The sequence below is a fragment of the Chondrus crispus genome, genomic scaffold, assembly GCF_000350225.1.
Source record: "Chondrus crispus Stackhouse genomic scaffold, scaffold_7, whole genome shotgun sequence".
NCBI lineage: Eukaryota > Rhodophyta > Florideophyceae > Gigartinales > Gigartinaceae > Chondrus > Chondrus crispus.
Window position 1 is genome coordinate 74,534 of NW_005178734.1, and position 67,985 is coordinate 142,518.

The 67,985-nt window shown below is 54.4% G+C and overlaps 13 protein-coding genes; 7 read left to right on the forward strand and 6 right to left on the reverse strand.

Annotated features, from left to right (window-relative positions):
* Positions 1–16,854: 16,854 nt before the first annotated feature.
* Positions 16,855–17,436, forward strand: CHC_T00007309001 (hypothetical protein). The gene has a single exon (XM_005711318.1). The coding sequence runs from the start codon at positions 16,855–16,857 to the stop codon at positions 17,434–17,436; it is 582 nt and encodes a 193-aa protein (XP_005711375.1).
* Positions 17,437–17,509: 73 nt separating this feature from the next.
* Positions 17,510–19,703, reverse strand: CHC_T00007310001 (hypothetical protein). XM_005711319.1 is given in 3 exon segments: positions 17,510–17,906; positions 17,907–18,087; positions 18,220–19,703. The coding sequence occupies 2 exon segments, from the start codon at positions 19,701–19,703 to the stop codon at positions 17,907–17,909; spliced, it is 1,665 nt and encodes a 554-aa protein (XP_005711376.1). The 3' UTR covers positions 17,510–17,906.
* Positions 19,704–22,103: 2,400 nt separating this feature from the next.
* Positions 22,104–26,175, forward strand: CHC_T00007311001 (hypothetical protein). XM_005711320.1 is given in 4 exon segments: positions 22,104–23,171; positions 23,208–23,862; positions 23,983–24,047; positions 24,048–26,175. The coding sequence occupies 3 exon segments, from the start codon at positions 22,104–22,106 to the stop codon at positions 24,045–24,047; spliced, it is 1,788 nt and encodes a 595-aa protein (XP_005711377.1). The 3' UTR covers positions 24,048–26,175.
* Positions 26,176–26,185: 10 nt separating this feature from the next.
* CHC_T00009507001 (CDP-diacylglycerol/glycerol-3-phosphate 3-phosphatidyltransferase) lies at positions 26,186–26,743 on the reverse strand. The gene has a single exon (XM_005711321.1). It carries the CDS (start codon positions 26,741–26,743, stop codon positions 26,186–26,188), a length of 558 nt encoding a protein of 185 aa, XP_005711378.1.
* Positions 26,744–26,814: 71 nt separating this feature from the next.
* CHC_T00007312001 (hypothetical protein) lies at positions 26,815–27,213 on the reverse strand. Its single transcript, XM_005711322.1, has one exon. It carries the CDS (start codon positions 27,211–27,213, stop codon positions 26,815–26,817), a length of 399 nt encoding a protein of 132 aa, XP_005711379.1.
* Positions 27,214–27,439: 226 nt separating this feature from the next.
* Positions 27,440–29,895, forward strand: CHC_T00008666001 (Serine/threonine protein kinase). XM_005711323.1 is given in 4 exon segments: positions 27,440–27,745; positions 27,746–28,602; positions 28,719–29,289; positions 29,290–29,895. 2 exon segments carry the CDS (start codon positions 27,746–27,748, stop codon positions 29,287–29,289), a joined length of 1,428 nt encoding a protein of 475 aa, XP_005711380.1. The 5' UTR covers positions 27,440–27,745; the 3' UTR covers positions 29,290–29,895.
* A 1,540-nt stretch (positions 29,896–31,435) lies between these two features.
* CHC_T00007313001 (hypothetical protein) lies at positions 31,436–32,481 on the forward strand. XM_005711324.1 is given in 4 exon segments: positions 31,436–31,530; positions 31,531–31,671; positions 31,754–32,365; positions 32,366–32,481. 2 exon segments carry the CDS (start codon positions 31,531–31,533, stop codon positions 32,363–32,365), a joined length of 753 nt encoding a protein of 250 aa, XP_005711381.1. The 5' UTR covers positions 31,436–31,530; the 3' UTR covers positions 32,366–32,481.
* Positions 32,482–35,737: 3,256 nt separating this feature from the next.
* CHC_T00007314001 (hypothetical protein) lies at positions 35,738–36,199 on the reverse strand. Its single transcript, XM_005711325.1, has one exon. The coding sequence runs from the start codon at positions 36,197–36,199 to the stop codon at positions 35,738–35,740; it is 462 nt and encodes a 153-aa protein (XP_005711382.1).
* Positions 36,200–36,328: 129 nt separating this feature from the next.
* Positions 36,329–36,940, reverse strand: CHC_T00007315001 (hypothetical protein). The gene has a single exon (XM_005711326.1). It carries the CDS (start codon positions 36,938–36,940, stop codon positions 36,329–36,331), a length of 612 nt encoding a protein of 203 aa, XP_005711383.1.
* A 293-nt stretch (positions 36,941–37,233) lies between these two features.
* CHC_T00007316001 (hypothetical protein) lies at positions 37,234–37,647 on the forward strand. The gene has a single exon (XM_005711327.1). It carries the CDS (start codon positions 37,234–37,236, stop codon positions 37,645–37,647), a length of 414 nt encoding a protein of 137 aa, XP_005711384.1.
* Positions 37,648–37,665: 18 nt separating this feature from the next.
* Positions 37,666–38,112, forward strand: CHC_T00007317001 (hypothetical protein). The gene has a single exon (XM_005711328.1). The coding sequence runs from the start codon at positions 37,666–37,668 to the stop codon at positions 38,110–38,112; it is 447 nt and encodes a 148-aa protein (XP_005711385.1).
* A 2,611-nt stretch (positions 38,113–40,723) lies between these two features.
* CHC_T00007318001 (hypothetical protein) lies at positions 40,724–42,184 on the forward strand. The gene has a single exon (XM_005711329.1). The coding sequence runs from the start codon at positions 40,724–40,726 to the stop codon at positions 42,182–42,184; it is 1,461 nt and encodes a 486-aa protein (XP_005711386.1).
* A 9-nt stretch (positions 42,185–42,193) lies between these two features.
* Positions 42,194–43,722, reverse strand: CHC_T00007319001 (hypothetical protein). XM_005711330.1 is given in 2 exon segments: positions 42,194–42,375; positions 42,376–43,722. The coding sequence occupies 1 exon segment, from the start codon at positions 43,720–43,722 to the stop codon at positions 42,376–42,378; it is 1,347 nt and encodes a 448-aa protein (XP_005711387.1). The 3' UTR covers positions 42,194–42,375.
* Between the last annotated feature and the right edge of the window lie 24,263 nt (positions 43,723–67,985).

Sequence of the window (67,985 nt, forward strand, 5' to 3'; positions counted from 1 at the left end):
ACTTTGTTCCATCCATTAAGCGGCCGCTGTTTTGCATTCTTCTGTCAATGTTGCGGGTGCAACCCGATATTTTGGGCTCTTGGAGGAGGAAAGGCAGCCCTTTCAAATATTGAGTACCGAGCAGACGAAAGGGTTTGTCTGGAGTTCCATCGCCACCATCATTGAAACGTTGACCGGCCCCGTTTGTACTCATGTTTTGAAACCAAAACAAGGTGTCTGAGCTGAGACCTTCCTTGTGTTTCCAAAACCTAGAAACCAACATACACATTCTCGACGTTGCCACTGCTTCACTTTCTGTAGGTCGAAGAAGGGTACAAATATCCCCAGGCAACACCTTCTTCGAAGAACGAGCCCTTGCTTCAAAATCTATCCTTCCATCTCTACGCCTCACAGATCTATTATACTTTTTCAATGGCGGTGCTGTACAAAACTGCCTGGCCAGGCAATTCTCCACGCCACGGAGAATCTTCATCGCCATGTTGGCGCTTCTTGTAACATTTCCCTCACTTCCCACGCACCACACGGCTGAAATTATACACTTCATTACAAAGTTATTGGCTGCGTTCTCATGAACACGATAGCCCAGATTGCGCACGTCAAGTGACAAACGTGATGGAAGCAGTTCTGACAGTTCCAGTCGAATCACGGCACCCGGGAACGCTTGCACAGCACATGAACCATTGTGGACGTAGAGTGCTCTCGTAGCTTCCAATATTATCTGCCGCTCTGCAACCAGCTTCGAGCTTTCTATGCATTCTGCGTCCGCCACACCACCATGCCATCGACTGGATTTCGGATACATTGAGTTGAAGAACGGAGCCATCATGATGTCCACTTTCGCCCATTCACTTGGTGGAACGATACGAACAGGAGTTTTAGACTCGTTCGAATATTGCAATGCGGTCCCCTCGTTACCCCCAAAATTTTCAACCAATGACGTTCGGTTGAATGCCTTCTTCTTTCGTCGGACGACAAAGTACTTGAGGTCACTCTTGGGAAAAAGATACTTCAAAGCATGCGGAAAGAGAGTCCTCTGTACGGTGGAATAAGATGGGAACTTAATAGAAGGAGAAACCCAAGAAAGTATATCTCTCATGAGGTTATACTGTTTGACCGTATAGCGGACGCTACCGCAAACTATTACGAAGCCCAAAAGGTTGTACCATGGTTCGAAAAGCTTCCGAGACGATAGAATTATTCGCAAAACTTTCTGGCTGTCCAGCCTGCTTCCCATTTCGGGATCGTCACTTGATAAACTCGGAAAGCACTCCATCCCCTCACAGCTCTCTTGATAAATACTTGGAATAATGATATTGTCATTTCCCACTAAAACAACGTTTGGATCGCTCTCGGGAGCGAAGTGTTCCGAGTCGCCAAGTTCTGGGAAGTGGCCTTCATCATAGTCGACAAGATCTATTCCTTCTTCGACGACAACCGTTTCTCGATGTTCCGAGCCCTTTACTTTCGATCTAGTACCTTGATCTCCAGTCTGATTGTTCGACGAAGCATGCCCATTCAATACTCCCAAAATATCAGCCGCTTCGCCAGTTTCCGGAAGCTCGAGAGCTGGGGTTTCTTCTGCTTCCATAAGTGCGGCCGCCTCTGCATCCCCATCGAGATCGCTTCGTGGTCGTGTATGAACGATGGAACAGGGCTGCCAGGTCTGGCAAGTCAGGGACGTTGTCCATCCAAGTAGTGCCCATCGTACGACGTCTCTTTCTTCGACCTGACATATGAGGAACGGTGGTGCTGTCGTCCGATATTTTCGTGTGGATTATGGTGTTGGAAGAAGTGAGAGTGTAGGATGTTGTTGAAGGAACAGTGCGCAGGGGTCGCCAGGCCTGGCGGTTTAGATTTGGCACACCAAATAATTACATTACAAGTGGCGGTCTGCTAGTGTCTATCCAACAGTGAGGACAAAATTTGAGGACAAAGGGATTTTTCTTCGAACTCCTTGCTTGTTTTTTAGTTCTGATTACTCCACATAGCCCTTGACACAATCAGCATAAATCGTTTGTTGTGGAGACAAGTTCTACCTCTAAAAGTGAAGCAGAACCTGGAATTGTTCACTGTAAGCAGTTTTTCTTTGTAGTACGAAATTGAAAATGGCTTCTTCGTGATTTAGAAGGTATTTCATTGACAACCCCCGCCGTTCGAGTGCGATATGGCGGTCTTGAAGTATTCTTTCAGAAGAATTCGTGTCGGCTATATGATGAAAAATTAATAAATTTGTCGGATCTGTTGAGGTATGATAAGCTTGGTCGGTCGGATACACACTACAGTACAGGGTATTAACTCTGCCTTTCTCTGTCCACCGTTGTTTACTCCGGTATCCCCCAACCTCCTCTTTCTTTCCCCTCACTAATCCACCATGACCACTGCCCTCGCATCTCCTCCCGTCCTTCTCTGCTTCTGTCTTTCTCTGCGCCCTCTCACGCAAGCCACGCCCTCGCTGTCGCACCGGCCCCACCCCTCACATGGGGCCCTGGAAGGCGTGAAGGAACACGTACGGTTTGGGATATCCTCCTGCACAGGATTCCCGTCCTCGTCGAACATTCTGATTCGCACTCGCCCTCTCCCTCAGTAGTCTCGACAATACGCCTTGTTCAGTTCCAAGGCCGTCTGAAACTTGAGCAGTTGCGCGCAATCAAATACCTCCTTTTATCCTCGGGTTTTCAACGCACTTATCTTTCACGATTTTGAGACCCTGGTTCACACATAAAACGGCAACATCTGTCAACAATCATAGAAAGACCTGCACACAAGCAGCTATTCAACGACGTGCTAAGTTTGCATCCCATCACTTACCTGGGCTTCCGTTCGCAATTTGTCGAGGTAAGGCGGGTAAATCACCACCCATGGTCGTGGATCCACGTCCGGGCCATAATCCTTCGCAAACAGCAGAGCCGGTATCTTAGACATGTTGCTGGACTGTCTCACTTCGCGAATAACACCTTCGGATTGCAGTCGAATCCTCTGACTCAGCCAGAGGCACTTGCTTCCAATAAAAGTATGTAATCCCCGTGGTGGGACGCCGATGATGCCCGGAAAGAGCTAATCGGTGAGAGCCAAGGCATGCGAAGGAGAAAGGGTGAGGCCGGACCGTCGTCGGCAGCATCGTACTCCAAGGAAGATGAAGAGTTGACGGCCCGCCATCAGCCTATCCAGGACGAATTAACTTCTAACCTGGTCGGCCTTGTCGGCCAGCTCAAACAAAGCATATCGGCAAACAGGGGCAAGCTGGAGAAAGACAGCATAGTTCTCGATGAAACTGAAGAAGCTGTCGATAATAACTCTTGGACTCTGAGCGCTGTGCTGGTCGAGACAAGCTGCGTCCCTGGAAAGTTGAAATGAAAAAATGATTCTAGCATCACTGCAATAGCCATGTTGATGTCATCTTTTCGAACGTATTCGCGCAAGTGCAGTGTTGCATGGGCCTCCGCCAATCGAACTATAGACTCAAGATGACGGAGCGCAATGAATATTCTTCCCGACGACATTGACTCCTTTCGAAGGTCAATGTAAATTGACGAGATCTTCTCCTTGTCCATATCGGTCAGCTTCGGGTGTACATTGTTTTTTGCATAGAGGAGGTTGAAGCCTCCGTCTTGAATCGCACGGCCCTGCTCCTCCAACCTCTCTTGCTCGAGGTCTTCACTTGCCTCCTGCAACGCGGCTCTCCGCTTGTACCAATCTGCATCCACAGAGAGATCCTTCTCCCCTGAAAACGTATCAAGTTCCTTCATGCCTGTCTTCTTTCTCCGATTGACAACTTTCCCTATCAGATCGCTCTCTTTCCTGTCCTCCTCGACCTTGACAGCGACGTGCTTTCCATATTCCGCTGGCGGTAAGCCCAACAAAGCGTCGACGAGCAAGCCACCTAAACCGGCGACCATATTCCTCCCGCGCAGTCCATTGGCGAGACTCGCATCGCCTTGCGGAGAGCTCATCCGACGTGCAATAGTGGACCATGCGCTCACCTTTCTCACAGCCGCTCTGCGATCCCTGCGCGGGGAAAGCGCTTCCAGGACGATGGAACGTGCATCGGCGAGCGCTAGTGCCAGCAACACATCGAAACAGTCCAGCACATGGACGACGTCGGCGGTAGCCAAGGCGCGCGTGAGAGAGATAACCAGGCGTGAAACGGGCTTTGCTAAATCCCTAAATCCGAAAGATGCGGGTCGACGAGTGGGGCGGTGACGGAGGGGGCAAAGAGAACAGCAACGTGCGGCAGTTGGGCCGGGGAAGGAGTAGGGGGCAGGTGTGAGGATAATTGCAGGTCGAGGGAGGCGAAAGGGTGCGTGGGGATGCGGCGGACCGAAGAGAGGGCGTGTGCGGAAGGCGAGATAGGTGTCGACGTAGGGCGCAGTTAAAGTGGGTTATGGGGAGAGGGGCGCGGGGAAGGGGCTGTCGAGAAGCGCATTTTCAGACGGGGTGAATCGTTGAGCCGTCGACATTGGGGTTAGGGCGTGGAATTATTTGGGAGAGATAGAGGGACGGAGGGGAGAAATGCGATGCGGCGTTGTGGCTTTTGAGTTTTTTGAAAGCGATCTACCCTTCGAAGGGTATGAAGAGCGTGTAGAGAGGCGAGGCGCGCTTGAGAATTGGCGATGAGGAGATGCGGTGTACTTGTTGGACACGTGTGTACTCACACGGGTCCGACGTCCGGTGCTCTTCTTCTTCTCGAGAATACTTCTTCTCGAGAATACTACTTCTCGAGAATACTACTTCTTCTCGAGAATAAACTTTACTGTACGCAAGCTGCTCTCATCACAAGCTGTACAACTGGGCTGTACAGTACGATGATGAAGCAGTAGGGTTGAGGTAAACACTTGTATTCTCCAAGAGGGTGGCGTGAACACAACGTCTCAGCGTTTTTTCAACCGTGCTTTACCGGACGTGGATTGTTTAGCGGGACGGGTGCTTGCGGGAATGCCAAGGGGCGAGGTTGAGAGGTGAACAACTGAAGAATTATTCTAAGTCATCGTCCATATCGTGGTGGGCTATGCTCGTTGTCGCTCTCGTTATGCTGGTCATATTTGTTTTGCTCGTCATCGTGCTTGAGATCCCAATTTGAACCCTGATTGCATTCTCGAAGAGAACAAATGCTGGCAGAAGCGAGCAAAGCTACCAAGCTCATCAAATACTGTACCGTACTCAGCCTATAGACAAACAGTGCGCATGCCCAACTTGTGTGTGTCTAGCATTCACGAGTAGCAATGCTAAGCATACCGGCACAAACCCAACCAGTCCTGAGGCCACCTTAACCATTCAAGATTTGTACAAGCCATCGCCGCACGAGTCTACACCCGCAGATGCGAGGTGAAGCGGTGGGCAGTCAAGGCATCTCGTGTTCCCTTTTAATTTAACAATAAATGGATCCCGACTCAGAACGCAACAACCCTTACCACCATATTTTCCTGAGCGTCAACCTTGGGTACCTCGCGAAGCCCTCGAAATTAGAGCTAGACACGACTGATGGCTATTTACAAAAGACCTTAGCACAACCCTCTACGCCAGTACAATCTTCCCCGCAGGAGTCAGGACTTAGAGCAGACCAAGAACATCGGCAAGCTGGTCTGGAAATGGGATCAAAACGAGCAGCATCTAGCAACTGGCCCCTACCCCGATAGCCGTGCGAGTGCCATCAGGCTCAAGCACTTCGTTCCTGCACGGGTAATCACTTTCGCGCTGCAAGAACACGGCGACGAGCCCCCAAAACAAAAGCAGCGGCGAGTTGCCCAGTAGAGATGAGAAGCCTTGCAGCAACAAAGTAAGCGCCGTGGCACGGCTCGCGACCGCCCGCCCGTACAAAGCCTGCATGATCCGGCCCCCGTCCAACCGGCCAATTGGCATCAAGTTTAACGCATTGGCCAACAGGCCCGTGTACTCCACGACTGCTAGCGGATGTACAGCGATGGTGGCCTGTTCTCTCAAACCCGCTGGCAAGATGATATCCGCGAGCGAGCCGACCAAAATGGAGGCGTGGAAGAGCGCAGACGGCACTTGCGGAAACCAGTCGGCGATCTGCCCGCTGCTCGTAATCAACAGTCCCGCGATCAGAGCGGAGATACTGGCGACGGATCCCACGAGCGGTCCTGCATTTGTTGGTGCGCACCAGTACAATATCAGCCTGGATCTAGTAGAAACTAACAGATATCCGTCCTATACTATATTTTACATTAAAAACGGCTCATCAAGCTACACCAGCGGTAGGTTTGATACGATCAGAAAAGTGTGCTGCGCGCGCCAAAAAATCTAAAACAAATTTCGAACCACTAAATTTACCGGGCCATTCTAAAAAATCATTTCAGATATTGAAAATCTGACCTCGTAGTGTAGTTTTTCCCACCCCTGTAGGCGATCCCGACGCCCTCAGCGTACTGCTTTAGCTCTGTAAAGGCTACGCGGGGGTGCGTCGTAAGATGATGACGCACCTGAGTACGGATGGCCGGAAGGAGCCCTTCCACAAAGAGCGATTTGAGCCGATTATCGGAGAAGACATTTCTGCAGCGGAGTGCTTTCTTCCAGAGACAGTCTCCGTATTCCGTTTCGGTCATCCTGGGACTTTGTATAAAGCCCGTCACCTCAGCGTAGGCCTCGGCAATGACCTCGTTTGTCGTGAAAGTCCTGAGTAGGTAGTTTACGGCCTCGGGGTACGACGATAACATTTCGTCCCTGCGGGCATCGACCACCCCGGATTCTCCCACAATACGGGACTGCACCTTTGCCAAGGCCGTGCCAGTCATGAAGAACTGGAAGCACCAGAGGGCCGCTCCCTCATGTACGCCGTTCTGGTTGCACGCCGCCGTAAACCTGGAGAGGAAATTTAGCACCGCAATCGGGTCGTCTCCACTGAAGGTCACGCCCTTCATCTGTAGGGCCATCCGCTTTCCGGCCCTCGAAACTGTGCTGGCAACCTTGGCGTTGTATCGTCCCGAACGGTTGTGCAGCCGATATCGGCAGTAATCCATGACCTTTTTAAAGAGGTCTTTTAAGGGGCGAATCCGACGCACATGCCTCACGTCTACTTCAAAATCGTCCTCCGAGGAGTCTGTTTCGTCCCTCGTGGCGTCACTAGCTTCCGATCCGACGGTCTCGTATCCCTTGCCCTCGGTCTTTCTCCGGTACTTCTGCGTCGGCAGCACTACGCGACCGGCCCCGGGCGGAAACGTGGGTGTCTGTCCCATCTCTTGGGCTTGAAGTCGGCCATCGCGCTCTTCTCCACCCCACGGGGTCTCACGTCCCATATGAGGGTACTGCGGCCGCGCGTTCCCAAGCGTCAGCGACGGCGGTAGTACGGCCGTTGTCGCCAGCGGCAGTCGCTCTGCCTGCGGCGCTCGAGCGTGCACCTCTTCCCGGGTAACGTACCCCACGGTTGAAGTGATCGTGTCCCAAAAGGGGCCGCGTCCGACTACTTCGTCCACGGCGCTCCTTACGAGGGTCCGGCTGTGATCCTCAACGATCTTTCGGAGCGTGCTTGTCAATTGCGCCTCCACGGCGGTCGTTACCCGGCGGTCCAACTCGGACGTTAACCATTTCTCCAATAGGGACCTTTGGCCGCGGTGGCCCGGTGTGGCTGGGATCTTCGTGGCGCCTCTGAGCTGCCTGATCCCTTCTGGGCAATCGGCCACCACTGTAACCGGCTTTGCTCCAGTTTGGTCGTGTTGACGTCCTTTGAGGAGCTCCCCTTCCAGCGAAGGGGCGGACGTCGCACGCGTCTGCGATCTCGTCCTTTTGCAGGTCAACTTCTCACTGTAAGCCGTGCGGGCCTTCGTCGGGAGGCTGCGCATTCCCGAACGGGATGAAGTTCGTAGCACGGGAACTCTGCAAGGGAGGCATGGAGCCTGCTCTTTTGAGCCTAGTGGCCTCGACCTTTGCAGGATATTGTCTCTCAATTTGCAACCGTCTTCAATCTCCATTCCGAATCGGATCTCGTGAATTCCTAGAAGCTTTCTAGGTCGGGAGACCAGTTGTAATAATATGGATCCTTCTGGTTCGGTGTTAATCGGTCACGGAGGGGGTGTCCACGGTAGCGGTAAATTACAACGCCAGCAACCTCACTAGGAGGGTGGCTTGTGCGAGACCGAAACGGACGAAGGGAGATGCTACCCCTGAAGACGGGAGGTGAGTCCTAATTAGGAAGTTGGGGGCTAGCTCAGAGGGGATGGGGTAGCTGGGTTATTCTCCGGGAGGGAGGCAGTTCCTCTCTAGTACGTCTGCCTCCCTCGGGTCTCAAGCTACTGTACGACTACTGTACAGTAGCTATCATAACTACTGTAAGAGACACCTCCCGTGTACACGTGTGTCACTGTGCCCCTGGCACCACGTGTACACGGACCTGTAAACTAGAACACGTGTGCTGTCACTGCAGCTTGCACGTGTTCACTACGCAACGTATGGTACCTGTAAATTAGGCCACTCTAGCTACTGTAGAGCGTCCGAGAACGGAATTGTCATACTACCACAACGAGGACTGTCCTCGCCCGGAGCCCGACGACACCACCGGGAAGGAAGAACGCGACGCGATACACGCGCGAACGAGGTCGCTCGCCCCGAGGCGCGATTTTGTCCGACTTCGCGCGGCGCAAGGTGTCGACACCCCGCAGCAGGCCCGGCAATGAGGGATAAATCGGGGGAGATGGGGAAGAGGGCACGACGGACCCAGTACCAAGACTAAGAAACGAAATTGGTTTTTACGCAGAAGGAGGGCAGGTCGACCTGGCCCCCGGGGACAGACTGGGATTCCGCTCAGTGGTCAGCGCCGTCGGACGGCACCGCAGGAGGCGGATCGTAGAGACCCGCGGGACAGTAGGCGGGGTAACGAGGCACCCCCGCGCTCAACCCCGCCAAAGGGGGCACCGCCACCTCACTGTGGCGAGTCCAGCGATGCACACGGCTCGGAGGAGCCGGGACGTTGCCCACCGCTGCGGCCTCGTACCCGACTGCTCGTAAGGATCCCGCGTGATCGGGCGTGGCGTCGACGAAGACGACGCGCGAAGGGTTCGGAGGTCATCCCGCTCGCGGCGGTACCGGTCACGTTCGGCGGTTGTCCGCTCCAACACGCTCGCTTGGCGGTCAGAGGACTCGCGCAACGCTTCTAATTCGCTACGCACACGTCGCAGCTCGGCTACGGAGGACTCACGACTCACCTCGAGGCGACGTGCTTCATCGCTCCTCGCCAAGTACCAGCTTGAGAGTGTGCTGAGTAGACCGTCCACCTGCCACACGCGGTTGGCGGACTGACCCAAGGCGTGGGAGAGTACAGGGACGGCCCTGATGTCGTCCCGCCCCAGCGTCCCGTGACGCACGGATGCCGGCTGCTGCGCCTCCCGGGGCGACGTCGCGTGGAGGGGCGGGACAGGGGGAAATGGAAGACTCGTTGTCGAACAGAGGCCGCTCGCGGCGACGGTTGGGTCACTGGACGGGCCGGCATGTGCGACCGGATACGCCGCGGGCTCGCTGTCTAAGTCCCGATATCGTTTCCTCCGCACTTCGCGCGAAGCGGAGCCGACTCCGCCACCGCTCCTGGTGTGTCCCGGAGAGGACGCTGGCGTCACTTGGCGCGCCACGAAGGCGTCAGAGCGGTGATCATACGTGAAGAAGACGGAACGCGCGCCGGTCGTGAAATCGGTCCAGCGGCGATGGACATGTACCCCCACCTCGCTCGCACGATGCATGAGCTCGAGGGCGAACGAGTAAGTCCAGGGCACATGTTGCGTACTCCGCTCGAGCGGGTGCAAGGGGACGCTGGGGAGGTCCCATGCCACTCTCCCCAAATAAGCCAGCACCTCGAGGGGCTGGATAAAAACACGACCGTGGATCGACACCTCGTTCATGAAGGCGTTCCCAAGGGCCCATGCCCACTCCCGCTCGACGTTGAAAAGGAGATCGGCGTAAGCCGGGTACGACGGATCCGAGCAAGCAACCCCGTGGTGCTTTAAAACGTATGGAAGCAACGGATGAACCCCTAACGAAGGGAATGTCTCCCTCACTACAGCAGGGAGGCGGGGAAAGTCGGCCGCGGTTAGGCCTCCTTCGAAGGAAGCCGAGCGAAAGACACGACCATCCTCCTCCTCGGAGTGGTGGTATGCCGCCCAATCGTGGGGTGCGATCCCCACTCCGTGCAGCCGCATGAGCGAACAGGCTGATTTTTGGAGGGCGACCCGAGCCTTCGAATAGGCAAAGGGGCGCGGGCTCAAGTACAGCCCCGAGACGTGGGACAGGACGAATTCCCGAGGACTCGCTGGGTCGCGATGGGAAATATACGTAGCCATCCGATCCACATACTCCACCTCTCCCAGACTGTACGCAAACGTGCGGTCTGAGGCAACGACAGCGGGAATCTGATACACCGCGCCGCCGCCTTCCGCCAAGGGCCGACCCAGTAGGAGGGCAGCCTCCTCCGCCCGCCCCGATTCGTACACCTTGCGAACGCGCAGTAGGTCGGGGCGGAGGCGCACGCGGGACAACAGCTCCCCGACGGTGATGCCGGACCGCGCGTACCGGCACCAAGGGAACCGGAGGCGGTCAAGGGGCAGAGGAGTCGACCGCTCGAGCGGGACCCTAAACCACTCCGGCGGAGTGTCACCCGTCTCCTCGCCGGACGGACCCAACTCCTGATTTGCTACCGCCCGATCGTCGGGACCGCGGCCGCCGCCCTGGACGGCATACGGATCCGCGGGTCCTCGAGGGGCTCGGACGGGCGCGACGAGGGCCTGCTCTACCGGAGTGCCAGCGGGGGTGATCTCGACGACCACAGGCGGAGCGCTTGACGTAGGAATTAACTCGACGGATGACGTGGACTCGCGCGAACCGCGAGTCCTTTGGAAGGGCTCGGACGTATCCCAGGGGCGCATGACGGTCACGGGACGACTCGGAGCGGGGCCAGCGGACAGCGCGAGGGCCGCCGACGGAGGCGGGGACGACCCTGCAGCCCCCGCAGGATGCGACGGAAGGGGCGGAAGCGAAGGACCCGAGACGAGCGACGCCGACGAAGGACCCGCTGAGGGGGCAACACGACCCTCGGACGGAGACACCATGACCCGGACACCGAGACGTTCCTCGGCGAACGACAGCACGACCGGAGCACGGAGCACGAAGGGGAGGGGAGACAGTAGGAAGTGAGATGCGCGGACACGAGGGAAGAGTTGAGGCGGCTCAGAGAGGTTGGGGACGAAGGAAAAAGAACCCGCACGCACGCCCGGGAAGCCAAAACGGATTGAGTATGGCAAGAACAGGGGGTCGGGACGACGCGCATCCACCTCCAGACCAGTGAAAGAGCCCTCAGACATGGTCGCCTCTACAAGCCCGAGAGTGCTGATCGCGGACGTTCAGTCTTGAGGGGGGGGCCGTGTAGCATAACCGCCCCCCTGGGGCTTTAAATTAGATTAGATCAAGAACTAGATCAGCTACTGTAGAGCGTCGAGCTCTACAGTACGACCGCGCGTGTCCACGTGTACACCACGGGGACAAGGGACACGCGCATACACGTGCACACGTGTACAGCGCGCGAACGAAGCGCGCACGCACCACGAGTAATACGTGTACTGTCAGCCTCGACATAGCTGACAGTATTACAGTGCAGGCTGACCTGCACTACAGTAGCCCACTACAGTACCTCGGTACTGTAGTGTTATGATAGGTTGTTTTTTATATTAAATATGGAGCGGACCGACGGCGGCGGAAGGGGACAAGCACGGGCTTGTCCTCAACCGACCGCCAAGGTCAGTCCACCCAGCTTATTCTAAACGTCGCCTTCGCTCTTCGCGCGCGTTTAGTCGGAGCCGAGCCGGAGTGGACGCGCAGCACGCGAGCGAGCACGGAACCGCCTCCGCCCGTCAGCACTGGTACGTCACCCAGTGCTGCTCCGGGGCGTCGAGGCGTCGATCCGCTCGTGCGTGCGCGCGTCCCTGCTCGCTCCCGCTCTACCACCGCTACCCGGGCCCGAGCCCGGTTCCGTAGCTGGTTGGCCCGCTTCACCCCTTCTCCGATCCGGGGTCTACAGGTCGAACTGCGCATACACCTCCAGTCGTCTGGGGGTGTTTATGCTACAAGCATGAAATACCACTCTGCGAACTGGAGGGCTGAGCAAAAGACAATCCTGTGTCCACCCGGTTTGAGAACAGGGTCGAAGATAGCAACACACTCCGACATGTCAGATCCGGAAAGCTTGTCATGGCTGGAGTTGGGAGATTCCACCTCCCTGCGCGTGTTATAGGGAGGGTCTGTCAAGATGAGTTGCACCTTTCCATCTAGGTAGAAGCCACTCTCTTCGGCATCTGTCTCAGGGACATCGGTCATTGGGACGTCGTGAATACTGCAGAAAGGACTCATCGTCTTCATGACCCTGCCGTAGGCGAACTGATACCGCTCTTCACCCCTTGTTACAGACGTTTTATGACGCTTTTCTGGTCTGGTATCCTGACGATCCATAGGGACCCTATTATCTTCTTCCTTGATAACTCCTTCTTCACCTTCGTCCTGCGATGCTTCCATTGCGCCTATATCAACGGTGTCTTCAGTATTGCCCATAGAATCGACGTCAATAGCTGTGACACGATTGTCAACATACCCTATCGCTGCTTTTGTAGGTGCAGATAAGGAAGCGAAAACGGGAGCAGCGATGTGTTTCTTCTCGCACTTGTACTTCTTGACAAATTCCTAGTCCGTGTCTTCCGCACATTCGTATAGGTACTCATGCGTAGAAACCTCTTTCAAGTGGTGAAATAGCATAGCAGTGAGTTCCCTAAACGCGTAATCTTGCTCCTTGGTCCTCTTCCAAGCAGTAGGATCCGCATGCTTCAAATCCATTGTGGCGTTCCGGTGTCCCGGGAATGTATCGCTCTGTGACGTAGGCGCAAAGCAGCGGTCGCTCTCACCGAGAACCACAAAGGTTCCACTTGATTCCTTGAAGAGAACGTACGGGGAAATCATTGACTCGCAGCTCTCGAAGCCTATCTTCTTCGCCAAGGATGTCCACGCCTTTACAATGAGTTGAACGGCGAAGCCCAGACGATTTCCGCAGGTATAGCTTATCCGAAACGGACTCGAAATCTTGTTCCGGCGTTTCCGTTCTCTCTGAAAGTAGTCCACAGCAACTTTCAAGGCGTGAATGTAGATAATAACCTCGAATGTATCAGGAGGCTTGGTAGCGAAGTAAAACTTAGACGAACTTGGCACAGCATATCTGTTGCCATTGGCTGGAATATACTTGCTCCCAACCACTAACGAGGGGCTGATCTTACCCGTCGCGAAGAGCATCTCGAAAAGTTCGAAGATTCGAGAGTCTTTCTCCCCGTACATGACAAAGGAAACTGCAGATTTGAAGATTTGCTTCACCTGTTCTTTGCCGAGCTCTCTGAGAATAGGTGGTCCGTCGTTGAATAAAGATCGAAAATTTCCGGGATCTCTTCGCTTCCTATTTTTGTTCAGCAGTAACGCCTTTAGTGCTTTGACCGCGCTGTCATCATCTTGCTTGTGTATCCAGCGTAGTACATCAGACGTCTTGGATTCGTGAAGGTTGAAATTTGTTCTGAAGTTCTCGTTTCTCGGAATGTGAAACAAGTGAGTGAGACACAACTGGGCGAAGCGGACAGGAGCGGAAGTCATAATTCAATGGTGATTATTTTCCGACACGAAGTCTGGAAAACTAAGAACTGGATGGGCTGTTAGAGACGGCGTAGTGAAGAAAAGGGTATGCTTCGGAAAAGTGTTCGGGCGAACAATCGGGATTTGCTGGTCATAGTTCGCGAACCATGACTAGAAAATCTGGACTGTTATTTTTTGATAAAATTACAGACGTTTATAATTTGCTGGTCATGGTTCGCGAACCATGACCAGCAAATCTCGACTGCTCGCCCGAACACTTTTTCAAAGTGGGACGAAGCCTGCAAACCACCACCATCCCAGGTGGTAAAAATACGTAAAATCCGGAAAATCGGGTAAAAAAGCCAGGCCCCTACCTACGAAAACTATCTGAAGGGAAGTCGTACCTTATCTCGGCGTGTCGTGAGGAATACCGATCATCCGGGACCCCCTTTCTGACGCGCAACTGGGAGTCGCAGGCTTTGTCTGAAGACCTCGTGCTAGGCGCCGGCGGTGGCACAGGCACAGGCGAAGTATGACATAGAGCGAGGCGCCGGGATAAGCGGATGCAATTGGTACTCGAAACTCAAAATGAGAATACTGTACGTATGCGCAGTGCAGTACCTGCTCCACCCCTGAAGCGCCCCCTGGTCATGCTTCGCGGCAGTTCTCATTTTGAGTTTCGAGTCCCTTTTTTGGGGGTTCGAATCTCATAATGAGTTTCGAGTCCCATTTTTTTGGTACTCGAAACTGAAAATGAGAATACATTACGTAGGCACAGTACAGTACCTTCTCCGACCCTAAGGCGCCCCTAAGAGGCGGTTCAGGGGAATGATGATGATCTCGAAGCATGCGCAGTATGCATTTGCTTTGAGTGAATTTTCATTCTGAGTCTGAACTCTTGATCGTAGAATAGACAGTTCATGTACTCACCTGTGAAGTTACGTGTTGTGGTTCTTGGTTAAGTGTAGCCGTTTCTTTGAGAGCATTTTAATATGTTTTTTGCTTACGAGAACTACTTAGATGCGGAGAAGATTTACATTTGAATCCCTATCTTCAGAAAATTGTAGTCTCACTGATTTGTAAAGTCAGCTTTTTGCGGATCGAACAAGATGATCATTAACAATTCCGCAACAGCGAATGAGCTAGAGGAAGTCATTAATCTTACTGATTCACATACTTTCCAAAGAGAAGACCAGAGTCTCATATATCCCGTTTGATGTTAGAACTTATACACTGTCATCATCATTTCATGACAAGTCACAAACGTATTCCGTCATGGACGTGAAGGAGACCAAGTGGCTTCCAAAGAATTTTGTCAGAGGGATGGTGAGAGGGTCTGCGTTCGTGTGTCATGTACGATTTTTGTTTAAGAACGATGACAGAGAGCCTGCAATATCATAGTTCTCTCGATATTTTCATGCTCGAAACAAGTGAGAAGGGCGTTCTGCATGTAATCTGCGGTCAGAAAAGTCGTCAGGAATTAAATAAAATGGTTTATCGCTTCAAAGCTAACGAAAACTAGGATGGGAGCGTTCCCTTTCTAGAGAACAGGAAAAGCATGCAAAGCGGTGATAAAAAGGCCTCGGATTCAAATTGTGTGCTGGTACCATCTTCATTTAGTAAGACAAGCCACGGAAATAGTGAAACGTTTGAGCAGCATCTTTCCGAAAGGAGGGAATAAAGGGATGGTAGTGCCTTTAAAAAGCAGTCTGCGAAGCATTTCGCACGGCATTTGTTCTTCTCAGTGCAAACAAATCTGCAGTGAGTATTGTCAATACATCAGGACTCCGACTGCTTCACAAGGAGCCCCAGGGATAGTGCAAAAATGGCGACCAGTCCCTAAGACATGGGAAACATATCTAGAAGAGCGTATTTCCTTATTTGTACAGATGGGAAAGCTTAGAGATCTGACAATGAAAGTTGAAATGCAATGCCAGCATTTCATGCCCCAATTGGGATTCTGAGTTGCCTAATGAAGAAAGTCAGAATGTCATCACAAGAATTTGTGTTAATTTCCGGCAAGGAAGTGACACAGGATCTTGTCCTGCGCAAAACTATCTCGACGTTGTTTTTGAAAATCCAAACGAGTGGCGAAGATATAAGGAACGTTCAAGGCTTAAAAAATAATGAACCGGTGGTTGACATTATTAATGTTTACGCTTCTGATAGAGATCGGTAAGCAGGCACGAAAGTAAAATGGTAAAAAAGTTATGTGTTGAATCTATCTGTGTTATCCCATTGAGTCCCGTATCTCCTCTCGTGAGTACGGAGGGAACTGCAAGCGTTGCAAACTTTGTTACTGGAACTTATACCTATTAACCGTTTAACTCAACTACAATTTTGAGTATAGAACGCCTTGTATGGTTTGTACTACTACCATAACTTTAAAGCCACATGTTTTCATGGTACCTTTGTTGAAGTGTTTAATGTTTAATGAGCGGCAAGTAAAAGCTTATTTCCACGGGGTATGTGGTGTCAACCTTATTATGAGTTTCGAATCCCTTCTGTTTGGTGGTCCCTGTTTCGGGGATTAGAGACTCATAATGAGTTGCAAATCCCCTTTTTGGTATTCGAAACTCATAATGAGAGTACAGTATAGGATGACATCCGAAGTAATGTGTTTGACGGAGTTGACTTAGGGATCACCTTTTCCGTTGCCCTAAGAAATGCCGTCCCATCCAGAGGACATCATAGATGAATTTCTCCCTACCGGCTTCTGACGTGCTCGTAATGTCGCCTTACTAAAACACTCAGTATCTTGAAGTCTCACTACGTATATTAAACTTATTCAGGCGCTATCCCTTCTCACTTTTGAGTGACTTCATTCCATTCACCCAGACTGCTCTGTAACAGCTTCACGCATGGAATAAAATTGGTCGTTGCAGATCACACCCATAAATAATGTGAAAACAAAATATATTTGCATGATGTACCGTAGAACATCTCGCTTTTTCTCTGCCGAACCAGGCCAATTTATCTCGTCTTGGAAATCAAGTGCAGTGCGTATATTCAAAGAACGCCTCTGCACATGCAGAAAGGGCATTCGCATATTGATATGCTCAAGGGCACATAAATGTTAACTAATAAATGTTTACTTGTTGATGGGTGGTCAATGTTTACCCAGTGGCAAGTAATGTTTACTTGTTGACGGGTGGTCAATGTTTACCCAACGGCAAGTAAATGTTTACTTGTTGACGGATATTTGGACTGGACAGACGGAGTGCTGTGATAGGTTGCAATACTTTGAGTTTTTCAAGAAATTCAATGGCTACTTTTGCCCCTACTGTAATTGAGTTTATTGAGAATTGTATTAAAATCACGGTGCATATCGCGTATGATAAAAAACTTTATTTACACCCAGGGAGAACCCGCACGCGTACGGCCCGGCGGAATCCGGGCCGGACGCGTGGACGTTTCTGGAAGGAATTTCGTAGAAATAAAGGAGAGAGGGTGACGGGCGCTGCGGGGAAAAAGGGGGGGAGAAGACGACTCGGCCGACCCTCACCACGGAACGGCACGCTCCCCAAAACCGCCTCCCCCATTTCACTGACAACAGACCACGAGTCCGGCACGAAGAAGGCGGACTCAGAGGACTGTGATCGCGGAGGCACGGAAATAGCATTTGCGATGGCTTTGTATTCAGGTTCTATCGAGATATTAGGGTTCTTCCAATTTTTAAATTTACCCCTTTTTTTCTCATCTTTTCCATTCTCGACATCTGTTGGAAACTGTAATGTACGTATTTTACAGTTCTCCCACGTTGGCGACAGATTCGCTGTTCAAGAGGATCTGAAAACAAGTGGGACTACTCAAATGTACCTCGTAATTACCCCCCGAATTTGGTGAGCATTGTCAGAGTTCAAAAGGAGAGCTCAAGCCAAGGTTCAAGTATGCTCCGGGGCGTTCTAAGGGCGACGCGAGTCGTGCTGGATGGGCGAAACCGCTTCCCCGTGGACATCAAGTACACGCAGACGCGGAAACGCAACGACCGAAAACGTTTGAAGATCCTGAAGGAAAATGCTGCCATCATTCGTGAGGGACGGGAAGCATTGATGAAGCGATTGCAGGGAGAAAAAATGGCAGAAATCGAAAGCGCCACAGCAGCAAGCACAGTGACCTCGCCAGCGCCGCATGGCGTTTAGGATGAATGGTTGTTGAACCACGCATATCGCTATACAGGGTCATAGCTACAACCGCGGACCAGTAATGCAGGTCAATCTCGAAGGGCTTCTGATGGATCTTTAAAGATGTGCAACCGGCCCTGGCGATACTGCCGTTTCACTTTTACTCCTCGTCACTGGCTTCTTTGAATGCCCCTAGGGCAATTCAAACATCGCAGCAGCCCTCTTCTTTTCTCGCTCCGCAAATAGTTTGACTTTCCGATCAAGCTTTATGATTTCGTTGCGTATTCCTTGATTGTGCGGTTGAATCTCGTTAGCCGCTTCCAGATCAACTCGCGCATCATCCCAATCCCCGAGAGCAATCTTTGCTCGACCCCTGTATTCAAAACATAAAGCGATTTGGTAATTCCGAAAGTGTAACGCAGATGAACATAGACACAACATGAAATTGTTAGAAATGCATACCTTCTGTGTTGTTCATAATCAGAAAAAAAGGAAATTTCCATACCTGTAGTACAAAGCTTTCGAACTCTGAGGATCTATCCTCAGGGCTACCGAGGTGCTTTCTACCGCCCGCTTGTAGTCTTCAAGCTTGACATGACAGAGAGACAAGTTGTTTAAAGTTGTCACGTGAAGCGCCCGCACTTCGTCCTCTTCAGGATCGTCTGATTCCACCGTGATAGCCGCACTGTCGGATGGCGCACCAGATGTTGTTTCAGGTTCCACTGTAGACTGACCTTCAGCTTCAATTGGGGACTCCGTTTCTTTGTTGGTCGTGGCTTCGCTCGGTCTGCTGTCCGCGTCTTCTGGTGTGCTTGAAGTGACCGTGCTGACGTCGATCGTTTCGATTACCTCTTCCTCTTCTTCAATGGCGGTGATTATATGGTCCTGATGATTTTCGCCTTCTTTCTCGATTCTCAACCCATTCGCTGGAGGCTCATCTACCTTTGTCTCCCCAGGGACAGATTCCTCAGAGATAGCATTTCTTTCTACGTCGAGTTGTTCAGTGCCTTCTCTTCGCTCTGCGTTCGATTCAAGTGTGGACTGTTGTGTCAATTGCTCAGAGGAAACGCCGTTTGCATCGGGAGCGTCCTCAGTTTCTACTGGGGGCGTTTGCCCATTTGCGTCCGCGTCCAGAACCTCAGCTTCTTCAAAACCTTCTTCGTCTTTTGCGTCAGTACTTTCTTGTGCGACTTCTGCAGATTTTTCAGTAACCGGAGACTCATTTACGCTCGGAAGCGATGAGGCCGGCTTGTAGAACACATCCGCAAGTAAGCGAATGCTTCGGCCATATTGGTCGAGTGCCTTCTCATATCTTTGCTCCTTAAAGAAATTGTTGCCATGCTCCTTGTATGTCTTCGCCTCGTCAAATCTCTCCTTGGGTGACATATCCGCCAATGGTTTCTTCTTCTCACCCCCCTCACACGTGACCATTTCCACCTCCATGTACACCACAGCATTCGGTGGGACACCCTTTCGCTTAAGCCCTCGCTCTCCGAACGCGTATGGCGCCGTTGTGCGAGCCTTGCACTTCTCTCCAACCTTCATCGAGCGTGCAACCAACTCCAATGCAGGAATAACCTTGCCTCGTCCGAGGGAAAAGCTTAGGACGCCTTCCGGTCGCGTCGCCGAGGAATCGAAAGGCTCCATAGTGTCATCCTCGGATAGTCGGAGACTATACCGAACGCCGACTTTTGCATTTCGACCGGCGTCGTCGCCCGTGCCTGGTTCAAGGATGGTCTTGGTGACAGCGCCATAACCAGCAAGGTCCTCTGTTTCGGGTGCACTAGGGTCAGCTGAAAGAGGCATCTTGTTTAAGATGAGAGGGCTTCGTCTCAGCTGAGAAGTCGTTGATTTTTGGCGACGGCGAGTTGCGGATAGAGCAGATTCATTACCAGTACAGCCGCCTCTTTGATGGCGAAGGCTGAATAGCGGCAAGCGGATGTGAGCAGATTGTGACAGATTTATTTCCCAATTTGCGTGTTTTTTCATTACTTTCCAAGCCCTTGAGCTCAGAATAGCTGGAAAATCGGTTCGTTTCAAACCCGTAATATCCCTTTGATCTTGCCCTTCTTCATGGGCGACTGCTCACTGCGTAACCTCAACCACGCCGGTCTCAAGCCTGGCTTTCGAAGTTTTCACGCCCCACACCCAATCCAGTTTCTTGGTCCCGACCTAAAGCCTGTGATGCAAACGCCAGCAAATACGGGAATGCCAGGTGCGGCGGCTGGGGGGGCCAGTGCTATGGCGCCCATCCGCATTGGGGGACGAGAGATCAACCCCAGCAAGTTGATGTCTGCCTTTTCTCGCACCTTCTTCTGTTTGGGGCCCGTGTGCCTGCGCAGCGGCATTGGGCCTGGTGTAGGAGTGGGATGTGGCGTGGGGGTCATTCGTGGACCGATGGTGCCGTTGGGCGGGGAAGCTGGCAGCCTCGATTTCTTGCGACAGCTGCCGGGGGGTTACCAGATTATGAATGTTCTAAAGACAATCACGAGAAAGTTTCCCGGCTCGAAGACTGGTGTCGGATGTGGTGTGGGGGCTGGATTTGGGTTCGGTATTGGACTTGCGCCGGCGGGCGGAAGTGGTGGAGGTATGGGGAATATGATGGGTGGGATGGGCGGGATGGGTGGAATGGGAGGTGGAATGGGCGGGATGGGCGGCGGGATGGGCGGGATGGGAGGAGGGATGGGTCAGGGAATGATGGGGCGAGGGGGTGGGATGGGTCAAGGAGGATATGGTGGAGGTGGCGCGCAAGCTGGAATGGGGATGGGAGCTGTTGGTGGGGCAGCAGTCAGCGGGGCTGGTCAATCAAACAAAAAAGTGGAGGAGCTTGACGATCGTGTGAAAAGGGTTGAGGACAAGCTGTCGACATTGGAGGAAAAGGTGAACATGTCGCTCAAAATGAAAGAGCTAGAGGAACGTCTGTCATCGGTGGAAGGGCGCAAGCGGAGATGACAAGAAGCAGCAGCTCTGGGACTGCAAGGACATGGACTGGGGTAGTCCGTCGATTGGAGACCCATTAAAACGGACACCATGGCGGCTGGGGCCTTGCAAACTGCCATAATCCGCGCTTGTCTTGCCTTGCCTCGAGCTCGAGCTGGGCGAGATTGGGGCGCTTGTCGTAGGCCTTGTAATGCCAGGCGGCGCCGGCGGCCAGCATGGCCTCACCAAAGGACTGCCCATTGGGCATGATGACGTCTGCGACGACGCGGCCGTAGCGGTCGGTGTCGGCGACGTGCAGCGTGACGGTTTGATTGTTGATGAGGCGGCGGCCGAGATCGCCTGCTTCGCGGCCGTAGTTTTGCCTCGTCTCCGGACAGTCGATGCCCAGGATGCGCACGCGGACGGTCTCGCCGGACGGGTAGCGACACGTAAACGTATCGCCGTCAGGCATTTTGAAGACGTGCACGCCAGCGATTACTTTTTGTCCCGCGGCGGGCGGCGGCGCTTGTTGCGCACCGGATCCGGTGTCGAGGTAGTTTGCAGCAGCATGAAGGACGTTTGAGGCGGTGGCGGCAGCCGTGTCCGAGGAAAAGCAGCAACCCATTGTGAGGAGAGCGTGGTGCAGCTGTGCGTTGACGACGAGTGATGGGAGTTGAGGGGAAGTATGTAGACCAGGGAATCGATAGGGTAGGTAACCGAAAAGGACTTAAAGAGTTGGTTGGGACAAGTGAGCTCTATAAACAGTGGGGGCAGCCTTACAAGACGAACGTCACAATGACGCTGAGTGCCCCCGTTGTAGCATGGGGGCATACCAAGTCAGAAAGGTGGCTGAACGTCGCTGCGGTTGGCCGTTCCAAAAAAGGTGACCAGCAAAGGTGACCAGCAATGCACTGGTTCCCTAAATGGTACCCGAAGGGTACTGTACACGTAGTGGCCCTCCGAAACCTCAATATACGCAACGGCTCCTGCTATACGCCCCTCTCGTGCAAGCCTTGCATCCGTCAGCAAGACGATACAGAATCTCCTTCGGTATCGGCGACAACAACGCGCTTGCTCCGTCCACGTGCCCAGTTGCTGCCGGCCCCCCTTCCCCTTCGCCATTCCACTATGGCTCACAAACCCCGTACCCCTTCCCCCTTCCACCGGCTGCGCCACGCCCTCAATCTTCCGTTGCTTTCGCGCCTCGTCCCGCGCCGCACCTCTCCCTCCGCGTCCCCCGCCGTCTCACAGTCCCTCCTCCCCTCCCGTACCCCTCCGCAGCGTTCCACCCCTTCCTGCCTCCGCCTTCTCTTCGCCATCTATTTCCTCCTACTCACCGCCTTCCTCGCTCTTCTTGCCCATCTTTCCCCCTTCCTCCGCATCACTCCCGCCCATATTCGCCACTCCACCGCCCTGCAAGATGCCTATACCTTCGTTGCCGCATGCAACAACCGCCACGAGACGCTCGCCATGGCGCTTGAGAGCTGGCTCAGGGTCCCAAATGCCCGCCAAGTCGTCGTCGTCGATTGGTCCTCCGACCCCCCGCTACAGTCCGTCGTCGACCGCGTTGTGGCCAACTTTAATAGTTCCGTGGATGATTTACCGCATGTCCAGGTCGTACCCGTCGAAGGAGAGCGCGACTGGGTCCTCACGAGAGCGTACAATCTCGCTTTTCGACACGCAAGGTTTGACAATGTCTTCAAACTCGACTGTGATTATATCGTCAAGCCCACCGCCGTTAAGGCTCATTTGCTTCCGCGGAAACAGGACGTCTTCTTTACCGGCTATTACATGAACGCCCGCGACGCCAACGAAATGCATCTCAATGGTGCTTTGGTCATCAGTAAAAAGCGCTTCTGGGCCGTCGGCGGCTACGACGAGCGCATCCAGACGTATGGCTACGACGACGAGGAACTGTACAAGCGCCTTACGAAAAGCGGCATGCGGAAGATGAATATCAGTTATGACGAGATCAGACACGAGCACCACAGCGATGACATGCGCGCGCAAGAGAGCGTCAAGTTTCCGCGTGCCCAAATTGATATGAATAGCTTGTTGCTGGAGAAAATTAACAGTCCTTGGGGGAGCGGCTATCGCAAGTCGGATTATAAGAGACAGGGGGGAAGTGAAGGTGGCCTTAGAGCTACGTATGTACCAAAGGCGCTGCATACTTTAGTAGGAAAGAAGACGAGAGACGAGCTATGGAAGACCGCGCTAGGGAGAAGGCTAAGGCAGGATTTTGTCGTGCCTTGGGCGTTGGTCGGGGCCATGGATATAGTGCAGGCGGAGAAGGCGCTATGGAATTTCTGTATTAGGAAGGGGAACAGTACGTATGATGAGGTCACTCACACGGGGCAGCGAGTGCGTTTTGTCCTGGTGCATGTGCAGAATGGACTTGGGAATAGGCTGAGGGTATTGGCGAGCGGTTTGTCTTTTGCAGAACGGACTAGAAGGGAGCCCATTGTTGTATGGGAGAAGGATGTACACTTCGGAGGGAGTTTCTCTGACATTTTTGATGGGAAGCATGCTGAGTTTGCTGTTTTAGACTCACTCGGGGCTCGATGGCCTCTGAAGCCGCGTGGTCAATATGATGATGCGTGGAATGATATTGAGTTTTACAACTATATGATCGAGGAGAATGATGGGAAAGTAATTGTTGATGATGAAGAGAAGAGCATTTATTTCAAGTCAGATTCTGTTATGAAAACGCCAATTACCTCATGGGAGTCTGAAAACGTGCAACTGCAACGTTTGAGAGTGAACTCAGACATCACTGCAAGAGCGGCGCAAATCACGAATAGAAGCGACTTTAAGAATGTGGGCGGTGTCCATATCCGCAATCGCTCGCTGGAAAACGACATTGTCGGCGTGAAGGACAACTCCGGATTGTACCACGACGATGACGCCGCAGAAATCAAAAAATGGCGAGCGACAACCAAGTACACAAACTTTGTAAGCGAAATGGAAGACTTACTGGAGAGCGGGACGGTGGACAGGTTTTTCGTGGCCAGTGACACTGTCGGGGTTTTGCGTACTATGCAAAATTTGTTTCCTGAAGGCAAGGTTTTCTATCTTGATAGGGATTGCGATGACCGAGGCGGCGAGTGTGAGCAGTACGCAATGGCAGACTTGCTTGTTCTTTCGAGAACGAAAGTCTTACTAGGGTCCACGTGGTCAAGCTTCAGCGAGGCCGCCATGAGGTTAGGGGGACCAAAAGCTCTGCTTGCAGGTAAGTTTTGAAGACAGGAGCTAGTTTTCACGCTGCGCTTTTCAAAATATGCTCACCTAACAATACCGCTATCATATTTGTTGTTTTCTGACGCCTTTTACCTCGACCTGATGGGCATAGGTACTGATTTTGGTGAGCTCCCAACATCACCCTCATCAGCTCCCAGTACTGATCAGCATCGGTGACGCAAAGGAGTGAAAAGTTTTGATCCATACAAGAAGTTTAGCGGCAAGGAAACCCCTACGCCGGCAGAATTTTTTTTTATTGATGAACTAATTATATATCTCATACAATAGAAACTATCTTTTAACTGAAGCCTGGTAAACGACATATGGCATCAGACAACATCGTGAATGGTAACAAATATCGTACGTTTTTGTGATAGAGGACAGGCTTTATTTCATTTTAGTTTTGAGAGTCGTGAAAACTCCGACGCAGTGGCTCAAAACTCTAGTGTAAGAATGCGGGCAGGCTAGCTAGCACTCCTTCCATGATAGCTCGGTGTTCTTTTCAATTCGTACGTGAACACTGCGCAGGCTCTCCTCTGATAGTGGCATCTTTTCGCCCTCCAGAATACAAATTAGGAGAGAGTAGCTCTTGTCAAGTGCTACAGCTGAGTACTGTAGATAGAACAGGTAGAGCCAATTCTGGGTCTATAAAGACACGGCCGAAAGAAAATGTTGTAGCCTCCCCTGGACGCTAGGTGGCGACCGCTTCGTTTCTGGTGCTGAGTCCCACTTGTAGCTGGAGGGTTAACGTGTGCATCTCTGCTAGCAGTGAATGTCCTTCTGCTGCGTCGGGTATACAAGACCTTCCCGGACCGGGAGTACACAGCTTCGCGCCAAATTGTTCGTCTAGTACAGCAATGCACCTAGTGAAGCCACGTCAAGGACGATTCCTATATTTCAGTTGCTTTTAGGATGTATCTCCATCCATAAGTAAAAAATACTAAGAATTGTTCGGTCCGAAAGGACCAGGATGCTTTAGCCTGCCTCCGTTCAGCATACGTAGCTGCTTCTCCCTTCGCCGTTCTGACGTTACAACCTGACCAGCAGCTTCACCAAGCGGAGAGAGACCGCTACGAACATTACATCGTATCTCATTGCGAGAAGAGCAGTGATGTGTTCGTCGCAAGACGCCGTGGAATGCTTGATTTCCTTCTAGTTTCGGAATACATCACCGCAAACTCCGCCGCTTGCCTCGATTCGACGCAGCAATATAGCCTATCCACTTAATGTTGGAGTGGAACGCTTTTATCAAGCCCGTGGTCTATGTACTGGAGCTGGTTTTCGCAGCTGTCGTCACCATTGGCACCGCTGATGGCCTCTTATTCCACGATGCGTCTATCGACCGTCTTCGATGCGCCTTCAATGATTCAATCGGGGCTTGTTCTGCTGTGATTTCGCTCGGGGCTTTATGCATGGTGGGAGGATTCTATGTGCTATGGAAGCGCCTATCTTCTGCCTTTTTATGTGATATGAAGTACCGCAATGACACGGAAACAGTTATGTGTATGGTGCTTTCTATCGGCTGGCTATCGGTGGCAAGCGTCATTACATATTATCGTCCACTGCCGACAGATGTCGATCCAAAATTTCTCCTCATTCAACGCCGTGTCACTATCACATTTGCGTGGCTTCTTTGGGTCTTCCACATAGGGTCAATGGCCATTGCCTGGTTCGCGCCGGACGAGGATGGCAGGGACGAACCATTCCATCCCGATATCGATCTCCGCCATGCGCAGATGTCTTTACAAGGAGGGTTAGCCTATCCTTTTGCTTCAGAGGATGCAACCACCGCTTTCGACCGTGCGACCACGATCCAACCGGACACTACATCGGAAGTACAAGCTTCGCCCGACGAGGTTGGTCTACCCAATCTTGCCAACATACCCGCTGCAACAAACTCTGAAATGACGGATCTGAGTCGCTTTCTGAGCCAACACGACGCGCTTGAGGACGCCAATGCCGCACGAGCTCCTGGACAGTCGCTCAGAACGCCTGTCGTGTTTGCTGAAGAGCCGCTGGACACGCTTCGACCGCAGGAATCAATTCAAGATCTTGCATCTACTTGGAAGGATATCGTGTCTGCCGATATCGAAGCGGAAACCCCCGAAATTGAAATCACGATGGAGCCAGAATCACACCCTGAGGACTCAGGCGGCGCTCCTTCCTCGCAGTTATCAGGGCCCTCAAGTCGACCTACATTGCGCCGTCGTCGAACAGTGCGCTTCGACTCGAGCGATACCGAATTGTAAACATATGTAGTAGATCGTGCATTGTGAGAATGAATATTGTGTGCGCGAAGGTTCTAGTCAGGTTCCTTAGGAGGTCGCCGAAGCCTCACCTTTCTTGTAGGATTGCAAGGCAGCGACTACATACTCTGTTGCAGAAAAAAGGGCTAGCATAGCTGAAACAACAGCAAGGCTAATCCCAACGAGCGCAACGCGGGTGCCCCCATCACCGGAGAACAACAGTATCGTCAGCGCGAGCATTTGGGTGGCAGTTTTAATCTTTCCCCAAATACTGACCTTGACAACCACGGAGAGGCCTAGCTGGGCCATCCACTCCCTGAGTGCGGAAACAAAAATCTCTCGGGCTAGAATGACAGCTGCCGCGAGCGACAGTACCGGGACTTGTAAACGAGCGACTAGCATCGTGAGAGCGACCGCAACCAGAAGCTTATCCGCGACTGGGTCAAGGAAAACGCCCAATGCCGACTCGACGTGCCAACGCCGTGCGAGGTAGCCGTCCAAGAAGTCTGTGAAAGATGCCAGAGCGAAGAGAAGGGCAGATAGCCAAGGTTTGGCGGCCAGCGTTGGGGATAAGGTTGTCACGCAGAGAACGGGGATTGCAGCAACGCGGGCCCATGTCAAGGCCATGGGAATTTTCGAGCGTGGTAAAAGGGACGTGGCGGATACTCGGATGGTTTTGCGTCTGGAGGACAAGGGTTTCAGTTCAGCCCATCTGCGTGATTTCCATTTGTCGTTGAACAATGGTAAACGGTTTCTTCGGCAGGATGAAGAGGCTGCGAGATGATAGGGGGACCGCAGAGGAAGAATGGGAAGAAAGCATATTGCGCCTGCCGTTGATATTGAATACGGGGGATATGAGGACTGACAGGGAGTTGAAACCATTGCGGCACTGAACTACCAAGATGTATTCGGGAGAAATGTACACGAAGGCAGTGGAAAGGGTTTTTCTGCACTACAGCAGTGCGATGCAGAAGAATTGTGACACAGAATGGGCGAAGAGGGCTTTGAGAAGAGAACAAAGAAGCGAGCGATGAGAGAGGCGGAAAGGGGGGAGAGAGGAAGAAACCGGGTGGGGAGATGAAAAGGAAATTGACCATCCGACTGGGGACCAGCAAGGCATGGTGTATTTAGAAAAACAATTGTTTGAGCGCACTGCAAATTAGGGCGCCTCAGGTTCTGACAAGGTTGTTGTCCCAATGGATGGACTCGATCGAAGTGTAGATTGAAGCGAGGGAATCCATGCTATCGGACAGGGCGTCCAAGCCATATTTTTTTCTTCGTCACTCTGCACATTTCTTCGCACTGGCGCGCAGCGGAGGATTTCCGGGACCAACGCGCTCAGACAAACGGCCCGCATAGCCACGGAAAGCGGCCGCATACTACTGCCTACGACTCGCACGCAGTCATCCACCCTCCTGGTCGCTCTGAATGCGCAAGCTACGTCTATTCCCCGTCCCGCGCTCTCGTCAATCCTCCCGACCGCCCTCTCCCACTTCCACCCCCGCCGAAGCCCCTGACCAGCATCAGGAGCATACCTCTCCTGGTGAGCCCTCCTCTAGGCCCCCGCCGGAGCCTTCCTCGGCCAGCACCCGACCTGTTGAGTCCTCTCAGAAGACCGAAAAGGCGGCCATGGCGGACACTGCCGTTGCTAGCTCGTCGCGTTCCAGAGGTCACCCTTCTTCAAAAGCAGAACTGGCGAAGCGCAAAATCGAGACTCTGTTTCAGACACTTTCTGTCGAAAGAGATGCCGCAAAGAAGCGTTCGATAGACCTGGAGGAGAAACTTGCCTCAATGGTTATTGGCGATTCAGAAAAGGAGCAAATGCGGAAGAAACACGTGAAACAGGAGATAGCTTTTCTGAGAGAGCGTAGACGTCCCATGTCCGAAGCTGATTTTGAAATGATTAGTATAATCGGAAAGGGTGCCTTTGGAGAAGTCATGCTTGTCAAGCACAAGAAAGATAAGAACTACTACGCCATGAAGAAGTTAAGGAAGAAGGACATGCTCAAGAAAGAGCAAGTTAATCATGCATGGTCCGAGAGGCATGTCCTTGTCGCGGCGAACCATGAATTTGTCTGTCAGCTATGTTATGCTTTCCAGAACAGTGAGTTCCTTTACCTTGTGATGGAGTTTCTGGCTGGCGGGGATTTGATGACTCTGCTCATTGACAGAGATACTCTCACTGAAGAAGATGCACGGTTTTATATTGCTGAGATGGTTGTTGCTATTGACACCATTCATAAGTTGGGCTTTATCCATCGTGATGTCAAACCGGACAACCTCCTCATCGACAAGGATGGCCACCTTAAGTTGTCCGATTTTGGACTTTGCAAGAGCTTCAACGTTGACGTTGAGTCACTCCCAGCGTCAAACGTGAACCCTACAGCTCAAGAACCACACTCCACCCTGAGCGAACTCTCTATGACTGAGAGGGCTGCCGCATGGAGAAGAAGTGCCCGAAAGCAAGCTTTCTCCACAGTCGGAACGTAAGTCATATCTCTCGCAAAACCATCCCTCTTGCATCCTTTCTCATGCAACTGACTCAGAATTCTTTTGCGTTGCTCTTTGTACGTGGCATCCTGTGTCGGCATGTCTCGAACAGCCCCGACTATATCTCTTGCGAAGTGCTGATGAAGCGTGGGTACAACAAAGAATGTGATTACTGGAGTTTGGGCGTTGTTCTGTACGAAATGCTGGTTGGGTATCCGCCATTCTACGCAGAAGGAGCTATCAAGACTTGTCGAAAAATCTTGAACTGGCGACAGACCCTTCGCTTCCCGCCGGAGGCTAAGATTAGTTGGGCAGCCAAGAACCTCATACAGTCTCTGGTTTGCGACGCAAAGTACCGGCTCGGTGCCAAAAGAGGCATGGATGACTTCAAGGAGCACCCTTTCTTCGAAGGTGTGGATTGGGAAAATCTTCGCACGATGAAGCCACCGTTCTTGCCGGAACTACGTGGACCCACTGATACTCGATATTTCGAAGATCACAAACCATTGCATGGTGTGAAACCAGAGCTAGACGCCACGAAACCGTCGTATCTCAAAGATCCAGCAGCCGAGGAGTTCATCGGATTCACGTTCAAACGCTACAATCCTAATGAAGCTCCCGCTGGTCGTCGAGCGGTCTTGACAAGTTCCATGTACGATGCGCCTGATGGAGCACAAGACTGAGCTGGCCAGCAGACCAACATACATGCGAAGTCCTTTGCACGTGTGAGTGGTCTGTCTTCGTGGATTTCCTTAGAGGAAACTTTAATCCCTTCATCTTAGTTTGGTGATGTAGGAGCGTTCTTGCGCGGCCGTCCTCTTTTCCGTTTTGGCGTCTCCTTAGCGGTTACAATTGCATCAGCTTCGACTTTCCTCGGTCGTCCTCGTCTGCGCTTCGGCTGCAGAGGTTCTTTTTCACTAGCAGCGGACGTCTCGCTTTTTCGAGGTCGACCACGCCGGCGTTTTGGTTTGGCTTCCGGACTCTCAGACTTCGCAGGAACTGCGGAACTCCTTGCGTTTTCGACAACTTGCGCTAGCTCGATTCCGTTTTCCTGCGATTGGCGGCGATGTCGTCCTGTATCAACAGCCAACGCAGTTGTTCCGACAACCGCCGCTACGCCCTGATCCTTTGCATCGCTTCGAATCACGGTTGATGATAACAGGAGCTGTGTAGCATCCATGTCGATGTCTACGCTACCTTGATTAGTTTCGGCATCACCGGATTTGGAAGTGTCGCCATTCGCTGTAAATAATATGCTTTTTGCTGCTTTGGACACAGCTTCTTTCTTTTCTTCCGCTATTTGCGATACTCCAATCACCTTCTTCTTAGACTGCGAGGCACCTCGGGCTACGTTACCCTGCATTTTGACACGGAGCTGTTGCAGTTGAGCGTCTCGTTTCTCGAGGAGGGCCTTCATTTCACTGATTTCACTCAATTTAGCTTCGTAGGTCTCGCTGCCGGCTTTCATCGCTTCTGCATACACTTCCTGTCGCTGTTTAACTGTCGCAATAGAGCGCTTGATCTCATCCACGCCAACATCGCCCATCAAAACAGCGTTGATCCCCTCTTGTTTCCTTTTTGCTTGAGTTTCTACTAACCTTGCTTCTGCTTCCATATCTTCAATGCATTTCCTTCTGTTCTCCAAATCCGAAACAGCTACCTCTAAACTTCCACTTGCAACCTCCAATGTACGCTCAGCTTCGATATGCCTCTGAAAATAAAGCTCTCTCTCCGCACGCTCCCGTTCCAGCTGTGACCTCTTTTCAAAAAGCAAAGTCTCAAGCCTCGAAGTTTCCCTCTGTGCCCCTTCCAGTTTCTTTCTCTGTGCGATCCCTGCTTCCTTCAACAGGTCCCTCTCCCTCCTCGCCAGCTTCTCCAGTGCCGCCACCCCCTCTCTCCCCTTCTGCATCTCTGCCTCCATTTCTATCAGCACCGCATCCTTGACCCCGCGCTTCCTTCTTTCCTCTTCCAGCTCACTTTCTTTCTCCATCATTTCCTTCTTCCTTTCCCTGAGCTCTCTCGCCGCCTCATCAAGCTGCTGTCTGCGGGCTGCAATTTTCTCCAGTGTCTTCTCTGCGGCGTCGGCCCGCACCCTCTGCGCGGTCAGAAACGTCGTGGTGTTCTCCAGAGTCGCCTCAGTGGCGGTCACGGCAGACTCTAGAAACTCGCACTCGCGGCGGCGCTTCTCCCGCCACAGCTCGTTTCGGCGCGCCTCGCCAAGTATCGCCGTTCGCGCCGCGATGGAGGCGAAGGCGATGCGGACTGAGCGGAGCGCCGAGTCCGCCAGCATAAAGAGCCCGGCGGCTGTGGCGACGATTACGGCTTCTGGCTTGCGCAGAAGCGCGGGCGTCTCCGAGGGGGGAGGGAGTAATTGGACACGTTTCTTCCTAGCAGACGGGAGTGGCTCTGTTTTGCATGCTGCGGGGCGGCGAGACGGACTGGCCGACGCTTTGCGAAGGGTGGGCAGCACCGGTGGATGGACGATGAAGTGGGGATGCATTTCGTTTGCGATGGCGAGTCAGGTGCGAGGGGGCCACGGTGGACGGACTCAATGCTCCCAGAGAACGTATCGGAGATCAAGCAGTTGGGGGACAATGCTAGTGGGGAGAGAATCGCGCCAATCCACGCCCAGAACAAAGCCGTTGAGTTGATCCTAAAAATCGTAGGGACATTGCCCATACAGTACCAAGGGTACTGTACAGGGTGCTGTGCCGTACGTATGTAATCCCCAAAAATCTACCAACCAAACGCTGGCTGCACCGCAACCTCTTCATTGCGAAAGTTTGGCGGGAAGCACCAGTCCCCCGCGCCTTCTTGTTGGCACCCAAGACAACCCCGAGCCGTCTGCCCCGGTACCGCTTACCTTAGATAGCGCTTCAAGTGCTCAATCGGAAAGTTTCTAGCGCTGGGCTTCCACCTCTGTAATGGCAAACGAGTTCCAGCGGGAGGCTGGGCGCTGGCGAAAATTCGAAGACATGCTCGGCATCCTGGACGCCTCCCTTGCGCACATATCGCAGCTCGTCTCTGTCAACGAGAAACTATCTGCCGAAGAAAGAATACAACGGGTAGGTCATCGCTTCCCTCACGCCTCGCACTCGTGTCCACATCGCACGGCCTTCACCCGCTGACCACTTTTCCATCGCGTAGCTTGAAACCCTCAAGGAGGCCGCCCGCGACATCGCGATCGTGGGCGCAGAAGCGAAGGGCCGCAGTGCGGCGTGCGGCGAGATGGCGCGGCAGCTGAACATGGAACTACAAAGCGGCGAGCCGATCAGCGACTTGCTCGGCCTGTACGACTCGGGCGTGGAGTCCGCGGAGCAGCAAGGGCAGCGCTCGTCGTACACGCGCGCGCCCGAGGTCGTGCGCGTTCAGAAATTGATCGACCGCCTCGCGCGCAGCGGCGACGAGGACTTGGAAATCGAGGAGGCCGTGGGCGCTGCATCGCGCACGCTGCGCTGCCCCGTGCTCAACCAGGACATCGAGAAGCCTGTCAAGAGCACCGTGTGCGGGCATGTGTACAGCTTGGCCGGCGTTATCTCGGCATTGTATCAGGAGCAGCGCGTCATGGATGAACGCAGGTTTCCGAAGACACTGGATCTCGTGCCGGCTGAGTACGAGACGAGATGCCCGGTTGTCGGGTGCCAGCACAAGATTTCGGCAGGCAAGTTGAAGAGGGACTTTGGGACAGAGCTCACACAACGGCAGCTGCAAAGCGCCAGAGCGTCGGTCGATGACTCGGATGCTGTCGACGTACTTTAGTTAGAGCGGTGGGGATGGGCACCGCGGAGGTAGGAGCAATGCTGATATCATAAATAAACTCGACCTCATGTCAAATTCCCGCGATGAGGTTAACAGAAACCAGGAAAACGTGCTAAGACTTGGTCAATCCAAGCCAATAAGTGAAGCTCTTCCTCTCCTCCTTGGCCTCTGGGGTACCTTCCCTCGCGCGGCTCTTCGCCAAGCGCTCCTCGATCGGGATCCGCTTCGGCGGCTCACCCAAACCAGGTGGGGGCTCATTCGGCGCGACCTCGCTTAATTCATAATGGGGGGTGGTCGGCACGCGGGCCTGCCAATCGCCAATGACGACGCGCAGGTCCTCGGCAAGTCTCGAGTCCGGCAGCGCGAGGATGCGGCGCGCGTAGAGCGGGCCGCCGGAAAGCACCCCAAGGTAGGCAGCGACGAAGGAGAAGAAGGTGGGGCCCAGGAAGCGGGCGTAGGCCGGCAGTGGGGGCTTTCCGCGGCGGGCTGCAAGACGGGGTTAGATGCGTTCTGCAGAATGAAGCAGAGGGGGTACGAAGGGGGAGAGGAGGGACGTACCGGTTGTGATGATGGCGGTAGTGGTGAGGACTGCTGCGACGCCGACGGAGGCACGAGTGGCGGCGAGGCCCAGGGCGTCAGATACGGCGGTTCGCTCCGCGGGGGTTAGGATGTCCCATTTGTAGCGGCGGATGAGGGAGGCGCGTGAGGAGAGAGGCCGAGAGGGACGGGAGGATGGCTGCATATCCACAGCTGGCGAGGAGGCTGGATCGGGCGGCATCGGAGGTCGGAGAGGTGATCGACGGGAGGGCTCGGACGACAGGGAGAGGAAGCGGAAGGCAGGGAAGGTGATAACTGATATCCGTTATCAATACAGGGGGGGTCTCTTAATTAGTGCACTTTTAGTTAGTGCACATTGGACTTTAATGCACCCTCTGATAGCTTGGCACGACTTTGTACAGGTGTACACGTATGTTCACGCGAGCACAATGGTCGTCGCCGTCCGTAGAGAGCGGGTTCCATTCTTTTACAGATCCCAGCAACCTTATGCATCTTCGAACAACTAATCACACAATGAGCACAACTGAACCAGCATCCAGGGCGTCAAGAACCCGCCTTACCCTTTCGCAAAAAGAGGAGGTGCTGCGGCGACTTTCACAGGCCTTTGCGCAGGCAGAGCGATATTGTGAGGAGGTGCGTGTTACGGAGGCGTCCTATCATTTACGTCTTGCTAAGCGAGCGTTGAGCCGTGTCTATAATGAACACACGAAGCGTCAGCGACGGCAGACGCTGGTAACGGAACATTTCGTTGCCCCGTAAACTACTTTTTAGCGAGCCCCTTAGATAATGCACATTGAAGATAGTGCACATAGAATGCGCATGGCACGGGGGTGCACTAATTGAGGGAGTCGCCTGTAACGAGGAAGAGGAATGCGCTGACACGTGTGAGATGGAAGAGGGAATGTGGAATGGGACTGTAAATGATAAAGTTGAGGTGGTGCGCCACTGTGGCATCTGTAATGCAATGGCTCCGATGAGGTTGGTTGCTCTCTCACAAGGGGGACCGCATCTGGCGGATGCACGACCTGTGGGCTGTGTGCGGCTTGGGAGCCCGCCTCCGAGCCACTCGCACCGCTTGACGTCACCAACAACACATCTTCGCCCCCACTGCGGTACTGCTCACCTCGTCTTCCCTTCCCCCCGCCGCCCCCCTGACCCTTCCATCTCTTCCCCTCCTTCCCCATCCCCCACTCCCCGCTCCCCCCCCCCTACTCCTCCCACCACTCACTCGCTCCCCTCCCATTAATCATGGCCGTTAGTGGGCTCTCCACACGCGCAACTCCCTCCGCACCATCAGCCTCCGCTCCGTCCGCGACTCGCTCAACGCCCGCTTCCTCCCCCACAACCCCCGCAGCCACACGCCATGTCATAGACAATCCCCCGACCCCATCCTCTCCTGGCGCTCGCATCCCCAATCGTCGCCAGTCAGCCCCAGACTTGATGAACTCCTCTCAATCATCCGCGTCCCGCGCCTCTTCTCAGCTCTCCGCATCCCCACCGAGACGACGCAACCGCGAATCTGCTTCCTCGCAACGCGTCCCACCCGGTGACGACAGTGATTCTGATACCCTTATCCCTACAGTTTTCAACTGGAAGTTCCCAGGTCAACTCGTCTATGTTGCCGGCGCATGGGATGGTTGGCGTCGTAAGGCTCCGCTCTATCGCAACGGCCGAGACCATCTCGCATTACTCTACATTCCCACTGGCGAGTTCCAATGCAAGTTCTATGTCGATGACAACTGGCAATGCGCACCCGACCTCCCAACACGCACAGATGAGTACGGCAACACAAACAACATCATCAAAGTTACCGATAAGGACCCTCACTTCGACTCTGCCGCCCCATTGCTTGAGAACAAGCCACTCAGTCCTCTTAGTTCGTACAAACAGAATCCCTGTGCTGATTTCCCTGCTGACCCCCCCGTTCTGCCGCCACATTTGCAAGCAAGAACCCTCACTATTCTCCCCCAAGAAGACCTTCCACCTGAACTTCCCGAGTCTGACGAGCCCCCTGAGCCGGAAATTCCCCGCAATTCCGCTCCACATGACGGCGCACCAGGTAGCAACATGGCTGCCCACCCCTTCTTTTCGTATGTCTATATCAATCATCTTTACCATGGGAGGGCTGAACAAGAGGATGAGGACGTCCAGAGCTTATCTCAGACAACTCGAATCGGGGATAGGGTTGTCAACACAGTCCTTGTCACCACAAAGCATGCCAGAGAACCTCTGAATGAGGTAAACAACCTCGAAAGTCAACCATAGCACCCGCGCGGTGTTGCTTAGTCTCAACAGGTTATTGGGCCACTTTGTGGTATTTTGTAATCCCCATCCATTATGTTCTTCACATGGCCTTGCCAGACTTGGAAACAGTACAAGCAAAAGAGCTTCAATTTTGATAGACGACATTCTCAATGGAAGCCAATCTTATGGCGTGCTTTTTCCGAAGCTGCAAGGAGGTTCCATATCAAAACTTGAGAGAGCCTCCTTCATTCGTGAATCGTTGCACTGGAAGCAGGGATCCGCAGAGGACATGTGCCACGGAGACTGACAGTATCGTCGATAATAGTTGGCCGATGGCATGAGCTCTCACAGCCCCCTCCCAATGTTGGACAAAGAACACCATTGCTCTCCCCCGGCTTAGCATATATATTCCACAATTAATGAGCCCGATTCACCTGCAAAAAGAGTCGTTGGCGTTCAGGCCCAACCACAAGGATATTTACGAGACCGCCCTCACTCAGCCTAAAACGCTTAGCTCCAATATAGGCAGACACTCGGTTGCGCTTCAAGGCATTTTTCCATTTTTGACGTCTAGGTGGAAAGGGTTGTGAAATGGTAGGTGATTACCTGCTTCCTTGTCTCGTGAGGATTTAGCGTGGCAGTAGGGAAATTCACGTGATTGGTGGCATCGATATAGCCACTTGGTTCAATTGCAATACTTCCATGTTTCTCGAAGCTGCCAGCCCCGTCACCACTGAAGCCATTTGCAGTGTACATCTGAAATCCCGGTTGGTTGCTTATGACCTCCATTGTGACTGCAGGCCCGTGCTCTCCGGCTGGCGCGGTTATTGTCAACAGGGGCAGCACGGGACCGTTCAGTGTATCTTGGTCGCTCGCAACAAAATAGTTGTCATACCCCGACGATGGCATATCCTGTGAAATTTTCTTGCCTTGGCAAAAATCAAACGGAGTTCCTTTCACAAAGGCGATATCTCCGGTGGGCACGTTTTTGTCATTCAGGACAAGATGGCAGGTACAACGTGGGGCTTCCATCTCGTATTCTAGGACAGAATCCCTGGCCTGGCCGAGCTGACCTGATAAATCAAGATACGGATGGAGCTGCGGAACGGGTACAGAAAAGGCCGTCCGTATACGTGAGGATTGGTGAGAAACGCGAACGTGTTAGGTGTCCTGATGTAAACATAAACCGAGCGTAGCGCGGGTGCAGATAAAACATGACGCACGCGTAGGACATACCGTCATATTGGTCACAGTCGCTTCCTTGCCAACGTTTGAAGTAGACATCGTAACGGTAAATCCGCCCGTTCCGTCAAGCTCATACCTGATAGAAACCTCCACCGAAGACGGGAAGCCTTGATCCAGGTCCGGTGAAACTAGAAACAATTCAACATAGTTCAGACCCTGGTCGCGAACCGCAAACAGCTTCTTATCCCAGCCAACTGTCCCTCCATGAAGCTGGTTTTGACCATTCTCGTTGCACTGCAAGATGACCTCCTTACCGTCCAGAGCAAACTTCCCGCCCTCGATGCGATTCGCTGTGCGACCAACTGCGACGTTTATATAGCTTTCATCCGCCTCCACCTCCGCAAGCGTCGAGACCGGCAGAACCATGGAGCGGCCATCGCGCAAGCGCAAATCTAGGACGCGGCAGCCTCGGGTGAGAATGGCTGCTTCCATACCATCTGCACCTGTCAGGTGGATAGTGCGAGCGTAGTCACCGGTCGCAGTGAAGCCTTCGATGTTCAGCATTGACGACGGTGCCACGGCAGCCATGTTGACTTTGGGAAACCGACACAAGGCAGACCTGAGTGATTACTTGCCAGCGGGGTGCAGAAGGTAGAGATACCTTTGCAAGAGACATGGCAACGAAACGAGATGCGTTGCATATATACGTGCGGAATCTTCCGAAGCGACTACGGAAACGAAGCAAAGAGGCAGGGGAGGTGGGGGGGCGCTGCTGACGAAGGATGGTTGGTGCAGGAATACAGCACGGTACACTCCCTCGGCCCTTACGCAAAACGAAGCCAATCAGTGACGCCAGGGATGCGACACTTGTACCCTACTGTATGCCTACGCGGGGGCGGAAGACAGCCTCACCCAAACAGCCAATCAGAAGGGCCAGCCAAGCAAATTCACTCCTTCTGCGCGCCTTCCCCATCCCCATACACATCTTGCAATACACCACTTTTACACGTGTCGTCCCCGGCAAGGACAAGTCCACTTCCTTCTCCGGGTCTCCGACTCACGGTGCGGTGCGACCGACCTTGCCGGTACGTGCCTGGCGCCCCAACTTGCAGATTGTCAGACCGCACAGGACGGTCTGTCCCGCAGGGAACAGACTTATAACCAACGAGCGACGACGAGTAAACGAGGAGTCATCGGTCTCCTACACAGATCTCACCCCAACTTGCAGATCTCACCCCGATTCATTCTTGCTGGCCTCTCGTTTAAACCCTCGCACCGTGGGAGCCAACCCCTGACCCGAATACCGCCTCGTCATGTCCGCCAAGACAACGCTGTGCGCGGCACTGACCCACGAAATCGAAGCCCTACACACTTTCTTTGAGGGCTGGTTCAACGGTACCCTGTCGAAGAATACCTTCGATTCCGCTTTCCTTCCTCGATTGGCGCTGGAGTTCACCATGATTCCCCCATCAGGCACGATCGCATCCCTGCCAGATCTGACCGGCAATCTCAGAAACGCACACAACACGAGCCCTAGCCTTGAGATTGCCATCCAAAACGTCGTCATCCGCCAGACTTTTCCAGGACATGCCCTCGTCACATATGAGGAATGGCAACGCACCAAGAAAGACCAAGGCCCGGAGATTACTGCCCGCGTCTCCACTGCACTGGTAGCCACCGGTGACACCCCGGTCTGGCTGCATTTACACGAGACCTGGATGAAACCTGAAAGTCCGCCATCCCGCTTCCTAGACTCCTGAATGCTTGCTTACGGTCCGGTACGCCTCTCTATCTCATAAGAAAGAAAGCATACAGTATTGGAGATGAGAGTTTCAAGGCAAGCGCCCACAGTATTGGAGATGAGAGTCTCAAGGCAAGCGCCCCTTACAGTATGTTCATACACTGCGTTCATACACTGCACTGTACTTTGTGTGTGGCAATAACATCAGACGTGGTGCTGATAGGGTACACTGCTTCGCATCTGGTCAGAAATGCGCCGTACGTTTTACAGTAGACGACGAATCAAGCCAAACGAACCCAGCGATGTGAAAAAGAAACATGCTACACCAGAAACCGTACCATGTAAAGTCCTTTCCATAAACATGACCGACACTACGTGGCATGAACTAGTTCTCGTCGATGCTTCCCCCATTAGTTCGCAATAAAGAGTCTGCCCATCCATAGTTGTCACAGTGAGGGAATTTAGCACAGTACGTCTCTTTTTAGCCGGCTCTTCTGCACTTCCTTTTATAGATGCTGTCAATTTTTGCAGCTTTCCTCCTCCATGGAAGCCAAAAGCAAAAGTAGAAGCCGAGAAAGTAAAACAGTACGTCTAAATTTACCACGCCAGAAGGTTCGAAAACTGCAACCACTCTCTAGCTGGGAGCTATTCTACGACATAACTGGTGAAGACATACCGAAAGCAGTTTCATAAAAAGCTATGAATTGATTTTCCGTTCAAATATCTATCTGCAAAACGAGCTCTCTATTCTTCGGAATACTTTAAATCGCTCACCTAATGCTGTCTCTAAACACAAGCTTCACCGTACCATTTTGTATCAATGGCGGTGTGAAATCTGCATTGAATTCACATGCAATGCTGTAAAGAGCTAACAAAAAAAACTTGCATTAGTACACTCTGGATGTTATTGTCTGCCGCTTATCTTCATATCCTTTCACGTTTTTCGGTATCTCTAGTACAGCATTCTATAAAAAGCAGTTGTAACAGTGTCTTGTTTTCCCCAGTCTGGTTCTTTCGGGATCTCGAAAAGTCTTTTTATCGCTGCAGAGATAAATAAACTCTTATGACTATCTCTTTGGAGGTGAAGGTTTCTCAGAAACCTTCACCCATTAGTAAGGAACCAGAAAATATTTAAGCACTTGAGATGCCGATAGCTCGTCGTTTCACACGTACAGTTGTATGATTCATACTAGTTATTATGTAACACTGTGGTGTTCCGCCACGAAAGCATTAGTCAGATGTCATACAGCATGATTTCGTATGCATCTCTCTCCGTCATTTTTAGTCCAAACTCTCCTACGGAGTTCTCCTTCACTCTACAGTACTTAGTCCTCACGACGACTCCGAGAGAAGGAGAGAGGAGGAGGAGACACGACAAGTAAACGACTCGTGCAACGAGGATTTTTACGCTCAACACTTTTCCTCGTCACATATTACTTCTATATAACCCTGTGGTCGCAACCTTTTCCAGGTCCCCGACTGCAAACGACTCTACTGATTCCATCTAGCTATATCCTATACCTCTCAATAGTTGGGAGAATACGTTAAATCCATAGGGCATTTCCACATGCAAAAGAAGAGCAGTATAGTTTACTAGATGTAGTTATTATACAACAATAAAAATACCGAACCCTCTTCATGCAATGAGTTTCATATTAGAGAGAGAATGAAAAAAGCTATGCAACGAGATGGAGAAAATGTTCGAACATATGTAGTCTCCTCTCCCCGAGGATTAGGAGTTTCTAAGAACATGCAGTAAAAAAATAAAAAAAATAAAAAGTTTATTGAAGGGCATCCCCAGTCGGTTCGGTTCGCACACATGCACATGTAACGTATAGTCACATGGTATTGCCGCTCTTCACGATACTCCGAACCAGGTTCGAACTTGCAACCTCTGGAACTGTGGATACTGACCCAGCCATTGAAACCACTGAGCTACGAAGCCTCTGTGCTGGTGTTGAAATGCAATTGCAATTCCTATTTAAAGTCTTACAAACACTCTGCTCTGAGTTCCACAAATCATTACTCAATAAAAATTATCTAAACCACACAAGTTGCTGATAAATCAAACTTTCCATGTGGGTTTCATTTTTTGAGACAAGTAATTAAAACATTAGTCAATCATCAGGCCTTCCAAAGTTTTCTTGGGATCATATCCTACTCTTCATGGTTTGAAGATAAAATAGCAGATATGGCAGAAGTATAGAAATGTTCGTGGAATTTGTAACTGTGAAGCTCAATATAAAAATTGGTGGTGCACCTGCTTCTTGTGCTTTGCTCCAGAACCATTCAGGTCCAGAGTCTATTGCCTTGGCTTCGCAATTGCCTCTGCGACGTGGCCTGCCGATTCGTCACTGGTAGAAATGAATGCTGTACCCTGTACTGTACCGAAATGCAGAAGAGGATTATGATTGGTTGAACAAATGTTTATCATACCCACTTCACATGCATTGTACAGCCCAGAATTATCATGCTCGATCTCAGGAGTATGATACGCTGTAAAGCAGTCGGAAAAGTTGCGGCTCATTTGTGCGCCGACGGCATGTTTGTGTTGCTGGGACAATGATTCGGACCGACTTGCGTAAACAACACAGCTTTTCTTTTAAACGAACCGCTTTTGTAGCTGAGAAATGGTCAGCCAAAGTGCCTTTGTCTCTACTACGGAGCGCATTCGTGCCCTTGAGAAGAGTTTTCATGCGGAAGGTGTGAAACATGCGAACAACTTAGTTGAAATTCTCAAGCATGTTACACCTGGTGATCCAGGCTGCACCAGAGCAATTCATGCTAGTCGTCGTATACTGACTGCACTAGAAAAACTTGCGGCACTAGAAGATGTTCTTCGCAAATGGACGCAAGAGCGTCGTGCAGATTACGCTTCCGCTCTCATTGCTATACTCGCTTCCGCTGCGGCATCCGAGCTGGAAAAGGAGACTGCCATTACGGGCGCCGCACTTACACATGCAACAATCTGGTCCACGTTTCTGAAATGCGCAATGGAAGGGAAAGCGGAAAAGACACAGAAAGACGTCATTCTGGATTGCTTTGTAAAACGTTTTGGGGATTTGAGATTGACTGCGATGCATCTGGTGAAAGCGAGAGCTGGGGATTTGGACATGCGTTTAGAAGTGATGCGCTATTGTGCAGGCCCTACTGAGCAGAAAGCAGCGAGAAAATCGGATGTGAAGGTTACGGACAAGGATCTTCGAAAGGCTTTTGGAGCAGCGTGGGTGTCATTGGTAGCGGACAAGAGTTTGTCATCAGAACACCGCCGCGATATTCTCGAGCGGGTTCCCACCGAGCTTATTCCCAATATGTCAGACCCCTTGGTGCTAGCTGATTTTTTGAACGATTCATATAACAATGGAAAGGATGTCTCCGTGGCAACAACTGCGTTAGACGGGTTGTTTGTTTTGATATCGAAACACGGATTGGATTACCCCTTGTTTTACCCAAAACTATATGCACTCATGTCACCAGATGCATTGTTTTATGCGAATGGGAGGAAGAGATTCTTAGAACTGTCTGCATTGTTTTTGCGCCAAGGCGCCATGCTTCCCGGGGGTATGGTCGCCGCTTTCGTAAAACGGCTTACCAGACGGGCCCTCATGGCTCCTACAGAGGGCGCCCTCTGGTGTCTCAGGCTCGCAGTCGACCTGCTGTACAAGCATCCCAACGTTTCCTACATCGTCCATCGGACGGTGAACCTTTTTGACGGTACTAATACCACTGGGTCCGTCGGCAAGAAACGTCCTCGGACTGACACGACTAAAGACCCCTTCGATGATGAGGAACTTGATCCTCAAGCAAGCAAGGCAGACGAGAGTTCGTTATGGGAGCTGGAAGTGCTAGCAGACCACATCTCTCCGGCTGTTTCGAGACTGGTGACGTCGTTTTCAAAGGATGTCCGAAAGAACCCTCCAGCACCACCAGGCGTCCTCTCCGATTACACAGGTCTCAGTTTCGAAGATACGTTCCAAGCCGAATTCAAACGACGAGCCAAATCGTCACATCTTGCGTATGACATGCCTGGGCGGGGACCAGGCGTGGAAGAGATAGGAAAAAAGCTTCAGCCCTGCATGGAGTGGGCGTAGGGCTTCATATTTAGGGTTTCTGCGTTGCAGTGAGAAGTGTATTCTTTAACGAGGATAAAACTATCTTATCGAGCAGGTGCCAATAACAACTCTCTTTTGTACAGAACGTATCCTGGACAGTGGTATCGAAAAGGGGCTCGTGGACGTTATTCATAAACAGGAAGTTGCCACTGCTAAATAGGACGAGACCTTTACAAGATTGCTTTCTTTCCATTCCTCCAAAATGTCATATTAGACCGACTGCCCCTACCCTTCCTCTTCCGTTTATCCTTACGCTCATCTTGTCTCTTTGCTTGCTCCATCCTCCAAATTTCTTTCGGAAGGACTTTTGGTGGCGCGATGAGGCCCCGGCGTTCGAAACTAACAAAACGATCCCTCAGCAACGGGTTCGCAATTGGCATTTTCACACGACGCATACTTTCGGAGAGTTCGGCACTCAACGTCACTGGTTCAACAACAGTTTCATTGCGGACCTTTTGACCTGCCACCTTTGCGAAAATAGGTTCGTGGACCTTTTTTGCTGGTGGTGGGTTCTCGCGCAACTGCCGGAGCTTTTCCTCACCGCTTAGCTTATCTGCTAGCTTCTTTGCTTCTCGGGCAATTTCATCGACATTCTGAAGCTCTGCTACTCGCCTCGCCGATGCCTTCTTCTTGGCAATGTTCGATACCATCTCACGTTTCCGAGCTTCTTTATGCCGCTGGGATCTTGTCTTCCGTTGCGGAACAGTTCTTATAATTGAATCCTCGTCATCACTGCTTTCGCTATCATCTGGTGCATCAGAAGCAGCCTTCATACCGGTGCCAAGGACCTCCCCTTCTGTGCTTTCCGCCAGCAAAGCCGGATCGAACTTCATCTTTGTCGCAGTCCACTCGTCATCATCGTCCTTCCGTACGATGTCAGCTAGAGCTTCTCCAAGCTTGTCCTGGTGGTCTCCATGAGTCGGATTAATGCTCATACCCTGTGCGGGGTGAATGACAGAGGGCGCAGAGCGGTGAATCACATTCACCTTTCCTTCTAAACGTCTGCGGTTTTGACTGATTTCGTCAGCCACCTTCCGCGACATCTCCCCATTCCAGACGTCCTCCATCCCATCTTTGTGCAGCTTCTGTTGACGAATGACTTCACTCCGGTTCCCGACATGACCACGGGGCTTGTCAAACTTTCGCTTCGCCAAAATTTCCACTTCCACAATTCCGAGGCCCTTTTTTTTCCTCTTGCCAGCTAAGTCTGACGTGCTGGCAATAGGCACACTTTTTCCGAGGGCGCCTTCGGATTTGCGCACTTTCGGTACTGCTCTTCGGGCGCGTTTCGCCGCACGGCGGTCCTCTGCAGCCTGCGCAAGCAGCTCTTGCTGCACTTCCGCCTTTTCTTTCCCCCTGCGGTCTTCGACAAACAGCTCAGTGTCGGGCACACTTGCAGAGATGACTTTCCCAAGTGTCTTTCGCTCTCTTGCTCCGCGAATACGACCATCCTCAATTGCAGCCGCAACGCGGTTCCCGCGATCTCTCCTCTTGCGCTTCGTTCCAGCGCTAACCATTTTGGCTCCTCTCAACTAAGACAAAAATGAGCAGGTAGAAGATGTGACGTAAAAGCCATTCGAGGTTGACGCCCGTACCTCTGCGATTGCCACAGGATTCCTGTGTTACCGCCGTCGCCTTCGGAAACGTGACAGAAAAGTGGGTACAGTACACGTGTACAATACAACGAGCATCTGCTTTTTTATTGGGTACAGGGGGGGACGCGCAATAGTGCCGCTTTCATTATTGCCACCCTCGAATTAGTGCCGCCAAAACCGGCAGACACAGGTTCTGCCACGTGTCATGCACGACGTCGTCATCGGCCACTCCTCATGCGCCTCAGCTCAATTGGTGACGTGATGGCACCTCACTCAAAGACCCTAACATGAATCCTGAAAAGATCGCCAAAGCGAAGCGTACGCGCCTTACGATTGCACAGAAAATCGAGGTTGGGCATCTGCTGCAGGTCGGAAAGTTGGTCGAAATGAAACAGAAATTGATAAATCTATGGTGGATGGTACAGTAGGGTTTCACTCCCGACTGAGCCTGGTGCCAGAAGACGGTCTTGCAGAAACTGCAGAATTCTGCAGGAAAGATGTGGAGGAATGGATTGAGATCGAGACTAACGAGCTTGTGGCAGAAGCTTCTATTAGTGATGCTTGCGATTCAATACATTATGGTGGAGAGCTACAGAATCAGTCTGCCAGTGATGCTATGATGGATGATTGTGGCAGAAGACGAGTGTGAAATTACGGAGAGGCGGGCCGTACCGAGTGCTGTAGTGCTAGCAAGGTTGTTTGGGTCTTTGGAGAGTCTGGGTGTGGACTCCACACTGTGGAGTGCGATGTGAGCAATGCCTTATCGCACTTGACAGTCAGTGACCCCCTGATTTTATTCCGCAAAGCCACGAGGTATGATAAAATTTGGTATGATATGTGATCTGGACCCACGCCGCCGCGCCATCGCCAGATGCGGTTTTGGCTCTCACTTCAAAACCGCAACTACGTCGCTCGTTTTCAGCCGTATTCTCAGAAGCGACATCGGAATCACCGTGACTGGAGCATTGGCAGTAATGTTGAGCTGCACTCCAGAACTTTTTGGGGCCGTGCAAAGGAATAATGAACTCTGTGCGCAATGTCGTACCGGACCCTTCAGGTGGCAGACAACGACAAACGCGCACCTGTTTCGCTTGCGAAACCTCGCATGAGAAAAAACCGAGTCTTCCAGTGACGTTGACTCCAAATCAGATTCGTGCGCGAGCACACTGTAGACACTGGGCACCTACGTAACCATTTTTCCGTGCTCAATGACTTGAAAGATCAAGTTGTTTGTTACGTACTCACTGTCGCGATAGGAAGATTGGTTGTAACGTACTGCGTAACCCCAGGAAGCATAGAAAATCATCTGTGAGAGCTCTTCTGGCATGGAAGACCAGGTGTGATCCTAGAGCTGGCAAACGCGTGGGAAGATTGTGTGATGTTTGTCAATCTCTCGACGACAAGTATGTGCCCTATTCTAAAAATGAAATCGCAGGACCTCCAAGCTATCGAGGACGTAATCCAAGTCAGGACTGGACTCTTTTCAATTTGACAAGAGATTCTGGACAAATTAAAAACGAATTTGTCAAGGAAATGTGCCGTTTGTCAGGTTGTAACCCAACTATTGCAATCAATCTAATTGAAGACCCATCAAAAGCTTTTCTGTGCTATTATCATTTGAACCACAGTAATTATGCTCAAAAGGCTTCCAGAAAGCTTTGGGAACTGAGAAATGGGCTAGAACTGTGCTTTTTAGCAAAGTAGGATGTCTGTTTAGCAACAAGGGGAACCATGAAAGGCACTGGAAGGTGCCTTTGTTTGATACAGATAATCTGCATTCCTTGGAAGACTGTTATGATTTCGAAGAGAATGTCTTGTTTCATTCGCAAGGCGTGTTCATTGTGCTCGATGCCATGGGAAATAATTGTTGCAGGAGCTGCCTGTATATCGTGACTGAAGGACAGAGAGGTGCCGTTGACGAGGTTTGTCTTCGATCTATGGGCTGTGTTGTCGATCGTTAGCTAGTAAGGTGCATTATGTACTCTCTCCAAGATGATTCGACACCTGAAAAGAATAGCTTATTCAATGATGCGGCTATCAAATATATGTCTGTATTGGCCAACAAGCTCAGGGTATCGTGCATCGTGTCTAATACAAGCGGAGCATCTCCCATTCGATTATTGCGATTTTCTGAAGTTTCGAAATTACGAAAAGAGCTCTGCTACTTTCACACGCATAACAGCTCTACAACGAAGCATGATATCGACAACAGAACTCTTCAGAAGAGAGTTGAGTTCGTACTGGCTGGAAAGGGTATAATTTTGAAGAAACTCAGCTACCGGCTAGGATTTTACATTTCCCTGAGTAACCTCGATACGGTGATAAGCTCTATCGCTCTGTCCATGGCCCCAAACCTATCTCAAGTTACAAGGCCATCCGCTTCAGAGTTGAAAACGCGTTTGAATGCTGTTTCCAAGCATTTCATGGCACAAAAAGATAAATACTGGAACGGAGACTGGTCTTTGTCGTCTGAGGTAGGTGCTATTCCAGGGCCTCTATGGACTGATGTTGTGCTACAAATGGCTTCTACCAGACGCATAGTCGCCTGGTCTGTGGAATCTAAAGCTGTTGGTACAACCCTTCAAAATGTATTTCCTGTTTGGAATGCTGAAGCCTTGCCGAATCCTTCAATTGAGCAATGTCTCAACTCTACGTCCGACTATACTCGGACTGATCTACTCTTGTGTATCCGGGTTTTAAAGGTGATAGAGCAGATGGTTCACTCGCGAATCAATGGCATTGCTGCGGGTCCTCTGACTATTTCGATATCGATTAGCGGTATCTGTGAGGTAAGCCCGTCATTCGTGTCTGTTCTGAATGCTATGAGCGTGTTTCTGTCATGCAATGTTACGGAAAAATACCGACTGAGACCCATTGCTGACAGAGAAAGAGCAGGCCCACGGGATTGGCAGACCTCAGACCCTGTTGCTATACCTGTCCTTCAGTTCGATAACTGGGATATAAAACCTCTACACGCCGTAAAAGTAGATGGGAAAGCAATGCCAAAAGTTAATGGTTCGTTGCTGCAAGGTGTTACGAAGAAGAGATCGAGAGATTTTGCGGCTTCGGAACGGAACAAACAGAAGAAAACGAAAACGAAGTTGAGGGACATTTCTGGATGGAAAAGTGTAAGGGTGCTCGGGACAAGGGACCAGTTCATTCGTAACTTTATCAAAGAGGAACATGGGGAAATACTTAAGCAATTCAATGACATTGTGTTTGGATTGTCATCTCTATACAGGGCTGCTCTCCTGGGAGGGAGTGACGTGAAAGATGGAGAGTACAATACCCGTGTGCAAGATCAGTTCGAGACGGAGTTGAGAAAAGGGCCGGTGAACTTTCGAACACTACTTTTGTCAGCCTTTAAACCACACGGTGGGAGAAATGTCATGGATGAAGATCTTTTAGATCGACAAGTGGTGTACGTAGATATTAGCAGGGACAGTGCTGCGGATATTTTCACTGTGCGGAGATTCTTGGGTATCATTGAGGAACAATTGCAACCAGGCACGCAAAATCGCCCTCGATTTGTTATTATCGGTGGCGACCAGCCTTCCTACAAAACGTTCTGTGACTTGTGGTTGAATTCATGGTGGAAAAATAGGGATGCGAGTAGTTCATCCTCGAACAGAACAGTACATGGAGATACAGGCCTAAAACGAGGAAAGCTACAATTGCATGAATGGTTAGTGCCTTTTCCAGGCTACTTTCATGCGGAGAAGCAGGTAATGTATGCCTTGTGCAAGGAATTGCTCGATGGACTTGGGTTGGAACAGTTGGCGAGAGGTGCGGGACTGTCCAAGTCCCACGTCTTGCACATTATCAATCACTCTCATGCGCGCAACAATCGGGCGGTACTGTTCAACTTTGCATGTGCTATGGTGATACATGTTACTGACCTCCTTGTTTTAGAAGACGAGCATGTCGCTAAAAGCATGTCTGCTCTTCATTGCTCTGCCCGCGCGAAGGTTGTGACCAGTGACAGTACCGCCATGTCCACACACAGGACCAAACAAAAAATATTTCATGGTTGCGCTAATGAGAGTGAAAGACGATCCAAGTCTGGCTACGTTAAAAAGTTGTACAAAGAAACCTCCGACATTGTTACTGCTGCCGTATTAGAGACAGGACGAGTTATCAGGACCGAGTCGAGGAGAACTTCTGCAATGGACCTAACGGAAAGCACTTTATTGGAACACTCCTACTTTCCTGCCTTCTTCCCACCATTGGATTCCACGTTTTATCCAGAACGGGGCATTCGGACTTGAATGAGGCGTTCTGGTTCAAGCAGAATACCGTTCTGCACTCCTCGAATCACCTTAAATACCAGGAGCTATCTGTAGTGCAATAAACGGCTGCACAGGGGGGTGAAAAGAAATGGAAATGATGGGGTATGACAAGCAAAAGTGGAAATCATTTCACTTTATTATTATAATTATTAATTTTAATTAGTTGCATATTAGTTATTTAACATTAGATTAGATCTAGGATCTAGCGCCGAGAGCTACTGTAGTGGCTCCGGCGGGGCGATATATATACCTTTGCCCTCTGACCACCAAGTCAGTAAAGGTAACCCGAGTTGCCGGAGTTGAATGTCGCCTTGGTCGAAGTCCGTCTCTACCAAGACGCTCCCTTTTACCTAAGCCTACGGCATCCTTCAGCGCTCGGGGGTCCCATTCCTTTTTCCTTTATTTCCCAATCCAACCCGAGTTGCCAGAGTTGAATATCGCCTTGGTCGAAGTCCGTCTTTCCCAAGACGCTCCCTTTTACCACAGATTACGTTATCCTTTGCGCTCGGGGGTTCCCTTTCCTTTTCCTTTATTTCACCTATCCTTTTCTATTTCTATCTCTATTTCTATTCCCTTATCTTGTGTTGGTTCCACAGTGCCTGATTGCGATCCGCATTGTGTAGACTTGAGTCATCGGGCTCTTGTGTTGGTTCTTTTGTTTGTTGTTGGTGCCATCGGCTTTGGTTGCGACCGGACCGGTGTAGGTGTCTTTGCCATCGGGCGACACGTGGGTGTAGCGCTGCTACTTGTTTACGTTCACCGACGGAGGCTGTTGCAACGACGTTTCCCTCGAAGGTCCTGTTGTGTATACAGGACAGTGTTGGTTCCATCGGATACCGGTTGCGACCGTTCCGGTGTCGGTACCTTGCCATCGGGCAGTACGGAGGTGTAGCGCTGCTACGTGTTTGCTAATTCCCGTCGGGCTGCGTTGTGACGCCCCCGTCGAAGACCTTATCAAGGGTATAAGGTGTAACAGGCGCTTCGCGAGCATTGGATTTACGACCCATCGGGCCCCGCTTCCTAATTACCGCCCCGAACTCGCCGAGCAACTGCCTGTACAAGACTCTACCACCATCCGTCCCGGGGCGGGCCTCTTCCTTTTGCCCCCCCCCCTGTCAGGGACTTGAGCTACTGTGGGCCGCAAACCCACTTAAAGGGAAAGGGAGAATCGGACACTCCGTAGGGCTGTGCCGTCGGCAACTCTTGTTGGTTGTTGTTTGTTGGTTGTGCTGTCGCTGGACCGTTGGACCCTGGTTCCGGCCTGACAGGCACATTGCACTACATAAGTGGTCTCCCGACCTAGAATCTGGGAACTACGCAGAGAAGTCGGAAATAGGTAATTTAGTTCGATAGGTCTCGTTTATTAAGAGCGGACCATGGCATCAAGCCAACCCAAGGACGTCGGTCCTGGGGTCAGAAGGGCTGGATCAGCTCAAGAGTCGAGGATTCCGCGAGGACCTCGTACACGTAGCGAAGGAAATTCGGCTACTGATCCAGTTGCAGAAGCGTCCCCTTCGGGAACGGCCGTTGAGAAGAACGGCCTGGAAGAGAAGTTCGAGAAATTGAGCGAAGAGATTCATCAGGAGGCGAAGAACAAGCTCGACGAACTTCTGGGCATTTTTCAGAAGCAACAGGAGTTGCTAAAATCCGAGTTCCACGCTGCGCTTGAAGAGCTGACTGCCCGTGTGGTTCTCGTTGAGAATTTAGGTACCGATACGTCCCCGGGCCGAGATCCGGAAGTGCTGGATTCGCTAAAGCTCGCCGCGAGAGAAGCGGGGCGAGACGCGAATCAGGCCCTGGAAACGCTGGCCAAGACAAGGGACAGCATCGACGACCGGTTCTACCGCGCTTCGCGGCGACTCAAGGACCTTGAGCAAGCTGCGGGCTGGGCCGAACCAAGTTTGGACGCGGGATCGCTCTCCGAGGGAGAAGAAACCGACAGTCCAACGAAGAAGGACAAGTCAGTCCGAACCCGGGATTCCAAGTGGAGGAACCCCAAGTCGGCCAAGGGCCGAAAGAAGAAGAAAAGCCACTGTAGTGACGACCGCGAAAATTGCGACTCAAATTCGGAGTCGAATGTTTCAGAAGAAAATGGTGCCGACGGCTCGTCGAACCATTCAAGAAATTCCGACCGAAGATCGACAGAAGGAAATGGGATTTCGTCAAATAAGAAGAACTCCAAACGAGGCGGAGTCACTTCGTCCGCCTCGCGGAGAGATCAAGAAGCGGAGCCAGAAGACATCGCGACGCGGCGCGGACCGCGATGGGAGGAGTTGGAGGAATTAAATCCGACCAACCACCTCTTCAAGAAGTTGCTTTCGTACAGGACCTACCGCCTGCGGAACCCGCAGACACGTTTGTCGGGCAAGCGGCGGACCGCCGTGCGAAAGATCAGAAGAGACATACCACCGAAGGTGAAGAGAGACAATACGTTCACAGGAGACGATGGCGTATTGGTTCTAGATTTTTTAGCTAAGATAGTCCAGGAATTTGACACCCAGGAGATGAACGAAGGCCAAGCGATCCGCTTGCTACCGGAGTTCCTCAGCGGAATCGCCTTGAGGCAGTACACTTCGGTGTCACAAACGGCGGGGTCCCACCATGGGAAAATATCCGTCTGGCCGGAGGCCGTACAGTGGCTATTGCGAAGCTTCGCCACCGATGAGGCAATCCGCCAAGCCGTACTCGCTTTACGGGAAGTACAGCAGCTACCGTCTGAAGACGAGATGGAATTTTATATCCGTCTGACGGACGCGAGCAATCGATGTGGAAACGTATATTCGATGGAAGAACAGATGACAATGTTTATTGAAGGACTCGATTCGAGTATCAAGCCGATGGTATCTCAATACCGACAAGACAATCGGGACGTTTCGTTTTTGAGACTAGTTAATTACGCGAAGGCGCATGGCTCGGCGAGCCGCGCCAAAGAGAGGAAGACTAGGAGAGTCACCATCCAAGCGCCAGCGACGCTAAAGACGGGGGGAAGCAGAAGCCTCCGCACCCCACGCGAAAAACCCGCGGCGCGGTCCACTTGGCCGATTCACTTTCTGCGTCCAGAGGACCTAGTACTGTTGATCAGGAAGAAAATGGATACGCAGGAGCACTGGTTGCCGAGGGCGATTTTTATGACCCCTCCGAGGGGTATGGAGACGAGGATCACGGGGCTAGTGGGATGTCCACGCTACGGACGCCCACGTATACGACGGGCTCGTATACAGAGGCCGCGGAACCCGTGTTGGCGTTTCGAGGGCGCGGACACACGCCCGCGCCAAGAATTCCGATGGAAGACAAGGGTACGGCCTTCAGAAGACCGGGCTGGACGGGCCGGCCGACGGCCCGAGGACCGCCAAGGTCGCCGTACCCTCAGAAGAGGCATGGCCTCGTATGCTACCATTGCTACGAGAAGGGCCACGGAGCGCCTACGTGTTTGCTCTCGTTCCGAGAGATGCTCCGAGTTCTGAAGAACTACGAGATGCTCTCCTCGATGGAGTGGTTGGGAATTCCGTCGACAAGTTACCTGAAGGTAAAACAGTGGTTCGAATCACAGGCGGCGAGCACACCGAGTGCCTCTGCCGAAGGTTCGAACCGGACATCACGAAGGCCGGCCGCGGGGCCGTCGTCGAATTGGAGAAGAAATCCGCAGCGACAGGAAAACTAAGGGGGGGAATCTCAAAAAAAATTCGAAAGGAGAGACATGTGTCCGGCGAACCGTGTCCGGAACCCAGTTCCGTTCCCCGCTTTTAGTGAAGGAGGCAGTCGATGATGAGGAGACAGTTGGAATCATCGATAACCCGGCAGGACCCATTGGGGTCAAGAAGATTCTGCGAAGAGGCAAGGACGATCCGCTGGAGCAAGTCCGACACCCCTGGTACAGGGTCAAGCGCTGGGAATGTCCCGAGAGGATTTTGGTCCTTGCGAGGAAAAACTACAAAGTCTTCGCGGACATTGGACCGACGGTCGGGTTGATGAGTGTGGTATAACCCCAAACGGAAATTCGGAAATTAGATTAGGATTAGATCAGCGACAGTAAGGCACGAGCCTTACAGCTACGCGCGCACACACGTGTCCTCCACGTGTACGGGACGCGTACTACACGTGGACTGTCAGCCCCGACGGCTGACAGCGTTACAGTGTCGGTCGACCGGCACTACTGTAGAGTTATGATAGACTACAATGTACATTAAATATGAGCGGACCGCCGGCGGTGGAGGACGACAAGCACGGACTTGTCAAGGATCCTCCACCTTGGTCCGCCCGCTTACTATCAGGTACTTCCGTCCGTTTTACCTAGAAGTAGCACCGCGCGCGGGTTGAGGACGCGCGTAGCACGCCCACGAGCCGGCTCCGCCTCCGCCCGTCGGTACTGGAACGTCACCCAGTACCGCTCCGGGGCGTCGAGGCGTAGAACCGCTCGCGCGTGCGCGCGTCCTCCCCGATCCCGCTCTACCACCGCTACCTCGAGCCCGTGCTCGGTACCGTGGGTGGGCCGTGCTTCTGTCTTCCCGCCGATCGGGGTCTTTCCGAACTGTCAGTACTCACCCCCCTCGTCGTTGGGGGTGATTATACTACAGTGGTCTCCCGACCTAGAAGACTCTCACGATCGAACCGAGAAGACTATCGTTTACCTTCGCGTCCGTACGCGTCGAGATGAGTGGCGAATATCCCACCTCGATTCGCTCGGAGCCCGCCGATGTGCGAGAGGCCGCGCTCCGCGTCCGAGTCGGCGACGGCGACGCTGGTCCCCGAGACCGCGAACCGTCGCCCGACTTCTCCGAAGGACGCGCTCGCGCGATGTACGATCGCATCGCGGAGTATATCGAAGATGTCCGAACATCCCTCCGTATCGACGTCTCCGACAGCGTCTACGCCCGCTGTATGGATGAGTTGCGCTCCCTCCGCGAAGGAAGGTTTGAGCGCGTAACTCAGTCCTTGGAGAACCTGCGCGCTCTCGTCGACCAGCTACAGTCCCGTTTGGTACTGGTCGAAGAGGCGCGCATCGATTCCCCCGCCATGGACGTTGCGGGTCGACCCGCGAGTGCAAACTCCGGGGTCCGACGCGACCCGCAACCCTTCCCATCAGCCGAACAGATGGGAGCGTTCGCGCACATGGCGGCGGAGCTCAACTCAACGCGCCGCCGTGCCCGTGAGATGGAACAAACCTCGGCCGAGAGGCCGCCCGGAGCCCCCTCGAGTGGGCCCGGTGCCACTGTTCCTTCGGGCGCATCCGGAGCGCAGGAGTGGCCCCCGACTGGAGCCGTCACCAGTCGGAGGGCGGAGGACATCAAGCCGACGGCGGACGCGAACTTCGCGTCCGAGACTCAGGCCCTGCCGTATGCATCCGGAAGCATGCGGCAGTCCCGACGGGTACCGGACGAACCCGACCGTGGCCGTGGAGGAGTCGCCCGCGGATCAGAGGAACCGATTCTCCCCTTCGATCCTCGCTGGGGCGGCTACCAGCCAGCGGATCTTACCGCGCATCCCGGCCCCGTCGACGTCCGAACGTTGCCCGTCACGCCGTTCGGAACGTTGGGCCCCGCCGAACCCGGGCTCGAGCCCGTCCACACCATGATACAGGAGTTCAGCGCCGTCGCGAACTACCGCATGTATCGGTTGGACAACACCTCGAGGCTCGTTACCTCGGGTGACGCGGGACGGATCGCGAAGTACGTCCAACGCTGCCGTGGGCTCCGTCCCACGATGAAGAGCTTCGACGGTACTGACGCGATCCAGTTGCTCCCGTTCCTGAAGGATATCCGGATAACCTTCAATGCCCAGCACCTGACCGAAGGTGTGGCAATCCGTGTCTTCGCTCACTTTCTCGAGCGGGACGCGGAGCGGTTGTATACGAGTTACACCATGCGCGGCCTCCGCGCCGGCCAGCTGCACGACGACACGAGCTGGCCTGGTCTCGTCAACCAATTTATCAAACGCTACCTAACCGACGACGTGTTAGGGGAGGCGTTTGATGCTGTCGCGTCGGCGCGACAGCTTCCTCACGAAACCGAGAACACGTTCGCGGACCGGCTGGAATCCGCCGCGTTCCGATGCACGGCCGTGTTCTCAGAACAAGCCCTCGCGCACTACTTCGTGCGCGGGTTGTCCACTGCGACCCGGGCCGCAGTGGCAGAGACGATGCAAAGGTTGCCCGGACAACAGAAGACCGAACTCTCAACGATTCGCCGTATCGCAACGGCCGAGGGTACAACCTACCGCGCCCGTCGCGGGTTGCCGCTGCCGGACCCAAAGCCGGCAGCGCAGGGAGTCCGAACTCCAAGGTCGCACGGAACGAGTTCGCCGGCGACCGCCCTCCACATTGGAGAAGATGAGTGGCAGGCCGACCCTGTCCTCATCACGCAAGGCTTCGACCGGGCAGAAGGCCGACCCCCTACGCCAGCTTCCACCGGTTCGACCGGAAGCTTCGCAACGGCGTTCGCCCACACGCCGAGGGCCACGGGTGGTCCGAACCACAACATGGCCGAGCTGGATATCTCCCGTCGAGAAGGAGACCGCGGGCTGCCTAACGTGCCTCGACTCACCGATGAGGAGGCACGCCACGCGGCGACTTTCGCGTCGACCGATGGCAGCGCGTACATTTGTTGGCTGTGCCGGACGTACGGCCACGCCATGTACGCGTGCCCGTTCCTGTCGCCTGAACAACGTCAGTTCACGGCGTACAGGAACTACCGCTATCAGATGGAGACGCGCCCCGGAATGCGCAATCTCATCCAGCAGTCTACGCGGGCAGACCGAGGCCCGCGTCAAGGTGACCCGAGCCGATCGGGTGGGGGCGTCCGTTTTGCCCCTCGTGAAGGCGGGTACCGATACCCGGGGACCGATCAAAGGGATCGACGTGACCCTCGTCGGATGGACACGCGATATCCCCGTCGAGATGGGCGAGGCGACCGGGGCCGACCCCCGTTGCCCCAAGGGGTGCAGAACGCCATCATGTACCTCCAAGATTGGGCTGGTGAGACGCACCCCCAGCCCACGGACGGAGGCGGAGGGGAGCCCGTTCTCTCCGCCCCTCGAATATTGCAACGGCCGGACGTTGCAATCCAAGGCCACGAAGTATCCGATTACTTCGTAGAAGATGGCCAGTCGGGATGGGGAAACCGTCCCCATCCGCGCGGCCAGGGGCCCGTCGACGCGCTAGCTAACGATAGCCAAGCCAATAGCACTGACAGCTCGGGTAGTTCGAAAACCCCGTAAAGACGGTTACGTTCGCGCGGTCGCGTGAACCGTCTTGTCAAACCAATCTTGACCCGCCCCTATTTGTCCCCGGCGGGGGAGGGGAATGTTTACCGATATTATTTCCCTCAACCCCGCACAAGCGCACCGAGACACCCCTAAGCTCGGTGCGAAAGGACGAAGACGCTGAGGCAACCGTGAGCCCGGCGCACATGGAGGAAGGCACTGTGGAAACCGTGAGCCAAGTGCCTAACAAGAAGCGCATCGAACGCGCCAGCGGCCCGACCCAGGGGGACCCGGGGCCGCCAGTAGAATTCAAGCCGCGTACGAACGCGACTTGTCGCGGGGACGCGGCTGACCGAAGGGCGCCCCGCGACCAAGGCCGAAGGACGCGGAAGAGAAGTCGGAACCGGCGCCGGCGGCCCAGGCGGAACGATCTCGCCGAGCCGGGCACGCCGAAGGTGGTCGACGGCGTCATTTGCCTTATGACGTCGAAGATTTACAACGTCCTCGGCTCGATAGCCACGGAGGGAAATGCCTTCAAGCCCCGCACGATCGCCGTTGATACGTGCTCGGGGTATAATCTGGTGAGGAAGGCGGACCTTCCTCCCGATTGGTCGCGGTACGTCATCCGCGACGCGCCACTGCCCCGATTGGCAGGCGCGAATAGCAACCCGCTTAAGCTCTCGGCCGTCGTACGCCTGGCCGTGCGGTTGAGGAACACGACGTTCCGAATTCCGTTCGTCGTGGCGGACCAGCTCGCCGTGCCGGTCCTCCTTGGTACGGCCTTCATCGATACACACGTACGAAGTATCGACATCGAAGCTCAACGGTTGGAGCTCCGCCAAGGTGGCTCCGTTGCCATCGTCGACGGGAAGGGGGAGCCGACTCCCCCAACCAGGCGGCACGGACGTCAGACAAGCCGGGCTGACGCACGCGACGAAGCCCCGCAGGCGATCCGAATCGCCCGCTGGGTTACTATCCCCGCGAGGTCGCAGGCCCGTGTGCGCGTTACGACGACGGGGAGGGGACTCGTGTTTATAGAGCCGAAGCCGTCACTCCAACATCGACATGGAGTGAGGCTAACGAACGGCGTCGTCGAGGTCCTGCCGAACCAGACCTTCGACGTCATCGTCGCGAACTTTTCGCGACAGGAAAGGCGGCTTCCGAAGCACACCGTCGTGGGATACGCGAAGCGCAACCCCCTCGCGATCTTGACGCCCGAACGTCGCATCGCCGAGGGGATCGCGCACGCGCTACACCTCACCGACCTGACCGATCAAGTCGGAACGGCAGGAGCTGGTCGACCAGGCTCCGCCCAGGGGGCAACCGTTGAGAAGAGAGGAGCCGGTACGGACGGCCGACCGGCGAAGTGCCCGCCGCCGGAAGGGGGCACCGCACCCGCCTCTGAAAAGGATCCCGAAAATCCGCCGGAGGATTGGGAAAAAGAAATCGACTTGTCATACATCGATGATGACAAGTTCCGGGTCCACGTGCTCGAGATGCTCCGTAAGCACTCGAGTCTGTGGAGCGGGGCGCTCGGAACGATCCCAGCGACCGAACACCGCATTCCCCTCGAACCGGGTACGAAGCCTATACGTTCAATGCCCTACCGAAAGGGGCCGGCTATGCGTGAGATGGTCGCCAAGGAAGTCAACAAAATGTTGAACGCAGGAGTAATCGAACCTGCGAGCACCGAGTGGGCGTCCCCCGTGGTGCTCGTACCGAAGAACGACGGCTCTCTTCGGTTCTGCGTGGACTACCGGCGTCTCAACGCAAAGACGGCAGCGGATTCGTATCCGCTGCCCCGGATGGACGACTGCATCGATTCGCTCGGAGATGCAGCCGTCTTTACGACGTTGGACTGCAATTCCGGTTATTGGCAGATCCCCGTCGCTCCGGAAGACCGGGACAAGACCACGTTCACTACGCATATGGGAACGTTTCGCCATTTGCGTATGCCGTTCGAGCTAAAAGGGGCACCGGCCACCTTCCAGCATGCCCTCGACATCATCCTATCTGGCGTCCGATGGCAGATATGCCTCGTCTACCTGGATGATGTCATCGTGTTCTCCCGTACGCACGGAGAACACGCAAAGCATCTCGACACTGTCTTGAGCTTGCTGAGGAGCGCCGGAATCTCCCTCAAGCTCAAGAAGTGTAGCTTCTTCCAACCGAAGGTGCACTACCTGGGGCACGTCATTTCCCCAGGCAAGCTGAGCGTCGCCGAAGCGGCGGCGGACGCCTTCAAGACGTTCACGTTTCCGAGGACGTTGACGCAGGTGCGCTCGTACCTCGGAGCGTGCAACGTCTACCGCCGCTTCGTGAAGGGGTTCGCGAAGATTGCGCGCCCATTAACGACATGACGCGCAAGGACGCGGACCCCAACTTCGACGACCCGACCGAGCTGCAACTTCAAGCGTTCGAGGCGTTGAAGGAGCGGATGATTTCACCGCCGATCCTGGCATTGCCGCGGCACGGTCGGCCGTACATGATCGACACGGATGCTAGTGCCTATCAACTGGGCTGTACGTTGCTCCAGGAACACGAAGGCGCCAACGACTGGCGCCCCGTGGGGTATTGGTCGTACTCACTGTCCGATAGTGAGCGCAACTACAGCGCGACGGAGCGCGAATGCTTTGCCGTAGTGTGGGCCGTCCGCACACTACGGCCGTACATCGAAGGTACCAAGTTCATCGTCCGGACGGACCATGATGCCCTCCGATGGCTTATGTCCCTCACGGAGAGTTCCGGAAGGCTTACCCGGTGGCGACTGCGGTTGGCGGAATACGACTTCGCCATCCAGTACCGCCCCGGGCGCGTGCACCAGGTGCCCGATGCCCTGTCACGCCTCGTGTCGCCAAGGGTCACCGACGACCCTCGCCCAGTCGTCGAGGTGGATGACGACATTCCCACCTTCGATGCGGGTACGACCGTCCGTGACATGTCGGACGAGCTCGCGGACCACGTCTGTACCGCGAGCTGCGATCACAAGGCCGTCCATGTCTTCGTCACAACAAGGAACCAAGCCGGATCGCGAAGAGGGTCGCGCGTCCGTACGCGCGACGAGCCGAGGGGCAACGACGAGGCCCCCGCTCTTGAAGGGCCCACCTCGTTCTGGGAGGAGAACGACGAGTTCGACGCTGTCGACATCGAGCGCGCCGAACAACCCGAAGTTGGCGCGCCCGCCTCCACGGTCGCCCCTCCGCAGGACGACCTTCCGGCCCCTCTTACGTTAGAGGAGATAGCCGAGGAGCAGCGCGTGGATGACTTCTGCCAGACCGTACTGGCACGACAGTCAGAGTCCCGGGACTCCGCGTTCTTCGAGGACCACCACGGGGTGCTCAAACGGAGACACCCCTTCGGCCCTGATATCGTTCAGGTGGTGGTACCTCGGACGCTTCGCGCCAGGCTCCTTCGCCTGTGCCACAACCCAGCCATTGCGGGGCACCCGGGCCAGAACCGTATGTACTTCGCGCTCCGTCGCGAGTACTACTGGCCCCATCTCGCTGCAGATGTCGCAGCTACGGAGCGAGGGTGCCGAACATGCGCGATGAACCGTGTTAAGTTGCGGAAACACCTCAACCGTTTGAAGTTGTTTCCGGCAACACGGCCGCTTGAGAGCCTCGCCATCGACATTTTGGGACCGCTACCCAAGACGAAGGCGGGGAAACGGTTCCTTCTCGTAATTACGGATCGTTTCACCAAGCTGACTCAAGTTGTGGCACTGCGGACCGTAACCGCGTACACGGTAGCCGTCGCGTTCTGCGACGCGTGGGTATTTAAATACGGCGTCCCACGCTCGCTACTGTCGGATAACGGACCGCAGTTTAACGCGAAGTTCTTCCACAGCACGTGCCGTGTCCTGGGGGTGACGAACTTGTACACTTCGGCATACCACCTCCAGACGAACGGGCAGGTCGAGCGATACAACCGGACGATCGCTTCGATGTTACGGAATTACGTCGGCGAACATCAGGACGACTGGGACGTGTACGTGGGGCCGCTCACGTACGCGTACAACTCCCACGTACATCGTACGACGAGTACCACGCCCTTCGAGCTCGTCCTCAGCCGACCCCCGCCGGAGTTCTCTCTACGTAGAGCCGACGGTGACGCGCCCCCGTCCGACAGGGGCAACGCGCGCTCTGAGTTCCTCAAGACGTTGGACGACACGATCCAGAAGGCGTACGGGAGCCTGCGCCGGACGCAGGCTCGGTACAAGCGCGACTTCGATAAGCGCTTCAGACGGCTCAACGCACGTATCAAGCCAGGTAATTACGTCTACCTGAACCCCACCGATGGGGCAAAGACGTCTAACAAACTCGCGTCGCCCGCCGTTGGGCCATACGGCGTACTCGCCAACGACCGGCGAACCATCACGATCGATCGTGATGGTGTCACCGAGCGCGTCTCCGCAGACCGCTGCGTGTACGCGCCACCACTGAAGGGCGCGCCACGGGCGAGTACGACAGCCCCAAGCGACCTTGCCGACAAGGTCACCGAGGGCACGCAGTATGCCGTGGAACGATTACTCCGGCATCGAGCCATGGAGAACGGAACCATCGAGTTCCTCATCAAGTGGGCGGATTACGACACGCCCACATGGACCGCCCGGACTCACGTTCCGGAGGAGTTGGTGTCTCGTTACGCCCAACGCCTCCGGAGACGCACCGGCAGGAACCTCACGTCTGACGTGAACGCGGACGATCACGCTTGAGAGGGGGGCCCTCAACCGCTTCGTTACGGTTGACGTGAGGACCGCACAGAAGTCAAGCCGTATTTGACTCCCAAAACCCAAGGACGCACGACGTAAAGGCGAGGCAGTACGGACTGCCAGCAAGGATCTCGACCCCGCAGTGACCGACGATACGAGGACGCAGAGCTCGAAGGGGAGTCGAATACCCCTTCCGGAGCTGAAAGGTCGGACCCCCCCCCCGAACAGGGTCACCGGACGTTCCGTTAAGTCCGATCATCGCGGCGAGGGGAGGGCCAACGACTGAGGCAACCCCAACGGAATCACGGGAGCCCTTGGAATAATAGTGGAGAAGAGCTGAAACGCGGGGGGTAGAGACCGAGAGTCACTGTGGCTCGTGAGGATGGGGGTCCCGGATGAGACAACGAGCAACTCCGCCAACGGCTAATACGCGAAAATTGAGGCGAGGAGAAAACTACACTGTCATACCCCCGACCCGGTCTCGACAGCACTACCGGCGGATGAGGTGTGAAAAAATGAGAAGAAATGGGGACACTTGTCGTACAGTGCGGCAACCCCCCGCAGCGCCCGGCTCGCTCGGTGTCAATCCGCCACCACGGAAATGGAAAAATTAACGGAAAATTAATCGGAAAAAAGGGGCAACTCACGTGAGCGAACGTACGCACGTCGGCATAGGAGACACGCAATGCCCCGCGGGACACTGTACGAATCACCACCGCCGCCTGTTGCGTCCAATGAAGTGACGACGTCATAGTGGTAGAACGCGGTGCGACACCCCGACTCGGCTCATTGCGCACCGACCCCGCGCACAACCCCTGGGCCGATCGCAATACGGGTCAGGAAGCCTGTTCGACACCGGCCTTCTTTCCCCGCTCCGCGCGTGTTTCGCGTCTGCGCCCTCGCCCCCGAAGGGCGAGGGGCGCGAAGAAGGAGACGCGTGTTGCGCGTCCGCCCCCTCGCCCCGGAAGGGCGAGGGGCGCGAGGCATAAGACGAAAACCCCAACGCTGCGCCCTCGCCACCGAATGGCAAGGGGCTCCCGATCGTTCGTCGCCCCTTTCTCCTCCGCGTCTGGGAGAGAAAGAGCGGGCACCAAGGAACAAGGAAGAGGAGGAGGCAAACGCGTTGAGCACTGTTTCGAAAAACGAGCCGCGGTGAGCCCGATGCGCAGGCGGAAAAGAAATGGCTCGCCGGAAGCTATACGCCGGCAGAGGAAAAGGAGGGCAACAGGCCTCCGGAGTCCCGAGACAGGGGGGGGGATGAGCGAGTCCGTCCCTCGCCAGGACAAGTCAGGTAGGAACCCCTGAGGAACAGCACCGTGCGCAAACCGCTGTCGTACAGGGCGCTTGCACGCCGAGTGCAAGAGGAGGAGTTCAGCTCGCCGCGCACCAGGAAGGAAGGTAAGCAAACGGGGGTGTCGTAGGGAACCGAGGAGCAGGAGCAGTCCAGATCGGCCCAGGGACTCAGGATTGACCCTCTCCACAAGCCGGGGAGGTCCCGCTAAGGAGGAGCGGCGAAGTTGCCCCGGGAGAATGCGAAACGATCGCTCCCCGAAAACGAACGCCGCAGGGGGAGGGCGGAGTTAATTGGAAACACCAACGCCCTTACACAGTAGTAATTTGGACAGCTGGCCGAGGACGGATGATGCGTCTGCCTCGATGGACTTGTACGAAAGGGGGTACTAAGCAGCGAGGGCATGAAGGGTAATGGGAAGAAGAGGACCGACGCAAAGAACACGTAACCAGGGAAGCAAATTTACTGTGACCCGGCGACGAGTCATCCCCCCCCCCCTTTTCCATTGTCTCGTTGACGGAGGGGTGAAGGGTCCCGCGCGGTCGACGACCAGACCGCGCGGTCAGCCGCTCGCGTCGTTTGAGGGCACGCGGGCCCCTGACCCACGGTTGTTCGGAGGACAGTACCCCGGGTGCCGGGGCAATTCGGCGTCCATGTCCGCCAAGGAGGGCATTGTGACACGAGTCATACTCTCACCGCTCGCCCAGTTTCGGGACGGGCGAGGGTCAGACCCGTACGCGGCGTACGGGTCACGGATGGTAGAGGTAGCAGGGCCGTGAGGAACGCCACCAGCTGGCAGGGGCGCCGACGGAGCCAAACGCAAGCGGTCGCGCTCGCACCGGTAGCGTTCGCGATCGTACACCGCTCGCTCGTAGGCCGCGGCTTGGCGCTCGGACGCCTCGCGCACGGACCGTAGCTCCCGGTTCACCCGCTGCAGTTCCGCGGAGCGCGTTTCCAGGTCGTCACGTAGACCGCGCGCTTCATCACTCCGAGTGAGGAAGCATTCAGCCAGGGTATCGACCAACCCGCCTACGGTCCAAGCTCGCCGGCTGGCAACGCCTAACGCTAGCACTACCTTGGGGGCGACCATCAGCTCCTCGTGGGGGAGCACCAGCTCACGTATGCGGCGCCCCCGGGGCGCGTCCTGCCTCACCGCGTCGAGTGGTGGGACGGGGAGGACAGCGTCTGAGGGAACAGGACCACCTGCGGGGTCGTGATCGGCACCCCGCGTCGGTCGAGAGGGGTACAGGGCGACACCAACGAAGTCTCCGCCTACGGCGTCGAGGTCCCGGTAGCGCTTCCGGCGTCCACGCCGGTGTTCGGAACCAACCCCTCCCCTCCTTTCCGCGTTACCGACGGCCGGGGGCACGGGACGGGGACGCGCGGCGAAGGCGTCCATGGTTGGTTCGTACGTCAGGAAAGAGCTACGGGCGCCTGTGGTATAGTCCATCCACGAACGGTGGTTCAGAGGACTGACTTCTCCGACCCGGCCCATGAGGCTAATGGCATGGCTGAACGTCCACGGGACGTGAGCAGAGCCGACGTCGGCTGGATGCAGTGCGACGTCGGGAAGGCCCGACGCGACGCGCCCCACGAACGTGACCGTGGGGACGGGCTGCACGAACGCACGCTTGTTCATACACACCTCCGACATGAAAGCGCAGCACACGGACCACGCCCACTCGCGCTCATAGTTGTGCGCGAGCCACGGGTGGGCTGGGTGCTGTGGATCGGCGCACGCGATGCCAAAATGTTTCAGAATGGGAGACAGCAATGGGTGTACCCCCAACGACGGAAAGCTCTCCCGCACGACCAAGGGGAGAGCGGGAAAATCACCAACCGACAACCCGGACGCGAAGGCGGCAGATGGGACGACACGACCGTCCGCCTCGTTCTCTCCCCTGTAGGCGGACCAGTCGTGGTGAGCGAAACCCACGGCGTATAGCCGCATCAAGGAACACGAGGACTTCTGTAGAGCCACGAGGGGCTTGGTGAAGGCGTAGGGGCGGGGCGAGACGTACAGCCCCGCCACCTCTGACAGCACGAAGCGTCGGGGGTCTACCTGCACCGACCCGGCCAGGAGCGCCCCATACGATCAACGTAGATGACCTCCGCTACGCTGTACGCGAATGTACGGTCGCCAGGCAGCTCGTCCGGGAGCTGGTAGCCGAACCCGCCGCCTTCGGCCATTAAGCGGTGAAGGACCGAAGACGCTTCTTCGAGGCCGCCCGTCTCGTACACCTTAAACACGCGGGCGAGATCGGGTCGAAGCCACCCGCACGAGATCACCTCCGCCACGGTGATCCCGGAACGGCCCCGGCGTGACCAGGGGTACTGCAGCTCGTCGACAGAGAGCAGTGGGACATCGGAAGACGGAACCCCGAACCACTGCGTGGCTGAGGCCACCTCCCCCTCCCGGCAGGAGGAAGAGGGGTGAGGTACGGAGGTACGACGGCCGAAGGATGCACCGTCGGGAACACGAGCCGTCCCCACCGCCGCGAGGGCGGCAGAGCCGCGCGCGACGCCCGGACGGGCAACGGGAAGGACGACGGCCGCTGGGGTCGGTTGGGCAGCCGGACGGAACGCGATGACCGGTTTGGGTGGCCCCACGGGAGAAGCCACCAGCTCCACGGAGACGGTCGTGGAGCGGGAACGGGACTTCTGGAAAGCCGGAGGAGCCGGCGGGGTCGGACGGGTCAGAGCGATGTCGTCCCCATGCGAACCAGGGGACGCGCTCGATGACCCGACCCCGTGCGGCAAAGGAATCGCGACGACGGACGCGCCCGCCGCCACGGGTTTGCCACCGCCAGCGGGCGGCGGCGGAGGAGGAAGAGAGGTCGAGTCGGCCATGATAGGACGGCCGATAGCACGGAGCGGAGATGATCGGTCGGGACTGTCGGGGAAGGACTGGGACAGCGCAAAGTGGAGCTGGAGTTTGTCTACCGTCGGCGGTGCTGGTGAGGGTTCAGGGAGCGAAGGACGAGGGTTCTACAAGCCACCTCAGGAAACGGCGGAACACGCGCCCGACGTGCGCAAAAATTCATTCTGCAGCATACCCTACAACGTACGCACAGTGCGCTCGCCCGGTGTAAGAACCGCCACGTATGCCGCCCCGCCGACGAGGGTCGAGTGCGAAACGCCACCACGCCGGCACGTGGCCCGCATGGTACCCCGAGCTGTGCTCCATCCCAAGAGGCCCGCCGCAAACCGACCCCCTCCTACTTCGAGCACGCGTGCCACCGTCGACGGCAGGCGCCCCCTTGTCCCACACACAACCCCTTCTGCCCCACCGAAAGGGGATGTACGATCACCCCAGGCGCCGTCTATCAGCGCGGGAAGGATGGGTCGTGGAGAGACGGTCGCTCTCGCGGCTCGGACGAGAACGAGACGCTGCTGAGGTTGCGTCCGTACGGCTCCCCAACGCAAACGAGGAAACGACGAGGATAAGCCGGAGGGGCAGCGACGAGGAACGACGAAAAATGGGTCGTGGCACGCAGGAAAGGCGGAGCCGCGCCACCAGGCCAGCCGGGTTCCTGTCGCGCTCCGGACTGCATCGTCTCGCTTGCCGTAGAGCCACACGCCGAACCCGTGACACGTAATAAGGGATCGCGTGCCGCCTCCGCAGCAATGGCGTGCCTCCACGAAGGGGGGAAGAATGAGACCTCGCACCACAAGCGGAAAATCACGGCTCCCGAGACCGACGCGCGGCGCGAACGCGGGAAAGGAGCGACGAAAAGAAGGTGTCGAAACCCGGCGTACGCGAGCAACCACGGGCAGCGACACGGAAAGCGTGCACGACGGACAAGAAGGACCTCGGGCAATCACGTCGTACCCCCTCGGCCTACCCCATCGGATGGGGTAGGACGATCAGAGAATAGCCAACAATAACACGCGTGATGCCCCCATGACAGCCGGAGATGAAGGTAGTGTCAAGCCATGACATGGCCCCATCATCACAAGGCTCTACGAGAGGGCTGGGATGGCGATCGACCTCACGGAAGACGAAATGGGTGAGCTGCGCATTCGAAATCTCACGGAACCCGCTCTCTATGATGCTGCGGCCAAGAGCGTTGTCACTGACGGCGCGCGGTCGGGCCTGGAGTACAAGTAACGCATGGAGGACGTCGGGTACTTCGAGAAGTTGGACGCGTGGCACGACGTTATGATGGCCAGGAAAGCCACCATCGCGGAGGGGAGCTGGTGGAGATCGGCGCGACGACGGAGCTCTCGTTGCGCGACCTGCACAACCCCTCCCGCCGCATCGCCTTGCGCCCCGTATCGGACGAGGGGACAAGGGACGCGGGGGAGGAAAAGGACGAAGATTTAATGCGACGGATTGGGAACGCTGGCAAGGGGGACCCCGGGGTAACGACGGACATGCTGGGACCCCCCCCACAGCACGGGATGATCGGGGGACGGTAAATCAGGAAGGCTGTGACAGCACCTAGGAGGCGCCGGGAAAGCCGTGGAGAGGAGGTTGGCGCAACGCCAGACGCACGCGCACTGCGAGGGGAAAGGCTTGCGAAGAGGAGGATGGTGGTGACAACGAACTAGAGGAGTCGGCATCACGGGGAGTGCAGGGGGGGCACAGGTCAGCACGGAGGGACACGAGCGAGTGTGACCGCCGTGGGGACAGGACAGGCCGAAGAGAAGGAACACGATCTACAAGCCCAGGAGTGAACGCGGACGTTCACTCTTGAGAGGGGGGTGATGTGGTATAACCCCAAACGGAAATTCGGAAATTAGATTAGGATTAGATCAGCGACAGTAAGGCACGAGCCTTACAGCTACGCGCGCACACACGTGTCCTCCACGTGTACGGGACGCGTACTACACGTGGACTGTCAGCCCCGACGGCTGACAGCGTTACAGTGTCGGTCGACCGGCACTACTGTAGAGTTATGATAGACTACAATGTACATTAAATATGAGCGGACCGCCGGCGGTGGAGGACGACAAGCACGGACTTGTCAAGGATCCTCCACCTTGGTCCGCCCGCTTACTTTCAGGTACTTCCGTCCGTTTTACCTAGAAGTAGCACCGCGCGCGGGTTGAGGACGCGCGTAGCACGCCCACGAGCCGGCTCCGCCTCCGCCCGTCGGTACTGGAACGTCACCCAGTACCGCTCCGGGGCGTCGAGGCGTAGAACCGCTCGCGCGTGCGCGCGTCCTCCCCGATCCCGCTCTACCACCGCTACCTCGAGCCCGTGCTCGGTACCGTGGGTGGGCCGTGCTTCTGTCTTCCCGCCGATCGGGGTCTTTCCGAACTGTCAGTACTCACCCCCCTCGTCGTTGGGGGTGATTATACTACAATGAGCCGTGTACTGTCCGTGTTGGACACCGGCGCGGGACCTAATGTCATCCGGAGATCCGAGCTTCCCGCAGGAATGGAAACTCTTGTGTCCTTCGGACCGACCCAAGACATCGGTGATGCGAACAACAGGCCACTCCGAACCCTAGGTACACTCAGAATGCCTGTGAGACTTGGACGTTTCGTGGCTTCAGTTGAATTTATAGTTTGTGAAAAACTCGCAGTCCCCCTAATTCTAGGAGCGGATTATTGCGATAGGTTCTTGGAGGCTATCTACCCACGAAAGAGGACAGTTGAGTTGGCGGACTTCTCGGAGGTTCCGATCGTACGGCGATTCTCGGCGAGAAGATCGAAGAAGCATTTGGTTCCCGGAGAGGGCGAGACCGATGCAAACGGGGAGCGAATTTCCCCCAGGGTGCAGGTGGCAAGAGCCACGACCATTGGGCCAGGGACGCAACGCATGGTCGAATGCACCTCGAAGAGGACTGGGCTGGTCGTCGTTCAACCCTACGCACCCCTGTACGACAAACACGGACTGGTAAGCACCAACGGTGTAGTCCAAGTTGAGCCTGACAAACCTTTTAGATTGCTTGTAGCGAATTTTAGGAAGTACCCTGTCAGGGTTCAAAAAGGCCAAGTGGTGGCGGAACTACTACCGCACCCGAGGGCCGTATTCAATAGCAATACCACCATTGGTGAGGTACTTGGAATTCAAGAAAGGGATGAGGAAAAATTTACTAATTCTACCCCGCCGCCTACGGGCGAGAGAAGATGCGAACCGTCGGAACAAGATCGCGAGTACCAGCCAGGAGAACGGGAGGAAGGGCTCTCCGCGACGGCAACTACGAAGCCGGAGCGGCGGATTGAGCCTCCCCCGCCGGACGTGGAGGAGCTCGACCTGAGCCACGTGCCGGACCGGCTGCGCGAAAGATTCCGTCGGATGCTAAAAAAATATTCTCGCATATGGGATGGGACCCTTGGTGAAATCAACACCACGGTCCACCGGATTGAACTGGCCCCGGATACAAGGCCAATCGCACAAGCTTCCTACCGAGCCGGTCCAAAGGCTCGGGAGGTCGAGGACGCAGAAGTACAGAAGATGTTAGAAGCAGGAGTCATCGAGCCGGCGCAGTCAGAATGGGCGTCGCCCGTTTTATTAGTGCCCAAGCCGGACGGATCGATGCGCTTTTGTGTGGACTATCGCAGGTTAAACGCGGTAACGGTGAAGGACACGTACCCTTTGCCGCGCATGGATGAGTGTCAGGACTCGTTGGGAGACACCAAGGTCTTTTCCGCGTTGGACGCGATTTCAGGGTATTGGCAAATGCCTCTTACGGAAGCGGACCGCGACAAGACAGCTTTTTCGTGTCACTCAGGTCTCTACCGT

Coding starts and splice junctions, on each gene's coding strand:
- CHC_T00007309001 (XM_005711318.1), top strand. CDS start 16,855: ATGGCTACTTTTGCCCCTACTGTAATTGAGTTTATTGAGAATTGTATT.
- CHC_T00007310001 (XM_005711319.1), bottom strand. CDS start 19,703: ATGAAAAAACACGCAAATTGGGAAATAAATCTGTCACAATCTGCTCAC. Junction 18,088..18,219: donor TCGAAAGCTTTGTACTACAG/GTATGGAAATTT, acceptor TTTTGAATACAG/GGGTCGAGCAAAGATTGCTC.
- CHC_T00007311001 (XM_005711320.1), top strand. CDS start 22,104: ATGGCGCTTGAGAGCTGGCTCAGGGTCCCAAATGCCCGCCAAGTCGTC. Junction 23,172..23,207: donor GGAAGCATGCTGAGTTTGCT/GTTTTAGACTCA, acceptor TGGCCTCTGAAG/CCGCGTGGTCAATATGATGA. Junction 23,863..23,982: donor ACCAAAAGCTCTGCTTGCAG/GTAAGTTTTGAA, acceptor TGATGGGCATAG/GTACTGATTTTGGTGAGCTC.
- CHC_T00009507001 (XM_005711321.1), bottom strand. CDS start 26,743: ATGGCCTTGACATGGGCCCGCGTTGCTGCAATCCCCGTTCTCTGCGTG.
- CHC_T00007312001 (XM_005711322.1), bottom strand. CDS start 27,213: ATGGTCAATTTCCTTTTCATCTCCCCACCCGGTTTCTTCCTCTCTCCC.
- CHC_T00008666001 (XM_005711323.1), top strand. CDS start 27,746: ATGGCGGACACTGCCGTTGCTAGCTCGTCGCGTTCCAGAGGTCACCCT. Junction 28,603..28,718: donor GCTTTCTCCACAGTCGGAAC/GTAAGTCATATC, acceptor TGTCTCGAACAG/CCCCGACTATATCTCTTGCG.
- CHC_T00007313001 (XM_005711324.1), top strand. CDS start 31,531: ATGGCAAACGAGTTCCAGCGGGAGGCTGGGCGCTGGCGAAAATTCGAA. Junction 31,672..31,753: donor CCGAAGAAAGAATACAACGG/GTAGGTCATCGC, acceptor TCCATCGCGTAG/CTTGAAACCCTCAAGGAGGC.
- CHC_T00007314001 (XM_005711325.1), bottom strand. CDS start 36,199: ATGGAAGCCCCACGTTGTACCTGCCATCTTGTCCTGAATGACAAAAAC.
- CHC_T00007315001 (XM_005711326.1), bottom strand. CDS start 36,940: ATGGCTGCCGTGGCACCGTCGTCAATGCTGAACATCGAAGGCTTCACT.
- CHC_T00007316001 (XM_005711327.1), top strand. CDS start 37,234: ATGCCTACGCGGGGGCGGAAGACAGCCTCACCCAAACAGCCAATCAGA.
- CHC_T00007317001 (XM_005711328.1), top strand. CDS start 37,666: ATGTCCGCCAAGACAACGCTGTGCGCGGCACTGACCCACGAAATCGAA.
- CHC_T00007318001 (XM_005711329.1), top strand. CDS start 40,724: ATGGTCAGCCAAAGTGCCTTTGTCTCTACTACGGAGCGCATTCGTGCC.
- CHC_T00007319001 (XM_005711330.1), bottom strand. CDS start 43,722: ATGGTTAGCGCTGGAACGAAGCGCAAGAGGAGAGATCGCGGGAACCGC.